Source organism: Artemia franciscana, chromosome 21, assembly GCF_032884065.1.
Source record: "Artemia franciscana chromosome 21, ASM3288406v1, whole genome shotgun sequence".
Classification (NCBI taxonomy): domain Eukaryota; kingdom Metazoa; phylum Arthropoda; class Branchiopoda; order Anostraca; family Artemiidae; genus Artemia; species Artemia franciscana.
The window spans coordinates 17,773,076-17,834,340 of NC_088883.1; the positions used below are offsets into that span (position 1 = coordinate 17,773,076).

The 61,265-nt window shown below is 34.9% G+C and overlaps 2 protein-coding genes across 2 annotated transcripts in view; both read right to left on the reverse strand.

Annotated features, from left to right (window-relative positions):
* The window catches only part of LOC136040645 (protein sickie-like), a 295,044-nt gene extending 283,555 nt beyond the window's left edge, over positions 1 to 11,489 (reverse strand). The window contains exon 1 of the mRNA XM_065724928.1: positions 11,418 to 11,489. The gene's annotated coding sequence lies outside the window, so the exon portion shown is untranslated. The remainder of the gene's footprint in view (positions 1 to 11,417) is intronic.
* Positions 11,490 to 24,927: 13,438 nt separating this feature from the next.
* LOC136041036 (ubiquitin-conjugating enzyme E2-22 kDa-like) lies at positions 24,928 to 51,722 on the reverse strand. The gene is made up of 5 exons (XM_065725566.1): positions 51,568 to 51,722; positions 39,337 to 39,489; positions 36,764 to 36,846; positions 31,007 to 31,170; positions 24,928 to 25,131 (listed from the first exon to the last, which is right to left on the reverse strand). The coding sequence occupies exons 1-5, from the start codon at positions 51,631 to 51,633 to the stop codon at positions 24,995 to 24,997; spliced, it is 603 nt and encodes a 200-aa protein (XP_065581638.1). The 5' UTR covers positions 51,634 to 51,722; the 3' UTR covers positions 24,928 to 24,994.
* Positions 51,723 to 61,265: the final 9,543 nt, after the last annotated feature.

Below are 61,265 nucleotides of genomic sequence, written 5' to 3' on the forward strand. Positions count from 1 at the left end.
TCAACAACCCCCTCCCTTTATTTCGTGTCAAAACCCGCTAATAGAGTTGTCGGCTTTTCGATGGTTTGACCTCAGAAAGTCTTAAGTTTTCTTTTGGAATACTTTCAAATGTAACTTTAAAGTCCAAGTAGGACATTTAAAGATCATATGGACAAGAAAGATATTTTAAACAAAAGTACAAGAAATTGGGGAGAACAATAAATAGACCAAACTGTAAATGACAATTAGATACTACTCACCCTAGTTCTTGGGCCCAATATCCTGGCTTACTAACTTAAGAAAAGTGTAATACTAAATTTCGTTACTGTATTTGTGGCCACTTATCCAATTTAAACATTTGAATACCATTTTCCAAGCCTAAAATTGAAATCTGAGGGAAAAACACGGGAAGCGTCGAATTATTTGCCCCAAAACGAATTGCGCTCCCAGCCTAAGAAAGAAAATCAGGAGATCAGTACCTGCGCTACGAAGACCATCGGTTAGTATATAAAAAATTTGTTAAGTTCTTTCCAAGATAACTAAGAAAAAATCTTAGTTTTCTGGGTCTGAGGCCCTTCTTCCCTGCTTCTCCGTTAAAATTTGCAACAAAAATTTTCATGGCATCTTTCGATTGTGATGCAACAGCATTCTTATTAGACCTTTTCTAAATTAATACAACCTCCCCTCCCTCTCCACCGCTGTGATAGAATCTATAATTTACTAGAAAGCACCTCATGATTCATAAAACAATAAAAGATTGGATAGAGTCCTTTCTTCAGTAAAATTTCCAAACTACTCTGATTACAATTCTCTGGATTCCCTGATACAAGAAATCTCCCGGATTAAGAAATCTCTCTGAAGACTTCATGACTTCCAAAGCAAGCTCAAGCGATTGACCAAAGTAGATCAACTATCTTCGACGTTACAAGCGTTAAGAAAAATTCTAGCTCACATCATTACTTAGAGGACCACCATATCCGTTGTTCATCCTCCATGTTGACAGTAAAATAAATCAATAGTAACCTATGTAACATATTGATAGTTCCTCTAAATTTTAGCCATCTTCTGGTCCAACATGTTTTTTTTTTGCTTGCCTATTACTTCAATGCAGAAAATACTGAAATTGTTTAATCATTGAAAAGTTTGTATTGAATCATATAGATACTTTTCATTCTGTCATAACAAACATATTATGACAACTGAGTGGCTCTATATTTCGAAACTGCACTAAAAAAAAAAAAGAAGAAATTTATGCAACAAATCTGACAGAAATAAAACATAATTCCAATTTGATCATCTATTGTTATGTATTCTATGCCTCATTTTTCGCTTGGCTAATTGTAGAAAAAAACCAAGACAGATAGTCCAATTGAGTGAGAAGTAAATCTGGCATTAAATAGACGTCATTAAATAGCTCTTTCTTCAGCAGCCAATTCTAGCTTTTGAGATCGTTTTATTCCCCAGAAGCCAATGTCGTCATCTGCTTATTTTTGGTTTACAAATAACTAAAACTAGTAGTTCACGTGTATATAACCAAGAAATAAAATTTTTTTTGGTTTGCACGAGGTATTCCTGGATTAAAATTTCTTCTAAATTTCGCTCTCATTTCCACTTCATTTTGTTGCCTCCATTTTCAGAAAATGAAAGTCCAAACGGCAATAGGAATCAAAACTGCAGGCTGTAACTTTCTTGGAGATGGTCGACAGTTTCTAATTTTCTCCCATCTGGTCTTTTTTCTTTTTAGGGATTACATATTTCATAGACCTAAGGGAAAGTTTTACGTTGATTCGTGCGAGTGCTTTTAAATTGGAAATTTCAAGGAAGACGCAAAAGAAGATAGAACAGTCAAAGATATGGTGTCATAAAAGAAAACAAGAGACAAATTTTTATTTTTAGGTGTGTTGTATTCTTATGATATAGTATCTTTAGATGAAAACAGAGCTACTAGATGCTTCTCTTTTGTGTCTTATAAGATTTCGCCATAGTATTGTTTCAGGGATCTAATCTATTTCAGTGGGAGTAAAATTAAAAAAAAAATAATCATATTTTTACAGGATATGATCTTTTTTGCTACTTTACACCTTAGTGAAAGAGTTCCCCTTGTCTTCCACCTTACACTTACTCCACTTAACACTGATTTTTAACATAAAGAGAGATGATTCCTCGGATTGGCTTAAAAGTGCAGGGCTCGTAGACAAAAACAAGGGGACCTGAATGAAGAAAAAAGCTATTGGAAAATTGCTGTATTGATTCGTGACCAAAATTACATAAATTTGTTTTGTCCCCAACTGTCTTCAAACTTACTCGGCCAAATATATTACTATATTTGGCTACTAGGCCAAACGAACTTATATGCGAAAACTAAAATGTACAGGGTAATTTAACAAAAAGAAACATGTTAGTAAAAAGATGGATTAAGACATGTGTATTTTCAAGGGTGTCTACAGGATTGGGGCGAGGATGGCTTCCACCCTATAGAAGACTATGGAATTACTCAGATGTTCCAATCATTACTAATAATCCCCCATCCTATCCACCCAAAAATCTACAGTAAAAATATATTCATACTGAAATTTTTTTTTAATCAAATTTGTCCAAAATTTAAATCAAAAAATATATTTTAAATCTTAATCCGAAAAACCAAGAATATTGACAAATATTTCTAATTTAACAAGTGATAAAACCATAGTACTTAAAAACTAACGGAAATTAATTAAGAAATCTTTCCCAAAAAAGTCTTTTAAAAGAGAATTATAGAGCCACATTAAAATCTAAGACGAGCAAACTCATATAATGATTTACAATTAAAATAAAATGAATTACTATGCATAAATAAATATAGATTTATTTTACCAAAACGATCTTCTGCAGCAGCCCAGAGGTCTCTTTTATATCAATCAATTCTATTATGGAACACCGTCCCTCCAGATGTCCTTCTGTTTCTTCCCGAAAAGGCATTATTTCGTCGGGTCTTTCCTGTTTAGTAATTTTTCTCTGTCTCTCTCTCTCTCCTTTGTTTTCATTTTTCCTGTTTCCTCTTTTCCTATTGTTTCTCCTTTTTTGGAATTCTTTCCTAACTGATATCTCTCTCTCTTATTCTTTTTAAAATTGTTTTCAGGAATCTTCTTAACTTATACAGTCCTTGTTTACTTTTTATTTTTATTTTTTTTCTGATGTTCTAATGTCAACTTTTGTCTTTCGTGTTTCTCTACTTTCTTGGTTTCTACTTATTTCTATTATTATAATTACTACCAAGTAGTTTTTTTCTACTGTATGCTAGTGTTTATTCTTCCTCATCCTCATTTCATATGCATTGTTTGATTTAGGGTATTATTTATGGTTCTTTTAGTGCTTTATTATTATGTTTTTTGGCCCATAACAAGCAAAGCTTCTTGGGCCGAATACCTTTTTTACGTTTGTAATAGTGTTTTAGTATTAATAAAATGATTGATTGAACAGAAAAACTGAAAAAAAAAACTTGACAAATATTCGTAAGAACCAGCAATACAACTTTGTAAGTTAAATAATTAAAAATTAATTTAAAAACGTTTTCCAAAAAGAAATATTCAGAGAGATGTAAAGTGATACATAAAAAACTAAGACGAACAGAAATAAAGTGACAGTAAAACAAAACAAAAAATACTGTCAATGCAAAAGCTAAACCTAAAAATAAACAGAAATTAAAATGAATAATAAAGTCAGACCGCGATACGAAGGGAAATTAACACTAATTCACTCTCTTGGTCGAGTTTCCCGGCAGCTTCACTTCATTACTTTTTTTCATATTTTTGGTGATTTGTTATGGTAAATTCTCTATTTGGCTGCCAGGTTGGGGTGATGCTTGGTAAGTCATACATTTTTTTTTTATTTATTTAGAAAAGAGTGTGATTGTGCGTAATTACAGTAATATATTATGTAGTATATCATTTTATTTTTGTTTGTTATTGATTCCCCGATAATACGAGCTAGACTCTCAGCCGGGCATACCGTTTGTGTAGTTGTATTAAGTTCGTGAATAAAAATAACCATAATCAGAACTAAAAGAGCAAAGCTAAAGCCCCCTTAACTTCCTAAAGATCAGAGCATGATTTGCGCTTTACCAAAATTTATTTGTGTTTTAAGCAGTGTTTTTTTTTCTATTTTGTATATGAAAAATATTTTAAATTTATTTTAGGTTCTTTTTTTTGTAATTTTAATATTGAAAAATCAAAAATTGCTGGGACTTCCAAGAATTCATATCATTATATTTTAAACAATCAGTCAATTTTCATTAGTTCTTTCCTGTAACCTTTACTATTATTGTACTTTTTATGTCTTGATGAATTTAAACTATATTTCAAAATACATTTATTTTCCACTCAAACGCAAACGACCCTAACATTTTTAGAGGATCGGAGAGAGGGGTGGGTTGCGGTAATAAATATATTATTTGTGACCCCCTGAATATCCTTATGACTTGTTTGGTGTTGTCTTCGATGTTAAGACAAAAAAAACTACTGAAAATACAAATCGATTTCACTAAAACACAAGTCACGTTCTAGTCAATAGAAAGTTGATGGAAGTGATACCACTAGTTAGTCGCAATTTCTCTTCAAATTAATTTTGTCTCGATTGTTGATTTCTGTTCGTCTTAGCATTTATCTATTCATATTTATTGAGTGCCTGCTATCTTTATGCAAGATGTGATTGTTAATTTTAATTTCTATTTGTTCTGTATTTCATTTATTCACTCATGTTAATTTTTATTTCTGTTTTAAGTTTATATTATTATAAGACTTTATTTCTCTCACCCTATGCTTGTCTAATTGTCTTAAATGGCCCTACACCTTTATTGAAAAACTTCTTCTCTGGAAAACTTTTTTTTTTCAATTATTGGCATGGTAAACATATTTTTTTGATTCTGTATGGCTAATTAAAATTCTGTTTCTGTGAAAATATACTGAAGATGTTTAGTGACTTTCTTATCATTAGTTTTTATTTTCATAACATAATCTTAGTTTTCATTTTTAACCTACTAGTGTATTTTTAAGGTGATTTCATCGAAAACTAACAAAAGAGTAAATCACTCATGTTTTTTTTGTACTCTCAAAGAATTGTATATCGGTTGCTGCACTAAAAATCTTTGTTCCTTGGCATTTGTTTGCAGCTATAGCTCTACTCCTTTTAGCTCAGGGTCATCATCTATATGTAAATCACAAATCCTGCCTTTCATACCCCAGGTGTACTTCAAATAACCTGGTATGTAACTCATTGGTTGCATGGACATAGCTCCATCAAAATGACAATAATTACTGCTTTTTAAACACTTGACGTTATGTCAAAGGATAGGTCGAAAAGAGCTCAAAGTGTATCATGCTGTTTAAGCCTATTCAGCTTCGGATGAACATACTTTTTATCGTGATATATCGTGTAGTTGAATGGCATGTCTAGTGTATTTTATATGTGATATTGTCATATCTGCGAAATAAATGTTTCTTTCTCTTTGAGAAACCAATACCTTACAGGGAGACAGATACTTACTGCAAAAAACAAAAAAAAAAACAAAAAAAGACACGGCCATGGTAACAAATAAAAAATAGAGTGATCAAAATTCTTAGCATATAAATGAAAATTTTTACAAAATATACAAAATAAAAAAGGTTGATCTGTACTACCCAAAAATTTTCAATATGATCCACACTTATTCTGAGAAATCTTCACAGTCGCCTAATACCACCTTGACAATTATTCCTAAACATACTTAACAGTTGATTTTCATGACACTTCCCATATCGCACATAAACATATTGTTTCTGAATTTCCCCATGCTTCAGAGTCGCACATTAAACGGGACACACTTGAGTTTGTACAAGGATTGAACATGCATTCATTCATGCATGTTGAATATGAATCATGCATTGAGCATGAGCATGGACCCTTAATTTTCTCGACATACTCCCTTCTTTCATTGAGAAGCAAACAATCAGCAATTAATTCAACGGCCCATCTTGAGACTTCTCTTTTCAAAACCAATCTTAAACATATTGGACGCTCCGCAAGTCTTTGGTAGGAACCGGGTGCCAACCGGGTTGGGGATAGGGGAGGCATTCGTTCTGGTCTTAGATTCTCCATCCCTTAGATTTAAAAAGATACATTTTTTTCGTATTTCAGTAGAAAATACCCCTTTTTCGTATTTCCGCTGAAAAAAGTTAAAAAAACAGACGAAATTGCTGCCCAACATTTGAAAAAATACATTCTGTCCCCCTTCCCAACATTTTCGAAGATTCCCAACATTTTCAACATCACCGTATGGAAAAATCTTGTGAGCTCTTTTTTTTCTAATAGCTTGTCACAAAAACGCTTTGGTACTTGTATGATAAACGCCCCTACCGTTCAAGTTTTTCTTTCATTGACACATTATGGAACCTTTTTTTTTTTTTTTTGTTGGTTTCTTTCACCTTAGCGGAAGACAAAACAAATAGAATTGACAGAATAGATGAAAAACTGTAATTTGGGCTAAATATCTGAACATTAGGGGTGGGGGTAAAGTATTTGGACAGTGGGAAGTTAGAAAGCAATTCTTAATACGTAATATACAGAATAACTGTACCTAACACATTAGGTATGCAGGCCCGCTAAGCTTTACCCCCTCCCCTTAATGTGCAAATATGTAGCCCAAATTTGTTTCTGAAATATTATATTTTTTATCTTACTTTGATATAATTCATTGGGATTGAGCGTCAGAGAAAAATATTAGAAGAACATTAGGTAGGGCGAATGTCATACAAGTACCAACACATTTTTCCTATAAGTTTCAAATGATTTGTGTGTGGAAATTACAAATTAAAATTTCACTTTTCTTCTTCCTCAAAATTTGAATCAAATTTAGCTCAAGAAGTTCCTACATTATTTAAAAAAAAAAAAAAAAAACAAGCTGACAAAAGCAGATAAAGGTTAATTAAAAGCTAAAAACATGGAAAATTAAAGCAAACTCAATATACCTGGAAATTCCCTCCCCAAGGTTTAACGAATGGTCAGCTGTGGCCACCTATGCATGAAAGTTAAATAATTTAACAGTTTACCACAATGCAGCCTATAACTATTTTTATAGTTTGTCAGCAAATCTTTGTTCGCCTCTCATAAATTTTGATTTTTATTTTGAAATTCAACGTTGATTAAACCCTTTATTTAATTGCTTTAAGTAAATTGGTCCCTGAGGAATTCGTCTTGAATAAAGTGGAAAGTCTAATAAAGTCTATGGATTTTTCCTCTGTTCCTTATTCCCTTAGAAAGGTCTGTGAATGTTGCTAATATAGGTTTGCTGGAAAAAAAAACTTTTTGGACTAAATTACTTCAAGTCTTGTTGGAAAGTTTAATAAGAAAAAAATCCCATTGTGGAATAGATTTTTTCCCAACACGCAATCGTTTATTATCTATTCTCGTAGTTTATTTAGAACTTAAAGTCTAAAATAGATCCCTAGGACATGTGTGTCAGTTAAGACATCATTTTAGGGTCAATTTTCTGTTGTTTTTTTTTCTATTTTATTTCAAGTACACAATTTTGCTTAGATATTTCGTTGTTTCTACGCCTTGAGACGCATAATAAAGTCAGGATTAGCCTCCACGTCCAACAATTAAGAGAGACAATAGTAAATTTCTGGCATTGTGCTTCATGAAAACCTTGATTTAGCGGTAAGGCTAAATATTAGACGTTGTTCCTACCTTTCCATGTTTAGGATATATGCCTTACAATGACTAACTGAAGTCTGAAGATGCTTTGGATATCTTAGTAATTGTTACCGGCTATACATTGGTTTAGCTTAACTTGATATGAATGTGGAAAGCATTAGATAATTGCTTGATATTTTTTTTTTAGCTTGGCTCAAATTGAAAAGAGATATGTCTTTTTTTGATTAACGTATGATCAAAAATATTCAAAGTAAAAAGCTTCTATTAAAAGGAAAATTATGTTGATTGGTGTCATCTTAAGAGTAAAATATTTATTTAATTTGTTTGTAATTCAATATTTTTCTATGCTCAGAAATGTGAAAACACAGAGCAACTATGCAACTAATCCTATTAAAGATTCATTGCAACACCAAGTCAGTTGAAGCAGAAGTGGTTTTAAGGGGGGATGGAGGGGCATTTGCTCGGGTGCACCAACTTTAGGGGCACAAAGTTTCGAATACATAATATAATATTTACAATAATTTTATAGTTTTTAAGTTTAATTTACATAAAAGAAAGTACAAGGTGCAGTTTGAATCCAAAAAATTTAATGTAAATTAAATCTGAAATTTTCACTTTCCGCATATCTTTCCCATATAAAACAAGAAAAGTCAGATTTAAATAAATCTAAACCGTTGTTAATAACGGAAAACTTTGTTAAAATTAGGCCTGGAAATTTTTAGGACACGGGGGGGGGCGCCAATCAAGATTTTTTTTTTCCGGGTGCAAGAGAGGCTAGAGGCACCACTGGCTTGAGGTCACATCAGCCATGAACGTTCCTCCTCAATCACAATCTTTTCTTAACAGTCATTGTTTACTCTTTGCCAAGAAATCCCACTTTCTTAAAATCTTTCCTTATAAAATCTTCTTGCTCCTCCTGTATTTCGTTTAGCTCCACAGCATTCTCAAAGAGACAATTTTCATCAACCTATCATCTATATGCATCATCTGTACCTTAATCATTTTATCATTTAGGCCTAGGTTGGGTTAAACAGTGCATTGATTTCAAGTTAGTTCATACAAATTAATTGCTTGACAGCGCTAGACCTACTTAATGTCCGATTGAACAGCTCAGTCACTATGTTTTATGCATCTTCAGAAATAATTTGAGATTTCCAGATAGAACTGTTAGCACTAAATTGAATTTTTAGACTGAGTAGAAGACGAATCTTCTAGCTAATATTAGGTTATTAGAGGCAAAAGGAATGATAATGTTCAAGTATGACTTTGAAACGGTGTAGTAGTTGATACATCACACAATATTATAATAAACAAATGACTCTAAAAATGATGTAAGAGGGTTTGATTTATTGGTTTACCATAGCAAGTTGGGCCGCTGAAATCATGGAATCTTCTCTTGCGTTGCGTAGAAGTTCGCTGCAAATATTCTTCCCAGTAAACTGCCCCAAAAGACCCCAAAATATAGAATTTGCACATGTTACTCGTGCAAAATTGCGTAATGATTCATAAATAGCATATTTTTGGTTTGTCAGTAAAAAATGCCTTTTATTTTATATAAACGTTAAAAGAACATCTTCAAAACTTGATCTATTTATGAAAACGTACCGCATATTAGGCTTATAAGACTACAATGAGTGTTTAGAATATAATTACATATACAAAACATCTAAAACTTAAGATACTCTTATTTTTCAATGATAAAGCGAAAAAAGGCATATTTAATTTATCCAGCAAGAAAAAATTGCATCAAATTTGCATTTCAAAGCAATAAAGTTGCACATCTTCAAATCCGAACTGAATTCTAGACGCATCGAAAAATCTGTCATGTTAAAAAAATACACTTCCCAAAATCCCAGACTTGTTGATACTTGCGAACGGATGTCCCTCCCTCCCTTGATAAACCTCTGAGTATGAGCCTCTCCATGCTTCTTTAAGGTGCAGTATCAGGATAATTTTAATGCATTTCAAAATTTATTATTTTAAATCATTACCTCATAAAAAAGTTGCTCCCAAATAACTCCCCAACAAAGGAAAAAAAATCTTTGAAGATTAGGTATTTTGCAATCGCTTTTTATAAGTTTTTTAAGATAGACCTCCCCTCTGGTCAATTCGATTATTAGTCAGCAAAGATGAGGCTCGTGAAGTTTTCATGCCATTGAATGTTTTATTTTATATAACAGTTCAAAATAGGGATGAAACCTTTCAATTGACAGTGAAACAAATATAAAGTTTTAACTGGATATTTCGGACACATATACAGTGTCCATCATCAGCAGTGAAACTAAAAGACATTAATGAAAACAAACAAAATTTATACCAATAAACTAATTACATATAGTTTGTTGCTCTTATTTTTTTTTCAATGCAACAGCGAAAGCAAATCTCCTTGACATTTTCGATTCCGGTTCATTAGATTTATCTGACATATCAGGTGGACAGAGGTCAAAACTCTTAGGTGAAATGAGATTTACTTTATTTGACCTCAGTAGATTATCATACATTGAATTCAATCCAAATTCACCTGTATCTCTGTTTATGGAATTATTCTTGAATAATTTTTTTTTTTTAATTTCGTTTGTTCCCTGAGAAGCTGAGCTACCACAGTTAAGTCTGCTTTACCTGAAGTTAGAGGAAAAATCACCTAGGGATCTAATGTATATCATTATAAGATCAATTTTAAGTTTGTTCTATTATTTTCTCTTATACCCTGAATCTTTAGTGACAACTAATTCTAAGTTAATGGGAAACTTTACAGTAGTTGGATTGTTGGTTGATTTAATATGAGAAGATGAGGAGAAAATAATAGAACCAATGATAATTTAGATTGTGACGACTTCATTAAAAAAGTAAAAGATCTTAAAGAAAAGCGGACAACAGATACAATTAATCTATAACGTTGCAGGATTATTACGGTTTTTTGTAGTGGAAATTGGCCAAACTTTTTTTTTGTTATTATGGTATTATCAAGAGTCAAAATCTAGTTTCCTCGAAGCAGGCCAAAATTATGTTAAGAATATCTTGGCAGACCGAATAAGCAAGTAGACTTTAAGCTGGTAGCCAGTAGCGTCGTTTCGAGGGGGGCAAGGATAGCAGTTGCCCCCTAATAATTTTGACAAAAATTGTTGTATAACCCATGCCCCTTGACTCTCCGGACGGACACCCCTGGTGACCACCCCCAACAAAAATCCTAGAGCTACACTCCTGCTGGTGCTGGTGCTGGGCTTACTGTGGACAAAATTCTGCTTATTTACCATCCCCTTTACAATGAAGCACTTGAAAAGACAGGTATGTAGCAGTTTTGTGTTAAACAAAGTTGCAAAGTCTAGACGTTTGCTATTTTACTTTATAACCTACGCCCGTTTCCGTTTTAATAGGTTTTCGATGATCTTTAAACTGAGCTACTAAAATGACCCAATCCGTATCCAGGCATCGATAATATTTATTGGTATGTTTTTTCTGACAAGAAAAACTACAACAATATTTCATGCACATTTGATGAAATGCCACTTTTCATGCTCGGTAGTTCTGTTCGTGAGAACTCCAGTAAGAGGTTGACAACCATCTTCTGTAAATAAGTCTATTTAAGGCTATTAAATGATAAATTATAATTTGGGAAATCCCGTTAAGACACTCAAATTGAGAATAACGAGTTTTTGTTTACCCCCATGCCTTGAAAAACTTTTTATTCCTTTTCCAATAAAAAAAAACAAACTTAAAATGAGTTTCATATTTAAGCTTAATGTCAGTTAAAATTGATAAGAGCAACTTACAATTTCTTATATGTTTGTCAAAAAGCCCTTCAAATCCTACGGTTATTTCCACGGGAAATAGAAAAAAAGACTGACAAACTAGAAACACCTTACTATTTTGTTGCGGCGTCTCCGAGTGTACCTTTGTCGAGAAACTCTTATCTCAGCCAGGCTGAAAAACTTTATCTAAGGTCAATCTGTTTTAAATTGTCCTAGCTTTTGAAATGACGAAGTGGATAGGCCTACTACCTTCTGAATCCACCACAGAGGACCGTGAGACATAGCCTATTCACAGAAACAATTCTAGTCGTTCTTTGTACTAACATTATTACAAAGAAGTAAGAAGTTACCACATCCCTCAGACGATTCTAAGCGTTTACACCACTGGAAAATATCTCCGAACAATGCCGCCGCGGAAAATACCCCCACGGAAAATGTCCCCCAAAAGATACTTTCGGAAAATACCCCCTAAGGAAAGTACCACCCCCCAAAGAAGATACACCCCAGACAACAGCCCCCTTCCCCCCGCGGAAAAACATCCCCGGGAATATACATCCTTTCTGAAAGGAAATTATTCTTTAAAATATACTCCCCACTGACAATTTCCCCTGAAAATCGCCCACCCCCCGCAGAAAACTCACCCGAGAAAAATGTCCGAATATTTTTCAATAAGAAATAATATCTGTAAGCAACGAAAAAATTGCAAAATTTTAAATCCACATAAACTTCTACGGTGGGGATTCTCCGACTATTTGTATTTTGGGAGGGAGGGAGATACCTCAAAGATTATATTTTAATGCCAAAACATCCCAGTTCTCATTGAGCCATCTGATAAATACACGATTAGCTCTAAAGGAGGGACGCGTGAAGAATGGAGGTAGAAATTGATGTGCAGTCTCCATGGTCATAACCAGCATTTTTGTTGGGGAGGGAGGTTTTTTTCGGAACTTTATAAATGGTTCTAGAATGTAAATTGACATCTAATCCTTTATAATTTCTGGGAACATATCTGGTCTACGCTGTTATTATGCAAGTAAAGAGTAACATTAAACCCCAACATGACCAGAACTTGCTCCATATAAGAGGGGGACTGTCCCTTCCTCATCCACACCTCCACCTCATGGTTGTAGAAACTTCGAAGGGTGCCCATTAGATCAGAAATTGATAATTCATGTCCTCTTTTTATAAGTCAAGAGTGATTGGAGACCAACCAGCCACATGTGAGGGGAGATTTTCCAGGTTGTTTTTTTTTACCTGGGAATATTTTTCGCCGAAGGTTTTTTCTGTTGTTTCTACTGGAAGGGTGGTGTTTTTTCCACGGGGGTATTTTCTGGGGAGAATTTTCCACGGGAGGCGTTTTCCGCGAGGTAAACGCCTAGCATCACTTGAGGGAGGTGGCAAAACCTTACTTCTCTCTGAAGGTTTATTTCCGAGGAGGGGGATTTTTTTGCGGGGGATATTTTCCAGGAGAGGTAAACGCCGGCCACCCCTCAAACATACCAAAAGGCTAGTTTCATTTCCAAGTTGCTGAAAACTAACGTGGTTTAGTTTTCTTTAAAATATACTCCCCACTGACAATCCCCCACCCCCCGCAGAAAACTCACCCGCGAAAAATGTCCGAATGTTTTCCAATAAGAAATAATATCTGTAAGCAACGAAAAAATTAAAAAATTTTAAATCCTCATGAAGTCACTCATCGCATTCTGTTATATTTGAATTATTTTACTATAAATGAAATTTTGTACAGCGGCCTCTTTTTATTGAATAGGGCTATTATTGGTCATTAGTGTTGGTTTAGCTCATGCTGAACTTTAAAATCTCAGTTTAACTCGAGGCGAAGCTATTGTTCACTCAACCTTTTGTGTTTTAGAGGCAGTAAATGATGTTCTTGAGCTCGAAAATGAGCATATCAAAGAAAAGGTTGTTAAAAACCTAACAGATGCAGTTCACATGCTTGGCCTCACCAATTATGATTTAAGTCTAAAAAGACGCCATGCGATGAAATTCGAGTTGAGCCCAGATCCCATGGTGGCATCCGCTTTATGCGCTCCCGAAGTCAAAGTCACGGAGTTTCTTTGCTACGCTGGCGCTCCTTCTTTGGAGTAGAATTACAATCAAACTTCAAACTTGGTAAGTTTTCGTTTAATTTATAAATTATAATACACCTTTACAGTTACTACGGTTCATACTGCTACCACTACTATTTTTTTACAAAATTTTCTGTAAATTATGAGATGTAAATTCAAAGATCAATGATCAAATTATAATTGATCAATGATCAAGTTATGAGATTCAAAGCTCGTAACTGAAATCTTTTTTTTACAGAACAACAGAAAAAACCATTTTGTGACGCAAAAAGAGAGTTTTGGTCCAAAAGTGCCAAAAGCCAAAAGACAGTTTTGGTCCAAAAGCCATTGGGTAAAAATTTTAAGACAGACAATCGATTTTAAATTATCAAAAACTGTTTTTTGAACTTTCCAGCTTCAGAGAAAGTCATGTGGTGAGGTGGCACATTGGCTTCTGAGGATGATAGATAAAAACTAAGTTTTTATCTATAATAGATAAAAACTATTATCTTAAATTAAATTTTTTTTCGTCAATTGTTTTTCTATCCGTCTGAAGCAATGTATTTAAAAGAAAGATGAGTTACATATTACATTAGTATACTAATTATCTATTGGATCAAATATACTAACCTAAAACCAAATCCAAGATTAGTAAGCCAGATTTTAATGTTTTTCTTGTTGCAATAAAAAAAAAAAACTAAAAAAAAATGCTTCCAGCTAGGCACATTACATTGGTTTATAAGCCTTTAGGTGGTTTGAATCAAGTGTCAATGCGATATCAATTATAGTAATTAACAGTAATCATGGATTACTTATAGGAGCTAAGGTTCTTTAAAACCGTACTGTGTTGGCCCACCTTCACACCTTGTTCGTCTCAATATTCTGTCAAATTTTCAGCTTCATACGCGTAGTCCTAATTGTACTAGTATCATAGTAGTAGTGGTAGCAGTATGAACCGTAGTAACTGTAAAGGTGTATTATTATTAGTAGTAATAACAGTAGTAGCAGCAGTAATAATAGCAGTAGTATCAGGTACATTTTACCTTCGGTCAGCTGAGCATCCAACTCATGATGCCCCAGAAGCTTATTCTTGGTAAGGTAAGCCGTTCTGAAAATATTTCTGATACACTCGCACTATTCTCCGATAACTATTAGGTTTGGTGATAGCAGTAGTAGTACTAGTAGTAGTTGTTATAGCAGTAGGAGTAGTGGTAGTTGTAGTAGTAGTAACGTGCAAATGTTGGCTTTTTGATCGTTTGATCATCTCCCTTATCTTTTCCTGAAAGTTCCAAATTAATATACTCAGTCATCCCTGAGTTACGGCCTTCGAGAACCCATATACACATAATGTGTTTTGATTTAGTTCAACACTCAGCTCAACATATCATTATCTCAATAACTTATACTATATGTAAACAATGAACAACGAATTGCCTAACTTACAGTCCTTGCCCTGTGGTCTATGGGAGAGGAGGCATTGACATCCCCAAACGCATAATTACCGAACATTCCAAAAATGCAGAAAAAATAGAAGTTTAAAAATTATGCGCAGGATCTGCGGCTAGAAGACATGCGACAACAACCATCACAACGATTCACAAATGGCAATAATGAAAAAAGGGATTTGCAGTTAGGAGATAAGCGACAGGGATGATACCCTCGAATCGTAAATGAAATCTGCGGTTAGAAGAGAAGCAACGTTGAGAACCACGACGAGTCCCACGAGAAAACAAATTCTTTAAAATTAATTATTTCTTGATGCATGAACAGAAATGAGAAATTTAACTAACGCAAGGATTTCTTAATTCAGTTGAAATTCCTAAGTGGACATGTCATGACTACAAACTAAAGATTAGTGGGATGATTATACCAATGCGATATCAAACAATCAAATATATACAAGCTTGTCCCGTGCAGAGTGCCAAGGCCCAGGCAATGGTGATTTATGGGGGTTTTGGACATGGCGGTTCTAATGGTATACTTTGTAGCTCAATCTGACACCATTTTTAAGACTTATGGGTTATTTTGTTTCTTAGTATTGAATATGATTGTCTCTTACTAACTTGTCGCTACCGCGGCAAACCTGATCGCCTTTTACTTGCTTGCAGCTACAGCTCCAATCATGATACCCAAGAAAAGTAGTTTTTCAAAGGTATTAACTTTTATAGAAGTATTATATTAACTTTTAGTTAATGTAATCTGAGGTTTGTATCTTACTATTCCTAATAAAATAAGGCATTGGTATTTTCCTGTTTGTAGTCACTTATAGTAAAAAACTAACTTGCAAATTTATGCTAGATTATAGATGAGCCGAACAGCTGTTAAAGCAAAAGACAAGGGAAAAAAGTGCAAATTTTGTAAACTATCAGGGTTGCAGCGGTAGCTAGCAACGTAATAAGAGGCAATCACGTCCCATACTAAGAAATGCAACAGCCCGTAACTCCTAAAAATAGAGTCATAATAAATTAAGAAGTACACTATTAGAACCACGTTGTCCGAGACCCCTATATAGGAGACTTACTGTCCCTTGGCTTGAACAACAAGGAAAATCTATCGGCTTGAAAAACAAGAAAAGTGGCTGTAATCTCGATATTCTGCATTGAATGCATCCTTTTTTCCGTTTTTTCTCCACAGCTAGAGGGTCACTGGAACATCACAGAGAGCTGTTCAAGCAAAAGCCAAGGGAAAAACTGTAAAATCTTGTAAACTATACATTAAGAATGTTGATAGATTGTTATCAGGGTTGCAGCGGTAGCTAACAACCTAGTAAGAGATGATCACGCCCCACACTAAAAAATACAGTAGCCCAAAGCTTCTAAAAATCAAAAAATCAAAAAAAGAAGTAAACTATTAGAACCATTTTGTCCGAAGCCCCTATATATGAAACTTCGTATCTTGGCTTGACCAACAAGGAAATCCATCGACTAGAAAAACAATGAAAGTAGATGAAACCACGATATTCTCATCGAAGGCATCTTTTTTCTGGGTTTCTTCCCCCGCAGCGACTGGGGCACTGAAACATCATAGAGAGCTGTTTAATGGTTATATCTAGTGCCCTTTGCAATTAGCAAACTAAGATGGATCGGTCAAGTTAAATATAAGTTAACTTTAGAGATGGCTGAAACCTATCAAAGAACAAAGCAGGGCACACATTGGGCTTATTAGCTGCCTGATTCTCTGAACTTCATCTCTTACTATTCCAATCAAGAAAAGTCATAGGCTTTTTACTGTTTGTAAAATAGTTAACCTTAAATAGCAACAAAGACCACACTGCCTTTCCATCACAAAGTGGATATCTAATTTGAATGAATATTTCGGCCCTATTTCCATGGGCCGTCCTCAGCAAAACATAAATATATAAAAGAAGAAAAACTTACAACATTAGACCAAAAAAACAGAAATATGTTTTTTTTAACAGTCCCAGCATCCTTACTTCAGCGAAATTCAACCAGGACTGATAAATAAAGTTAGACGAAGCAAGGCAATTCATTGAAATGAAAGAAGAATAATTAAAAACAAGTTTTTAGGTCTAATCTTGCTTTTTTGGCAGCTAACCTCAAAGGTCTATTTGTGACAGGTCCTGTGTTAATATCTACAGGTTTTTTTTTTTAAATATTTTATAAGATTGTTTTAATAGGGACTTGAGGGAATATTCACTAAATGCTCTGTACGCAAATTTAATTAAAAACGATCTTACAAAATATTAAAAAAACAGTAGATATTAACACAGAACCAGTCACAAATAGACCTTTGTGGTTAGCTGCCAAAAAAGCAAGATTAGCACTAAAAACTTGTTTTTAAGTATTCTTCTTTCATTTCAAGGAATTTCCTTGCTTTATCTCATTTTGTTTATCAGTCGCTGTTGAACCGAAAATCGCAATTCGTATTCATCTTCAAAGGCGAGGGGTTAAATGTTTCATATGTATCGAGAAGTGACTCATAAACAAGAATCGACAATCACTTTCATCTCCAGATAAGAATGTTTAGATATTTGCGCCTTGTGTCCCATTGCTGGTTCATCGTGTGCATTTGAGGATAGGAAAAATTGGTCTCCATCCCTGTCACCTAGAATGACTCAGAACCGAAAATCGCAATACATATTCATCTTCAAGGACGAGGGGAAACATCCTTTTATTATCCCTATTTCAACTTCTATTTGTTCGTCATAGAAAGGCAGTGTGTGGTCGTAGAAAAAATATCTAAGGGGATACACACTTAAGCTAATTATTCCACCTTTTATTTGTTTTTGATACATTTCAGGGTAGAAAATTTTTTTTCACAAATGAGACTGCGCAACGACTAGAAATAAAAATACAACGCAATAAGCTGAATACTCTGCTTCAGGAGCAGTTTCAGACTTGTTTCACCGTAAAGGTCATTACTGTGAATGACACTGATAAATCGCGGATAACCGATGATTTAAAGAATTTAATAAAACCCGTGGTCGCCTTCATATCGCTGGTGATACCGTCGCTTCAGCCAAGTTGCGTAATCATATTGTTAAACTGAACAAGCGCGCCAAGAGGCAGTATATGAGGGATAAAATTACTCCCTTACTCACAATAGACCCCCACAAATGGCATTCCTCAGTAAAAAGACTTACCGATAAGACAACACTCAGAGATCTAAGGCTGCTCAAAAAACCTTGACCTGAGCTAATGAAGTCAATTCTTTTTTTTGCTGACATTTGTACCACATTTCCATCAATCACCAAATCAAAAATTGATACTATCATTGCTGGTGCAGGGATTGATAACGTATGTGAAGTCTCTGAATTCACTGTTTATAAGGCACTCCTAAGACAGAAAGCGAACTGTGCTTCCTACCCAGGTGAGCTTCCATTAAAGCTGTTACGTGAATTCGCCGTTTTTCTTGCTAACCCACTCTCTTCTATAATCAACCAATATTTTCGTCAGCAAGTATTCCCAAGTGCTTGGAAAAGAGCATATGTCCGCGTTATTCCAAAAGTAAGGTATCCAAAATCTTGTGATCAACTCCGGCCTATATCAATAACTCCGAACCTTTCTAAAGTGGCAGAGACGTTTATTTACCGCAAACTTATGTCACAGGTCTCTGCACATCTAGACCCGTATCAGTATGGATTCTTAAGAGGCAACAGCACAACTGTTTATTTAGTACGCATGTACCATCTCATTGTCAAGTGGCTCGACCGAGGAAGTGCTATAGTTGACCTTCTCCTCGTAGACTACCGAAAGGCTTTTGATGTTATTCGCCATTCCGTTGCAGTGTTGTCACTTACTTGAAGTACTTTTACTTGAAGTACTACTTAAGTAAAATTTTCCATTACTTGTCCTTGTACTTAAGTAAAAACTCTAGGGTGTACTTATTACTTGATACTTAAGTAAGATTACGAAATACTTATTACTTAAGATAATGTTAATGTACTTCTTTTTCAAATACTTTACCTTTGACACGAAAATTTTGTGTTTGTGTGTGCTTTGGCAATGTACAAGAAAACATCAACTTTAGATTTAGTGGAAACTCAGATATAGCTTCATACCCTATTTTTGGATGTGAAATAAGGTATTTGTTTTTGACGAAAAAAAATTATATGATTAACACCTGATTTGATTTTTTTTTAAAGTTATATAATAAAAAAATGAAATTATTTCACCGTTTACTGGTCGACAGTGAGCTAAAATCCCTTGTTTTGTGCTAATACTGTAGTCCATTTTGGGCTTATATTTCTGATGTTAGTGTTTAAGTTTTGTCATCTTCTCGACTGAACTAGATTTCTACGATTTCATCATCTTCAGGACCATATTATTTGTAACACTATTGAAGCTATGAATCTTTGCCCATCTAAATGTTGTATGCAATAAACAAGTCTAGGGAATTCTAGCTGGATCCAATGCAGTGGTATTTTGTCAAATTCGTTCCAGTAAATTCAGGTATTCAGACGAATCTGACTTCAGATTTGTCACTCCATTCATAAGTTATAGGCCCTACAAGATTAAAGGAAAACTCAATTTTCTTAATACTTGAAACCCTTTCCCCCTCGCCCTATTTAAGATAGGGTTTGTGATACCAGAACTCGATATGAGCCCTGATCTTAGGCATCTCATGTTTAGTTTTCATTCGGATCCGTTACTCCATTTGCAAGTTATACTAAATTAAACAGAAAAGTTAAATTTTTTCAGGAATTCAAACCCACTCCCCCTTGTTATATTTGAGCTAGGGTCTTTATCTCAAAACTTGATATGTGTCATGGTCTTAGGCCTCTTTGGTTCGATTTTCATTCAGATCCATCACTCCATTCGCAAGTTACTCTGAATTAAACGAAAAACTGTTTTTAGCAGGTAAAGCCCTCTCCCCCCTGTTCTATTTGAGCTAGGGTCTTCATCTTTCAACTTAATGTGTCTCATGATCCTTGGCACCAAATCTGGCCATCCTAATTTTCATCCAAATCTGACTAGCGGTTCTCCCCCTATACTTGATTACTCAGACAGACGGACGGACAGACAGACAGATTTTGCAACGTCTTAGGTAGCCATGTTAGCTCATTGGATCTAAAATAGGAAAAGAATAGCATATCATCATCCAGGCATCATCACCTATTTGGATAGTGGAAAATATCGATCAAGATAGGTTTTTGAGATCTGTCTGTCTGTCCGCCCGTCTGTGCAATCGAGTATAGCGGGAGAACCAGTCAGATTTGTATTAAAATTGAACTTTTTGATTAAAATTGAGCTTAATTAGGGCGAGGGGGCTTTAAGTGTAAAAACAATTGAGTTTTTCATTATATTCAATGTAACTTGCAAATGGAAAGATGAATTTCGATGAAAATTGAATAAAGATGCCTGAGAGTATGATATGCATTGAGTTCTGGGATGGAGACCCAAGCTTAATTACGGCGAGGGGAAGGGGGCTTTAAGTGCTAAAAAAGTTGAATTTTTTGTTTGACTCAGTTTAACTTGCGAATGAAGTAATGGATCTCAATGAAAGTAAAGCCAAAGATGCCAAAACCATAAGACGCATAATGTTTGGAGATGAAGACTCTAGCTTAATTAGGGGGAGGGGGCATTTAATTCAGTGTAACTTGCAAGTGGAGTGACGGATCTCAATGAAGATTGAACCAATGATGCCTAAGACCATGACAGGCATCAAGTTTTTATATGTAAACCCTAGCTCAAATAGAACAAGGAGGAGTGGGTTTTAAGTGCTGAAAAAAGCTAAGTTTTTGTTTAATTTAGTATAACTTGCGAATGAAGCAACGGATCCAAGGGAAAGCTAGACCAAAGATGACTAGGATCAGGGCTCATATCGAGCTCTAGAGTCACCTAGAATGACTCAGAACCGAAAATCGCAATGCATATTCATCTTCAAGGGCGAGGGGACACATCCTTTTATTATTCCTATTTGAACTTCTATTTGTTCGTCATAGAAAGGCAGTGTGGTTGTAAAAAAAATACCTAAGGGGATACATACTTAAGCTAATTATTCCACCTTTTATTTGTTTTTGATACGTTTCAGGGTAGAAACATTTTTTTTCACAAATGAGACTGCGCAAAAACTAGAAATCAAAATGCAACGCAATAAGCTGAATACTCTGCTTCAGGAGCAGTTTCAGACTTGTTTCCCAATAAAAGTCATTACTGTGAATGACACTGATAAATCGCGGATAACCAATGATCTAAAGAATTTAATAAAACCCGTGGTCGCCTTCATATCGCTGGTGACACCATCGCTTCAGCCAAGTTGCGTAATCATATTGTTAAACTGAACAAGCGCGCCAAGAGGCGGTATATGAGGGATAATATTACTCCCTTACTTACAATAGACGCCCACAAATGGCATTCCTCAGTAAAAAGACTTACCGATAAGACAACACTCAGAGATCTAAGGCTGCTCAAAAAACCTTGACCTCAGCTAATGAAGTCAATTCTTTTTTTGCTGACATTTGTACCACATTTCCATCAATCACCAAATCAAAAATTGATACTATCATTGCTGGTGCAGAGATTGATGACGTATGTGAAGTCTCTGAATTCACTGTTTATAAGGAACTCCTAAGACTGAAAGCGAACTGTGCTTCCTACCCAGGTGAGCTTCCATTAAAGCTGTTACGTGAATTCGCCGTTTTTCTTGCTAACCCACTCTCTTCTATAATCAACCAATATTTTCGTCAGCAAGTATTCCCAAGTGCTTGGAAAAGAGCATATGTCCGCGTTATTCCAAAAGTAAGGTATCCAAAATCTTGTGATCAACTCCGGCCTATATCAATAACTCCGAACCTTTCTAAAGTGGCAGAAACATTTATTTACCGCAAACTTATGTCACAGGTCTCTGCACATCTAGACCCGTATTAGTATGGATTCTTAAGAGGCAATAGCACAACTGTTTATTTAGTACGCATGTACCATCTCATTGTCAAGTGGCTCGACCGAGGAAGTGCTATAGTCGACCTTCTCCTCGTAGACTACCGAAAGGCTTTTGATCTTATTCGCCATTCCGTTGCAGTGTTGTCACTTACTTGAAGTACTACTTAAGTAAAATTTTCCATTACTTGTCCTTGTACTTAAGTAAAAACTCTAGGGTGTACTTATTACTTGATACTTAAGTAAGATTACGAAATACTTATTACTTAAGATACTGTTAATGTACTTCTTTTTCAAATACTTTACCTTTGACACGAAAATTTTGTGTTTGTGTGTGCTTTGGCAATGTACGAGAAAACATCAACTTTAGATTTAGTGTAAACTCAGATATAGCTTCATGCCCATTTTTGGATGTGAAATAAGGTATTTGTTTTTGACGAAAAAAAATTATATTATTAACACCTGATTTTTCTTTTTTAAGTTATATAATAAAAAAATGAAATTATTTCACCGTTTACTGGTCGACAGGGAGCTCTCTAGCTGGGTATTCTAGCTGGATCCAATGCAGTGGTATTTTGTCAAATTACCAAATGACCCCCGTCCCAAACTAAATAGGTCACAACCGGGATTGAACCCATGCCCCTTGGACACAGAATTCCAACACCTGCGCGCCAACGCATATATATATATATATATATATATATATATATATATATATATATATATATATATATATATATATATATATATAGAATACACATACATATAATAAATACTTCAAGTAGTGCTTGAAGTACTACTTAAGTACAATTTTGGCAAGTACTTGGTACTTGATACTTAAGTAAGAATTTGTAAAGTACTTATTACTTGATATTTCAGTAAAAAACAATGAGTACTTAATACTTGATACTTAAGTAAAAATTTGAAGTACTTGTTGCAGCACTGTTCCGTTGTTATCACAGTTCACTGCACCATGGGTGCTCAAAAACATATTCTCCTTTTAGAGATCAATTTTTTACAAGCCCACTATCAGTGCGTTTACAGTCTTTGCCCAGGAGATACCGACTCCGAATGGGTCGAGCTTACATGCGGAGCCCCACAAGGTACTAAGCTTGCTAGTCTACTGTTTTTGGCAGGGATAAATTTCATCCTTTCCGGCTATGAAGAAAGATTTAAGTATGTAGACAACTTGTCAGTCCTACTGAAGTACATTGTTGAGAAGTCTGAGGCTGTTCCCCAATTATGTAACGAATTATCAGTATTGTAATAATCAACAACTTTAAAGACGAATGTACTGCGAACAGCTGCGTAGACACTGTGAATCAGTTTTTCCCTTATAAAAGAAAAGTAACACGAATATTATTGGAATTAAAGAAGGCTTGAACATTTCACTATATATATTTTTGGTTAGAGGAGAAAAATGAAAGGGGGAGTGTGGGGACTGTATCTAGGACTGTTGAAAATCACTGATAGTTACCCAGACACCAGAGCTCCAAGAAATATTATAAAGAAGAGTTTCATAAAAACTCTCGACTTGATAATTATGAATTATGCCATTCTAACAAAAATGTGTTAATATAAGACCCACCGATCATTTTTCAAAGCTTGTTCGGTCCTTTCCGAAAGTGATAAGTTTTCTTATTGTTTAAGGTTAAAAAAAAATTACCGCTGTTTTCAAGAAGTTTATTCCAAACTACCCGAAAAGCATCTCTAGGACGGATAAATTATCGAACAAAAGTTTGTTGAATGGAAAAGCAACCTTATCGCAAAATCAAGACAACTTTGTCATTGCAAAAGTGTCTTTTCAAATACAAGTCAAAATTCTTCAAATCCCCTCGTATTTAATCCAACAATCTTAACACTAAACATAATTCGCAACACGGGTTTTCAAAACTCATCTCCATTTCAAACACTTCCAAGAGGTAATGTGAATTCTCAAAAAACGCTAGTTGATCTGGCAAGCTAGCCGATGCACAATTTAAATTAGCCGTTTCTCCTAAATTTTGACTTTAAGAAACTCGGGCTTAAAGGAGCAGCAAAAACATTTGTTTAGAAAAAGTGGGGGTCAGCAAAATGTTTTTAGCCCTATGGTCTACAAGCTAAAGTCAAATTAACGCGTCAAACTAAATTTTTGATCAATAAAGACCATCGATCATTTTATGACAGCTTAAAATTTTTCAGCTCCACATTTTAAAGACGTTTAAACAAAATAAAACCTACTTCCTAACCAAATATTTCTTCCTACTTAATGTGGTTAGTTCACTTATACTTTAGTTACAATTAAAAGAAAGTTTATTCAAAAATCTTGGCGTAATAGTTTTAATATCAATCTAAAAAAAAGGTAACAACACACACTAAGCTAGATAGTTCGCAGACCATGAAAGCCCATTTAAAATTACTTTACTGTGGTCACCACAACTGCCGAAAATCAAAACACGTTTGATGATGCGGGGGGGGGAATAAAAATCAAGGGATAAATAATGACTGACTTAGCTGTATTCCTAGCTAACCTTTGATAAACTGCTAGATGTCTCTTTTCAAATTTGATCCAAATCGAAAGATGCTATAGAACATCATTTTCAACAAACTGCCCGAGCTATCAAATTTAGTTTGACTTTAAAGCAAAGAGATATTTGCTAAGAAACAAGAAAGATAATTTGAGTAAAAAATCAGGAGACCAGAAAGCAATCCTTCCTATTTTTTTTTGCAAATATCAATAAATAAGTATTCTACATTGACTTTGCGTGAAAGTTCAAACGACGTTATTTCCAGTTATAATTTTAATGAGAAGTAGGAGATTAGAAAAAAAAAATGTTTATGATGGAATTAGATATACCTAAGTTATGCATACCTAGATTAGCCTAGCAAATCCATTCTTTAAGTAAGCTTTAAACGTTTTAAACTTGCATAATTATAATTATCGTCATATTTTAAATAAGCTTCTAAGGTTTTCCATGCCCTACGCCTCTAACACTGGATAGATCTCGTGACAGAAGAGTTGGTAGCTGTTACTGCTCATCCTTTCATTTCATTTTTCTCCAATTGTATACTTCATTTCATGTTTCACTTTAATGTGCTCTGAATTCACGTGTTTTCATTTTAGACGACCGACCATTTGAAGGAGCCTTTTCGCAGAATGTGACGTTGGTTATTTTACAAAAAAAAAGATAATAATAACAAAAACAAATAGAGCCTACGAAAAGATTGTTTCAGTGGCTTTTTCTAGATTCCATGAGCATGATGAGAGGGCAACTCTGGCAACATTTTCTTCTACACCCATATCTATTAGACGTCTAACCTTTTCATCACATTCGGGCACTTTATACGGACCTGGAACAGAAAAAGATTGTTCTTCAAATTATAATTTACCAAGAATTATTAGTAAACTGATTAAGCAAAGCAAAACACTCATGACGTCTAGCCTTGCTTCTCAGATTCTCTGTTGTTGTACAACTTTCACTAGATAATTTTCTAAACAAATAGCAGAGCGCCATAGACTATCTAACAATTTTTATTTCCGTATTTACTTAAGACTAAAGCTTTTCCTTTCGTTGATATAAGGGTTACGTTTTTGATTGTAGTACTGTCTTTAATTTTTTCAATGAAAATACGCACTTTTCAATGAAGATCCAAAAATTTTTTTTTTCAAAATCTAAGGGCAAATACCCCTGCCCAATCGACACCCTCACCTGATTAGTGCTAGGGCTATTTTTTGGTCAAACTACTAAGCCACTCGGGTCACAATTCTCAGTTGACAAAATGGGATATACTCCCAATAGCCTTTTTTGCTCATAAAAAAACTGAAGCCTGATTTTGCATGCATGTTGTTGCCGTTTATGAGCTTATACAACTGAATTGCCTTAATGCTGGTCTCTTTTCTTTTTTTTTGCATTCATGACTAAGAACTGAGGATTGAGATGAAAAAAATAAAATCGATCAGAGAATTAGTCTTTAGCAATACAAGATCAAATAGATAGCGTGGAATTTGTAAGAAGTGATGCGTCTACAATCTGTTTTTCTTTTTTAGTCTCATCATTCAGAACGTTCAATCGTAGAAATTTTTGCAATGGCTTGTTGGATCACAATTTATAAATTCTAAGTAGTCTTTTTACGGGGCACGTCAAATCGATGGGTCGCTAGCCACCGTTTCAACATCCCATGCACAATCGTAGCCCCACAAGAAACCAATTCAAAATTCCAGCGTCAGAAAAGTCTGAAGGTCCATAAATGTGTCTCCTGGAGCACCATGATAAATGCAACTGCAGGAACATAAGCCCCAAATTATACAAATAGCCCATATAAGATAGATTCTTCATAAATACACATTCTTTGAAAGGAGGACAGGTAACACATTGTTGAAATGACAGTCACCCATGGTTTTCACTATGCATAACTGAAGGTTCCATAGCGAGGCTCAAAGAGAATTTGCTCCCTCCAATTAATCCAGCGACCATTTGTTTCCATAAATAGTAGGCAAGGGTTTCCTATTGCAAATCTGAGGCTAACTATGAAATATAGTAATCCACATCAATACTCATTAAGTACAGAATTCACAAATAATGGAATAATCCACAGATATGTAGCGGTGAAAGGTATATTATTCTCGATTTCATTTAACGGAGATACAAAGAAGGCATTATCCAAAACCTGGGGGCGGCAATTTTTTTTTAATAAAAAGGCATTTTTTCAAAATCTGGGAGTAGGGGGGATTGACACAAAATCCTTTAAATTACACATATAAGCTTGATGTGTCTCTTCTGGTTTGTTCATTACAAATCTGAGTTTTCAAATTACTGATTTAGGTTAATATTCAAATAAAGAAATATAGAATCATGCACGTCAAGTACACAGTTTAGAAGGCATATGACCTTCCAAACTTCACACATGCAGATATATGTCATATGTTTCGACAAGTAACCATTTACAGATCGTTACGGAGTGGTCGTCATTGATCAAATGCTAATCTTCGAAGATCCTTATGATCCCAATATGATTTTCTTAAATTAGACACCCTTAGTATATTCCCCCCAAGCCACGAGTTTTTAGCAAAATGTTGCACCCTGTTGTGGGCAATTAGCCCCTCCAATAGCCTCCTTACCCCGCCCATGGCGAATTTTTAGCAGAAACTTAGGCCTCCCACACCTCGTTTGTAGCAGAATCATGCAAAGATTTTCAATATGTATGATAGCGTAAGGAATGTGGACCTTTGGCCCCCACCATTGTCAACTTTTTACCAGAAAGGTTGGCATCTTGGACTTTGTCTGAATTGGAGTCACGCAAGGGTTTTCAATCTAAATGACTGCAGGATTGGTGTGTCCCCATGGACACTTCAACATTTACCTTGTCTTTTAGTAATAAGTTGTGTATGATTCATCTTGTTTAAAACAAAAACATGCAAGAATATCCTATCCATATGACTGAAGGTAAAATGTGGACCCGTGGCCCCTTCAATACCACCTCGACTCCCAACTTTTCAGAAGAAAGTTGGGCGGATTTTGTTTTTCCACCAAGGGTTGAAACTTATGGGGCAAATATGTCTATTTTTGGCCAGAAAGAACTGAGTATGATATTTTTCAGAGGTATGTAGCCTACCCCTTTTCCGACCCTTGCACGAAAACGCTCAACCCCACTTAAGGCGTACGCCATTTCTGAGTACCACCAATCTTGTGTATTAAAGCAGCTAGGTATTACTCAAAGTTTTAACAATATTTCACAACACCGCACAATGATTTGCAGCGCTGATACTTTTTTATATTGAAATCTGTAATTTTAATTTTGATCATCGTTCTCATGTTTTACAGTATCAGTGTAGCTTCTGGTATAGGCTACATGATTAGGTCGACAATCGGCTGTTAAATCATGGCCATCTTTGATAATACACAATTTGTCACTTTAGCTTGTTAGTATACCTTTCAATAGCTTTTGAATATGTATTTGAGGCTAAAAAACTAGATTGTTTTCGTATGCACTACGAATGGAACTATAAGCAAAAATTGTTCAGTACGTTTAAGACAGGAGATGATAGTTGGTTATTTCCTCAAAATACATTTTACTGATCTGTGACGTGCATTGGAGGCTAATATACATTTAGTTATGGAATCATGCTGTTCCTATTATAAAAAGAATAAAAAAATCAGAGCCAAGTGACAGGGTTCACGTTATAGCCATAATTTTTAAAGCACAAGCTTGTATAAATGGTGTCTTTTTTGGAATAATAAACTTGGTAGTGCTCAAAAAACTAAAAAACAATTAAAAAAAGAGAATAAAACAGGTATTCAGCAGGAACAGCATACTTTACAATCATTAAGGAACATGCCCCAATTTTACTTAAACACAAAATTGATCTTGGGACAAACCACCGTGAAGTTTCGAGAGGTTGACAATTACATGGTTTAATCAATGGCAAAGAAACAATCAGACCTTTGCCGACAGACCTTTGTCAATAAAATCAACCAAAAGCTGCTGCAATATATAACGTTACCCAGGCAACGTAGATGTAATTTCCACGTTTAAGTTTGATATCTTACGTAGGCTAATTTCAACTCATTTCAAGTTCTAAATTCGCTCTTTACTTTTCACTCATCTATTTAAGCGATATCCGTCTAATGAGGACACCAAAACATACAAGAAATGAAAGGTTACAAAATAAGCCAAAAAAAAAAAAAAAAAAAAAAAAAAAAAAACTACTGTATGAACCACAAGCCTATGGCCACCTGTGTTTCATTTTTGGCGATGCCACAGGTTCTAGTGATACCGATCCTGCCAGTAGTTTGGTCTGTTGCGGTGCCACAACTTCTATCAGTACTGCTATTGAGAGTGTACCATCTACAGGGAATGACTGTCAGGACATTTTGCCCAGAGGGTCCAAGGCCCGCTGTTGCTTTCACTAGATCGTTGAAGGAGGATACTGAGACTCCTCTGTTACCATCTAGGTAAAGCAACCTAAATAAATTGAGCCTTTAGCGGTTATTGCTGTGACTGATCAACTCTCATCACACCACTACAAATCCCCAATGCTCAATGCCAGAGTGAAGAAGAGAATTCTCCGACTCTAGAAGCTGGCGCTCTTATTCTAAAAATTAACCCAGTTCCTGGGTTAAGCTCTCCTAAACTGTATCTTCTCTCACAGAAGATCTCAGTGATATCTATCCATGAAACTCTCCCTGTACTAATCGTCCTTATCAACAATCTGAGACTATAGCTTGGTGAAAATAATAAAATATAGCGTATATCACGATTCACAAGTCGACGGCTATAAAAGAACTTAGCTATTTTCCATCAAAGATACAAAAGCTCGAGAAACCACCTGCAGGATTCTGAGCCAATCAGTGACATCGAGGGGTGACGTTGTGTAACCTTCTACGCGCCGAATCAACGGCTTACCCTCTTCGCTGGGACACTACAGACTTTAACCGCTGCAATTTCTCCGTATATATGGCCGGTGAGTCATAGCCGGTCTGTCTATTCTAAGCACTCAGCATTTTAGCGAGCCGTAGTAACAATAGACGCGCGAAAAAGTATTAAAAGAATAGACCCAGCTAAAAAGCAGTCAAATAAACAAAAAAAAATAATAATAATAAAAAAAAAAATCAGACAAAATAAGAAACAAAACTCTCATAGAATACATTAAGGACAAACCGTGATGCAAGAAGGATTGTGCTCTAATTAACCCTCTGGGACTATAATAGTTCTATAGAAATTAATTATAATAATATTGAAGTAAAATTGTGTTAGCGGTACGTTAATACAGTTAAAATATTTGTTTGTCTTTAATTTTTTTTTATTTTACAATTCCTGAACCTTGTTAAACCAGCCCAACTCCCGTTATTTTCATCTGCCGTACTTCTATTCGAACAAGAGAGACAGCAAAGGAGAAAAGAAAAGAAAAAACACAATACGACTAAAAAAAAGAAACTAAAAATTCGACGGTGGTCCAGAAATCCTTTATAACTTTTGTTTGCCTAGAAATAACAGACACTTTGAAAAAAAAATAGGTAAACCCTGTTTTCTCTCTTTTTACTCCACTATCCTCACATTGTTTTGTGCAGTGGGTTATAAATAAATTATTATTATTATAAGGAACAGGTTTAACCCCTCTCCTACCTACTATAGTTTAGTTTTGCTTGTCTGCAAAATACTTTTTTATATCTTTTGTACTTATACAGAAAACATATTTTTTTTCTTCTTATCTAGGCCAGAGGTGGCTAGGTCATTGGTTTTCAAGGCCGAAACAGGAGCCATAAACTTTTTAGGGTTTCAAGTCACATAGATGCATTACACACAGGAGTGTATGTATGAACGATGGATCATAAGTTCCATGACTTCCAGGGCATTTTCGTGAATCAGTATCTTGTCAGAAGTACTTTAGAACAATGCTTTATTAATTTCTTTTTAAAGCTGTTATAATAGGAAAAAATGAGTTAATAAAAGAAAAAAAATATTATATTCATAGACAATCACGTAAGTAGCGCAAAAACGAATAACTTCCGCAATATTTCTACCCATCATTAAGTGACTTCTCTTTCCTGAATTTAAATTTAAAATTCAAATGAAGACCATTAGAACTCAAAATGGAGTCGATTAGTAATCGGCTCCTTTTTGACTGCATGTCACAACTCCCAAAATACAAGTTTTATTGTCTAGACCAAATGCGAATAGTAAACTCTTCCATTCATGAAACAGTGTGATTAAGGGAACATATTATCACACCACTCTCATAACAGAGCATTCGTTCCTGAAGTATTATGAAATAAAGTGAAACAAGAGTGGAGGGTTGAAGGGACGGCAGCCCTCCTAATAAGCAGGTCATTTTACGTTTGTTTTGAGTTTTAGTATCGCTCTTGACTATTATTTAAAAAAAACGTTCTTTTAATATAGTATTGAGAATATTTCAGGGAGTTTACCACCAGAATCATAGTTTAGCTTAGATCAGGCAGATCAGCCCTGTTTAACTTATTTGGCGATTCTAGTGTATTAGGTCCTTTATTGGAACGTTCTGAATTTTCTCTAATAATTTGAGTTAGATAATGGTTCATGAGCGTCAGTTTCGCACTGAAAAACAAATCACTTAATAATGGCGGGTACAAGTACTGTCAAAATCCTGTTAAAACCTGAGGACCCGAGGCCTCTTGCAAAAAAAAACACACTTTGAACTTTCTTTTTTACATAAAAACCTCCTTTAGAACAAAGAGATCTGTCTACTTACTACCAGCATATACATTATTCCAGTGTTTTGCCGTGAGAGTGAAGGTCTTAAAAGATTCTTTATATTGCTTAGCGACAACGGCATCTTGCGGATCATCTGGTTCTGCTGCTGCCAGTAGCGCTTGGAGGCTCAAAAGCACTGTCCGGAGCGTCATCGCTGCTGCCCTGAAAAAAAAAGCATAAAGGTATTAAATATGATCAAGGGAGAAAAGACGACAGAAAAAAAGGAGGAACCCATTGACCAAGGATATATTTTTCTCACAATTAGATCATTACGTCGCAATTGTCCATCTATCCAATTTGGTTTAAAGGAATAGATAAATTCCGCAAAGAAAAGGCGATATAGTAAAGCTAAAATGATAAGGTATAACAATATAATAAATATCTAATTTATTAACCGAACAATAATTGTATTATATGTTTAAATTTTCTCGAAGACGTTACGTTACAATATTTTTTTTTTCTTTCTGAAAATTAGCATACTACCATTTTCAAGGAGGCACACTCGTGCCTCTATAAAGAGGCGACCCACGACAATGTTAAGCGATCTTCGGTTCCAGTGGTTCCACTGGAACCATTCAGCGGTTCCAGTGGTCGCAGAGGGATGGGGAGGGATGCATTTCGTAGCCCGAGCTCCAACTAAGAAACCTGCAAAATTTCATCCCCCTCCAACGTTTCCTTCATGGGGAAAATCTGGCCGAAAGTTTCGACCCGTCAACCCCAGCCCCCCTTTAACGTTGTCCGATCGGGCTGAAATTCACAAGTTAAGGTCCCCTAGGGCCCAGGAGCTTATCCGCGAAATTTCAGCTCGATCCGATAACTCCTTCCCTGTTTTCCAGAAACCACGCATAGCCACTTAAAATTCATTTTCTTTTTTTTTCTAGACGCCTACAGGTCACATCCGACATCGGATCTGGGTGTACGAAGACTCATTCGATGCGGAATTCTCCGAGTAATTTTCCTGGAAAGTTTCGTAGGAAAATCTTAACCCCCCGAAAGTTTCGACCCCCAACCCCACCCCCCCTTTTAACGTTGTCCGATCGGGCTGAAATTCACAAGTTAAGGTCCCCTACGGCCCAGGAGCTTATCCGCGAAATTTCAGCTCGATCCGATAACTCCTTCCCTGTTTTCCAGAAACCACGCATTAGCTACTTAATTAACGCATTTCTCTCCATAAGAGCCCATGTTAATTTGAAAATTTTAAAAGTTATTGAGAAGTTATATTTACACACATGCAAGTGATTAGCTCAGTCGGTAGAGCGTGGGACTTTTAATCCTTGTGTCAAGGGTTCAAGTCCCTTACGGGCGGTTTTTTTTCACAACATCAAAAAAATTTTGATAACACCTGGACAGCTTATCATTTGAGAGATAACAGAATATTAGCTTCTTATGAGCAAAAGAAACATTTCTGTCATTCTATCTATTTTTTTTCTATTTTATACAATGATTTAAAAGCGGGGGGGGGGTCCTCTCCTAATTCCTGTACGAGGAGTACAGGAATTATTAAATTACATCCACCATGGATTGTAGAAAAACGTACAGAATTAATATGAAAAAAAATTAAACCTGTACAAAAGAGTCTTTAAAAGCGGGGGGTTTGCCTCTCCTAATAGTCTTCTTATAGTCCTAATAGTCTAATAGTCCCATGTTAATTTTTGAAATTCTTAAAAGTTACGAATATCAACATTCAAGTACATCAAAATAATCAGCTCGGCACGGCGAGAATGACTGCAAGCATCATAAAAATCCAGCTCCATTCCAGAAATGCACGAGTTGACTGGAGCTGTAAGATACATGTCCAAAAGAACTGACTTTTGACCCTGTTGGGGACTTTGCAACTGGGGCAATCCTCAGCGATGTCCGAAATAAGTGTGATATAAATGTGCTTTAAGTATATATTTTATAGCCTTTAAGTGCTCATTGCCAATTTTTAGGTGAATTTTCAAATGTTTTGAAGAAGTTTAGGTTTTTCTCGATTTAATGAAACGTGGATATTTACTTATTTTATATAAATAGTTGCTAAATAAGATAAATAATATATAATTTACTATAATTACCTAAAGATGTTTCCTATATGAGAAGGCATTTTTAGAATAAATTCTTTATTATAGGCTTTTGGACGTAGCGATCAAAATAAAAGTGTATAATTTTGTTAACACCTGGACTGCTTATCATTTGAGAGATAACAGAATATTAGCTTCTTATGAGCAAAAGAAACATTTCGGTCATTCTATCTATTTTTTTTTCTATTTTATACATTGATTTAAAAGCGGGGGGGTTGGGGGGCGGCAGCCACCCAACTTCCTCTCCTAATTCCTCTACGAGGAGTACAGGAATTATTAAATTACATCCACCATGGATTGTAGAAAAACGTACAGAAATAATATGAAAAAAACTTCGTTTTCTTAAAGAGAAAAAGAGGCTGCGTCCCAAAGTCGAACCTTAAAACGTACAGGAATTAGAAGAGGCAGTTGGGGGGCTGCCGCCCCCCAAACCCCCCGCTTTTAAAGACTCTTTTGTACAGGTTTTTTTTGGGGGGGACTTCATTGTTACTAATTACTAGTTTCGGCGCAATGGTTCTCCTGTCCTTTTGTGTTTAACATTTTTCGAAGTTATTCCATTATTCATTCATTTCAATTTTTTGTTAATTAAAAGAGGGCCTTTCCGAAGCCAAGAGCGGGGGGTTAGCAAAAAAACAAAAAACCTGTACAAAAGAGTCTTTAAAAGCGGGGGGTTTGGGGGGCGACAGCCCCCCAACTGCCTCTTCTAATTCCTGTACGTTTTAAGGTTCGACTTTGGGACGCAGCCTCTTTAACTCTTTAAGAAAACGAAGTTTTTTTCATATTATCTGGTATTAAAAGCGATCTAGGCAGGTCACGACTTTGGGAAAATTCCTAATTCTTTTTAGTCAGCTAATTGATCTAATTTTTGAGCGATTTATTTATCGCTGACTTTTTAGTAAATTAGTTTTCTTTGCTTCGTATTATATTACACAGACGACGTCTGTTTGTTAAACAGCCAAAATCATTCGCTTAAGTTGTATTCCCAACCTTCACAAAATTCCTTGTTATCTTTTCTTTGTATGTGCTACATATTAAAAAATAAACAAATTACGAGTTGATTTGATTATCAGAACTTTTCACGGGGAGGAGGGAGAGGGGGAATTGGTCAAAAACTGCGAAGAAACACTCGGACAAGATAAAGATTAATTTCATTTTGCTAAAGTCGAATTATCAGTGGATATAATTTCCAGCAGTAGTTTAATCGAAGAAGTATTTTTTTTTTGTTCTCGCGCTGCTGAACAAAGAAGTTCGTAATATTAATGGTAAGATCGTCAACTGTCTCTCAGGAGAATACAAATTGTATAAAAGGCATGATTCTGTAAAGGATAAACAGGAAGAAGGTGTTGAATTCACGTTAAATTGACAAAACGGATTTGCCACCCAAAGAATTAAAGAAAGTAGATAATTTTTTTTACGAGTAATTTAGATATTTCGGGAGATATGTGCAGTGGAACATGCCTGATTGCTACCGTATTATGTAAAAACGTAGTTAAAGCAAAAACTATTATTGGGTAAAAAATTAACTGAGCGAAACTCAGTTCCATAGTACTATGTATAATATAAAGCAATATTAATTCCTGAAAACGTTGGCAATTTTTGATTTTTCAATAATATAAACATATAAAAGGTAAATTTTTTTAAAATATGTTCTGTTTTAGGATAAGCCCATGCGATGCTCTTACCTTTAGAAGACCTAGGGGGTTGCAGCCCCATTCTTGTTTGTGGTAATTTCTGTTTGTTTTGGGCAGTGTTTATTCATTGACACTAATTTCTGTTCTTTTTAGGTTCGAATTATTTATTACTGCTCGTCTTGGGTTTTAATACGCCTCTGTACTTAACTTGAAAAGATGCATTTTTGGACAACGTCTCTAAAAAAAAAATCATTTCAGTTTTCAGTATTTTAATTCTAAAACTGGTTAATATTAAGAGTATCTGTAACCCCTTCAAAGTTTTTCTGTTTAAAGATTAAAATACTGGATTGCAACTTAAATTTATACAATGTTTGAGTGTTCAGTCAAAATTTTAATGACTAATAGTTTTCTGCTTTTATCTTTTGACATTGGTTTTACAACAGAATTTTTGATGGATTTGGAGGGGAGAAACTTTTGATCATAAGAACTGAAAATCCACACAGAATTTTGTCTTCTATGGGGCTGAAACCATCCTTACCCCCCATCTTGTAAGCATCCTTGAATATAAATGCATCTTAATCCATTATTTGATTTAAAGGATTTTGTTGCCTTAAAAAAAAAAGAAAAAAGAAAGAATAAGACGTCATGAGTTAATACAATCAGATTTGTTTCCTTAATTTTTTGCCTTACTTTTGATCCTGAAATTTTAATTGAAGCGTCTATATGACTAGAACTTTTAAAGCAGATCAGCGTAAAAATAAGCTCGAGCTTTTAAGATAAAAACGATGAACTATATTTTTCTTCTGAAGTTTATGGTTCTCGGTGAGGTCTGCTTTGTCCGGTCTATTTACCGCAAAAGCTTCAAGCCGATTGAAGAAAACAATAGTGTTGTCCAATTTGGGGTATGATGAGTCGATCTGTTCCACCTTTTAAAACTACTTTTTCCTCTTTTTTTTTTGTCCCAGAACACATGCCCAGTAAGTTACTGGCCTATCGAAGACAAAATATTGGTTGCGACGAATCAAAACAGCAATCTTTTCCCATAGCTTTTGTTCTCATTGGTATCCCTTTGTATCTGTCTATATGTCTCAAAGCCTAAACCATTCTTAGAAAATAAGAATTATTGGCCTGATTTCGGGTGTCTCATTAAAACGCTATCAGTCTTCAACATACTTTTGTTTTAATCTAATTCTACTTGACAGTGTATACATCCACTGAAATTTTCAAAGCTCTCGGGAACGAAAAAAAATTGGGCCCATTCCGAATTGACAAATCCAAAATTAGTTTCAAATGCGTTTTCAAAGTTATGAATGTAATTTTCAAGCTGATTGGAGAGAAAATTAAAGGTTCCGTTTTTTGTGCCCAGAATAATTTGTATGTAGGTCTGGAATGGTCAAAAACATCCAAAGTCAAGTAACAGGGCTGAACCCTATTCCTAACTGATAAGAAAAACGCTCTGAATTCATTTTCGGGCAAAAGAGTTTTTATTTCGTGTTTTTCTGAGGTTTTCTGAGTGTACACAATTAGTTGACTGACATAAGTTTCAAGGTTTCAAGAAAAATAGTCTGTTTTTTCGGACGGACCACTGAAATCCATACCCCACAATCCATACCAAAACTTAAAAGACAACACAATGCAATTCGAATGTTGCAGAGGTCTTTATTACAGAACCCCTTTCAAAAACTTAGAGCTTCTTGCAATACATTTTATTACTCTTAGTGATAGTATACATTTTTTATCTTCTAATTAAAAGCATGGTGAAGTATGCTCCATTGGCAGAGCCAGTTTGGCTGTAGCCCTTTGTTCATAACCTTAAGAGATTGCGCAGATTCGCGCAATGCTAAAATACTAAACTATATCTAGGGGTACAGAAATAACACCCCCCTCTCCCACCTCCTGCAGTTATGGCAGTTTCAGACATGAGTTTGGGTATGAGTATAGTAGCTCCCTAGACCCAAATCCCATCATATTCAGAAAGTAATTAGGCTAAACCTTTGTATAAGATGCTTTACTCTCTTACAGTGATATACCCTACAATTTGTGTAAATATAGTTAAAGACTTACCATTGGGTTTTTAAAATATCTAAACAAATGGCCCCAGTTACGGAAGATATATTTGGATGCCAGATTTTTGTCAAAAACTTAACCTGAAAGGAGATAAGGAATTTTAAAGTGAAAAACATGCTGTCAGACTTAATAACAAAGCAAAATGAGACTGGACTATAAACTGTACTATTGGAAAAAGTTCACTTTAATCAATATAACCTCCCCTTTATAGTCGACCTTCTTTATTTTTTCTATTTCAAGACGTTCGTTTTTTATGAGCAAAAGCGAAAAAGAAGCAAAAAATGCTCTAAATATAGATATTTTTCACACTTATAACACGTCTGTTTTCGCCTGGCCTTGTTGCTGCATAACCTGGCTCCGTTTCTTTGTTTTTTAAATGTTGAAATATTTCATTACTACAGCGCACATTCTCTCTTTATTTAGCTTCTCTCTTTTTTTCCAAAGAAAACTTCAACCAAACTTTTAATGAAGCTAAGTACAAGAAAAAGCATATTCAGCACTTCCTTTAATATTTTGATTCTCCAACAGTTGTTTACGACCTATAGCCTGCATAACAGTAATACATTACGAGACCCTTGCAGGCGGTACGTGAAATCTGTTGGGGCATTGTTTCTATACTCTTGGAAGGAACTACTATAAGGGTAGATTTAGATTATGGATTTCTGTCTTACTTTAGTTGAAGGTGACAAGATAACTATGAATTTTAAGGGCGCATTGTAAGGCTTTCTCCCAAAAAACAAAACAGAAAAAGTATTCAAAATATAATGTATTCGTTTTTTTTTTTCAATGAAAAACCAAAATATTGGCAACCACCATTACTGCAGAATTGACTAGGTTTGGGTTAGCCGTTAATCCAACTAATCGACAGACGACTCCGACTGCTCTAAACCACTTGTCTTCAAGCAGAATGGTGCACTTCAAGCAGAATCGTACAGCGAAGCCTTAGATATTTCTGGTCTAGGACATGTTTAGCAGAACATAGATATGGGTTTTTCGTAACACTTTTTATAATTCATCTAAACAAAATGACGTACAATGTGGGTTGGTTGGAAGCAAAGGAGTAGTTGGAGCTTCTGGTAGACTAAAAAATTCGCAATAGCAACTATAACTGATGTTAATTGCTACACTCACTGATTTGTCTCGCATTCAGGGACTCTCTTCAGTGACATACTGTTGCTAGAAGTAAGGAACTATAGTCCTTTACTGTAAAAACCTATGTTATTTACCTTTTCTTCATCTAAAGCCATCTGCTTCATTGGTGCTGGCTCTAGGCTTCTGGGGACTAGGTACAATCTAGGGACGCTAAGCAAACGCCTGAAAGTTTTTTTTGCGTAGCGTGATTAATATTGGTTAACACCAATCAAAAGGACATAAAGAGAGTAAATTAACTTTATAGGTAGTAGTTACATTTTCCTGCAGAACTGGATTATGCTTCTTGAAGTACAATATTCTTAATTTGCTATACTGGGGCAGCCTCCTGTGTCCCCCTCCTGTTCTAAGTTGTCATTTTTTAACTTTGTCTTTTATTTGTGTCTTTAGATGGATCAAAGAATTAGTTTTGATAAAAGACAGCTTTTGATTCAAGTATAGCCCCCTGTTGGGTCCATTTGAAGATAATTCATTTCATATTGGACAGAGCTACATAATCTCTACAGAAAAAAAACAGCTATGTGTAGCTTTGAACCACACAATACTCTAATGACAGACTTTATTCCAAACAAGGTTAAGCCTGGGGAACTTAGTCCGCAAACAAAATTTAACAGGGTAAACCCCATTTTAAAGGGTTAAATGGTATACTGGCTGAATTTCATAATGTTCAACTATGCCAGGCTGAAAATTACATTGAAAACCCTATTGGATAGCTCTTTTTTCTGCTGAAGTACCTTGATTTTAGAAAGCCACTAGAAAACGATACAATTCATTGAGTCATATCCTAGACTCAAAGAATTATCTAGGCCAGACAAGATATCTAGAAATGTATTTTTGAAGATCCTCAAATATAAAACAGCAGATCCCCCACATTGGTTTCAATTATCAATCCCTTCATTACTTATTTGGAGGTTTTGAATTCCTTACCTTCTTCAGTACAGAGATACCACTGGTTTGGAAATTTGAAAAGGATTCTTAAAGACCATTTAGTAAAGAATCAAACAGAACAGTTCTTTTTTCTGTGAAGTTGATGTCCTATGAGTGTTAATTTCACGATATATGTCAGTTTTTTATTGATATACACGTTTACACGATATATTGCATGTTTTTTTTTTTTTTTTAATCTGTTATGTTTAGAGAAAGATCCATTTTTGGTTGTTCCTCATATTGTATATACTTTTTTTTATTCCTCTTGTATCCCTGACCAAGGAGCCTTTCGAGGAGGAGTATTGTGATTCCAATTTGTATTTATTAGTGAAAAAACTCTCTGAACTCAAACAAACCACAGGCAAATTTTATGAATTTATTTTTTAGGAAATATGGAAATTGTTTTTTTTTCATATTTTTATAGGATATTCCTAGAGCTCCTCAATGCCTCCGCAAACGTACCTGGTCTTAATAAAAAGCAATTAAATTCTTACTTTTGGGGGGTTGAATGGATAAGTATCTGGAATGACAATTTCTAAGTTGTATTTGCCTCCTTCATATGGTGTATCAGGGGGTCCAGATATCATCCCACTTAATTGTGTACAAGTATCATTTATTGGTTCCAGATGGATTGACCATTTACATCCCTGGAAATATTAAGAAATTGGGTTTAAAGTACAACTGAATATTCAAATTAAACTCCAACCATAGAATGTTGCTTCATTACAATAGTTTTTATATAACCTAACCTTTTCTTTCAAGACCATAAGTAGAATCAGCATTACCCATACACACACAAGTATAAAATGAGCCATTAATGGCAAAACACATACAAAGAAAAACTTATCCCTCATTCTATAAAAATCTTACCCCCCTTTTGGATAATGCTAGAATATTTCTGCTTAAAACATTATTTGACTACCTATGTGCCAAATTGGGTAAGCCTAACTGTACAGAAATATAGAGGGACACAACTACAACGGGGACACCGGAGGAAACAGGGGGATGTAAATGACGACCAATGGCGCGTAACTATTATGGCGCGTAACGACTTACGCGCGCGGGGGGGCTTGGGGGGGGCGCGAAGCGCCCCCACCAACTAGGTGTTGGGGTGGCGCGAAGCGCCACCCCAACAGCTAGTATATATATATATATATATATATATATATATGTATATATCATCATCACCATCATCATTTTATTTATAACCTGTGAAAAAAGAACTGTCCAGAGTCTAGAAAAGACGGAATTAAAATCAAGAAAGAAATGACAGAAAAAAAAAAACACTTCAACAACTACAAACATGGGACTAACAGATATGACCAAAAATGGGAAGAATCCTAGCATTCAGTAGAAAAATCACGAATAAGTTTCTCAATAACCCCAGCTGTGTTTATAAGCCAATACTTTCTTTGCAGAAAAGAGTTACTTCTCCATGTTGGCAGTTCCATCAAATGCTTTGCAAATCTAAAATAAACTGCGATGAACTCGCTTTTCCTTGCCACAGTTAAAAAAAAATTAGTAAGAGCAACTAGGTGAGAAACTGTTAGGCTGTTATGTAACTGAGAACAGTGTACTCTACTTAGATACAAACTTTTGAGGATGGGGATTTACAGGCACCCCGAATCTTACAAGCATAATTTTTCAGTGCCAGGTTTGCAACTCCTTTAAGGTTTGTTCCAATAGGCATACCCAGGTAACTAAGGCTACTTGTAAAAGGAACTTTAGAGACCAATAGACTTATTGAACTTCTATTTTCTTTGTACTTAAATGGTAGAACAACTGCTTAATCAGTTTTAAAACCTCAACAAATGTGTTCATACTCTTCTTGGATAAGCTCCAAAGTTGAAAAGCATCCTTAAAAATTACAGGAAAGATTCAGTAAGTCATCCAACACTTTCACCTATGCACTTGCCATATACTTACTATGCTGTAAAAATTTGCTTATCTCGTATGTGCAGACATAGAGATTAAATTTTTATTAGATGAAGCTTCTGGACATCCAAATGTATTCATTCCGTGGTATATTCAGAAACAGAAAGGAGAACTGATTGCAAATCACATGTGAAGCAGTAAAAACTAAATTCAGGTTACCTGAAAATCTGGAGGTATCTTTCAGAAAAACTTCTTTGCATCATTTTTTTTTACATACTATTTTCTATTTTGCAATCTATTTTCGGCAATTTAAGGGAGACACCACTCCCGGCACTTATGACAGGAAGCATCCCCTCTTCTGCTTGTTTTTTAGTGAAAATGGCAAAAATAATTCAGTAATTATTCTCATAGGATTTTCTCTCAGTATTATAATCCTGAGTAATATTTTTTATTATAGGTCAATGCCAAACATTGTGAAATCTAACTAGCTTCACCGGGACTAAATTCACTGAAAAAGCTTCGTCGTTTGATAATCTTTATAAAACATCCAATTTAAGACCAATACATTCACTTAACTGCACAAAAGTTATTTTTATAAAAAATACTTATCACTTTTTGTACTTAGCTGGTATACCATACAAGGAAAGAACCTTCTCTAGCTTTTCTATCATCTAAATGAAATGCCTGTTCTTCATAACAACATAACTCTTACTTCCTTACCTTAAATTACAACTGGGAACAATCTGAAGGATTTAATACCTGTAGGTCCCACAGTAATGTATTACTAATATTAAGCTGATGATTTGAGAAATAGACATAAATCTGAATGGTAATTTTTGCTTAATGGCACTGTTCCTGTAAGTCAGCTTATCCTGTGAGTTAAGTTTCTCAATCATGCTTCTGCTTAGTATTACTCTACTCTGTGCAATTTTATCCTTGAAGGTATCTAGAACACCAAAAAATATTAATTTTTCTTTGAGGGAATTCTAGAGCTTGGTAACTCCATTGGAGAAGCAGTGGCTTGATGTCACAATCAGCAAAGCATCTTGATGAAATTTTCAGAATGTTCCCTTGCAGAGTTTGTGCTTGGTAACAGGGAAAAGACTAAATGCTTGCATAAGATGATTTAGGTGCAGTGATTTTTATCCCTTCATATTTGTCTTGAAGACAGGCTTGTATAAATTTTTATACAAGAGATAAGTCACTCAATAAAGGTCAAGTCAAAGCCATGTAGAAAGGATTGATGACTTTGGCATCACGAAACTGATAGATATATTAATGGTCCCTAATGTTTCATTGAATGAGGAGCCAACAAAATTGGCATGCGCGTTCAGTTCAAGTTCATCCTCAACAATGAAGCCTTGGCATTTTTCCTTATTAATTTCTTCAAGAGGTAAGTTATTTACAGCATACCCAAAAGTTTTTAAACCGAAAGTGGAGGATGTGGCATTTGGACCCATTGAAGTATAAAATTTACTGACTCCACTGGTAACCAAGTTGATTTATGTCATGCTGGAAAGCATCAGCACCAAGAAACATCTCAATTAGTTTGGAGTCATCAAAATACAAATTTAAAGAGAACTTGTACTGTAGATTGGGCATCACTGATAGAAATATTGCAGGGATAGGACACAAGATACTTTTGTAGAACATGACTTTTGACTAATAAGGATCTTGAGAAGAGAGGGGTAGGTAGCCCTAGGGTTACAGACTCTGATCTGTTGAGTTATTACCTGTTAGAAAAAATCTACTTTGAAACTTGGTTAGTTATCCCTACAGCATACTTTGTTGACAAGTCTCTTTTGACGAACTCTATCAAAAGCCTTAGCAACATCAAAAGGGACTAATCAACTAGAGGCTCATTATCAACCAGATCTATAATGGTCAAGTCAGGAAAAAGCCCACCATGACATGCCAATATTTTAAAGTGGGATTATGGAAATATGATGATGCATGTCTGTTTTTTAATGTGTGGTCTAAGATCCTTGACAAAAAATATCAAGTCTGATAGATGTATTTTGGATAATGTTATCCAGTATTGTAGTTTGCATTGTGGTTTTTAGCCAGTCCCCATGTGTTCCGAAACTGTATCCCATGTTGAATAAGCTGCACCAGCCCACATCCTTTATGGAGGTTACCTTACTCTTTTTATCTAAAAGCATTTGAACTTGACCCCCTCCATTCTGTATACAAGAGCTTCTTCCTGCCTCCTTTTGTTACTCTTAGATCGTAAATCCCTAGAGAAGTGCCTATCAAAGTTCGAAAACTGACGCTATTTTACTCTAAAGCCTTGTGTCAAGTTTTGTCCAAACTCTTGAAAATTGTAACTTATGTGTTTTAACAAACGCGCTTCTAATTTGTTGGCTTGTTGACAAGTTTTTTTTGTGGTGATTGAACTGTAATTATCAAAGCATTATTTATAGAGTTATTTCTGGTTCAAACGTAGCCCAGCCCCTTTATCTCAAATGGCTGAATTTATCCTTATACTGTAACCAAAAATTCACAGATTTTTTTTAAATAGGACTATATTGCAGAACAAGCAAGGAAACATTGATATTTTCTGTTACTTAGCTAGGAAGAAGGCAAACACATTCAATCAACGCACATTTTAGTGTTCTTTCCAAATATACTAATTGCTCTAATCACAAATTCCATTTTGACCCCCTAAAAGGGCCTCACAAGATGACATATTTCTGTCACTACACAAAAAATGACCATTGCTAGAGATAGGTACAACATTGGTTAAAATATCATCTTAGCATCAAATGGGTCTTTAATTATTTAGTAATTATTATATTATTATTTAGTAAATACAGTAAGTACTTAAATAATTTAGGCTACAAGCTAAGTAAAAAGAAGGAAATAAGGTTGAACCTAAAAGGTTCATTTAAAGACTCAAAAAGGAACAGCCAGACTTTACAGATCACCCATAAACCAATGGACCTGTAATAAATCTATTCTAGTCATTAAAACAAAAATCTTAAAACAATGAAACTTCTCTGCCAGTGACAGGTAGTTTCCTGCAAGACACTTGCATGACAGCATATAGGTAAATTCTGCTGATTTTGATTTTTTAATTGACTTATGAGAGCATGATACTGCCACACAAGGGTTAGAGATTAGCATTAAAACAAGCGTAAACTGGAAATCCTTCTACAGTGAGGTGCTGAAGTGTTGGGTTGGACACCAAAAGCCCATAAGAGGCGAGTGCATAGTAATCACTACAGACTGGTGCCTTGATTTGATGAAAATACAACAGGGAGAGGCCTCTCAGGTTCATGAATTTGGAGGAATCAAGAAACAGCAAAAAAAAAAAAAAAAAAAATCATAATCCATCTCCAGACAGGTGGTTAGACTCTGAGAAGCAACAAAGAAAGTCAGATCCCTCTCACACCAAGATATACGAAACCCAGTTTAACAATTAGGAATGGCTGTTGTAGAGCCTGTTCTACTCTGTCAGAACTTGACTTAATTGTCCTGCTTTTGGTACCAGCATTGAGAAAGCAGACATAATCCTCTTCCAGGGTACCTGGTCTTGAGCACCTATGGGTGCATCTTCAGGTCTTATTCTTGCCTTGCTTAGGAGCTGATGTAGACTACTGGACCATCTTGTTCATAGACAACCACATGGTTGTTTCCACCCAGCAGTCATATGGTTGAAACTGTAGATGATGCAAGATAGAATTCATCTGACATTCCAAAGAGATGGCTGTACCATTTCAGGTTAAGTTGCATAGCTTGCAGAGTAAATGGAATTATGCTTGGGTGAGACACGAGGTTGGTGTTGCTGATAAATTCATACCAATAGAGTCTCTCTATAATTCATCATCTGGATTGAGTTGCATCCACCCTCCTCAAACATGTGGTAGTTATTGGTCAAGTTTCTGTGCCATATAGCAAGACTGGGCATGTTTTAAATATCAATATCTTGGTGAGTCAGATGATAACAGGGTTGTGCCAAATTTTGCTGAGTCTTCCTAGGATGAAATTTGCCTTGGCAATTTATGTGTTGACATTACTCTTGACTAACCTATTACTTGACAGAATGCAACCCAGGAACCCAAGTCGTTCACAACTGCTACTTGGTTTTACATACCTTGACTGCTCCAGCTGGTGTTGACACAATTTTGCTAACTTCTTCTCTAATGACTGTTGGTGCTGCATCATGTTCTTTGACTGTGTCAGGTTGTCAAGAAAGTCAGTGTTGCTCAAAAATCTGTTGCCAAACTTCAGACCGAAGTTCAGTTGTGTAGTTGTCCTCATCATTGCATAGTCAATGATGCAATCAATTAGTTTGGGATCTGGAGCCCATCCCTGCCAAATTTCTGTTCAAATGCTGAACAGCTGGCTTCATTTCCTGTTGACTTGGACACAGCTTGAAATTTGTTCATACAGTCTAAAGAGAGAGCAATAATTCTGAAATGAGTACAAGCCACAGCAACTTCCTATCTACAGAGTTAAAACACCTTTTTTTTTTATCACTTGCTGTATATTTAATATACATTTCCTCATGGAATAGCCATACATGACTTCTGTTTAATTCTTCTGTTTCTTAGAACTATATAAGAGCACTTGTCAAGGAGGGTCATTGCAAACAGTTTAGGAGGTACAAAGAGCAATCTTATGATTTTGTAGTTAGAGCATTGATCCTTTTAATTTCTATACTGGCAGTGTTATTCCAACCCACAAATCCTTTAGAATCCTCTCAATATGCCAAACTATGCAGAACAGTGTTAAAGCCACAGCAGCAAAGAAGGAGCCTTTATTACAGGAACTTCTTCTGAAGGGTTTTTTGGCAAAGAGAATGTGAACATCAATATCAAGTGTGTTGAGAGACTATGGTACTCTTTGAGAAAAAACCTGCTAGAAATTAGGGATGAGTGATGTGCACCACAAAAAGTACAGCACTAGATTCCTATTCCTTGAAACCTACACACCAGAAGACTACCTTTGCAATTTTCTCATCCAGGCTTCACAATTACACCTATCCCCTGGGTCAAATCCCTTACTTCACACAGCCAGGAGGCTGAAAGCAGGAGCAAACCCAGGGGGAAAAAAGTAGATACATCACCCCTCCCCAAAAAATGGGAAATTTGTCTGGTAAGGTCAAAATTCTTATAGATCTAAAATAATACAAAAGGATAATGTATGCTGTAAATCTTATTGTGATGAGGGTAAAAACTGAATGATTTATTACTTTTATAAAGTAAAACTTAAAACAATACTGTCTTTAAGGCTAACCATAGTCATTTTGGGTCTTAATCCCTTCGATGTAGAGCAGTGTATGCACAAAAGTAGGTAGTGTGGGATGATCTCCACATGAGAGTTTTGTTTTATGAAAATAAAGTTGGGAACAATGGCAGGCTGCTGTCAAGTAAGCCATGTGCTGTTATAACCTCACGCTCCTAATATTGTTGAACTTCATGCAGATTATTCATGTGCTTTTCAGAGTTTACATACAAGTCTACATCCCTTTTTGTTAATTAGTCATCCATCATTTCAAAACAGATAAAAAAAAAAAAAAAAAAAAAACTCAAAAATAAACAGTTGGTTAAGCAGACCTTGGTTGGTTGATACAAACCTTAGTTAAAATGGGAAGCAATTAATATACTTAAGGGGGGGGGCAAGATTACAATGGAGTTTCATTTATGAGTGGCCTCTTTCAAGGTTGGGCTGCCATACTTTGTGAAATTTTACCCCATGTAGTCTATGTTCACTGTGCAAATCACTCCTTAAACTTAGCTGTGTGTCATTTGTGGAACATACCTGTTATAAGGTATTGTCTATGAACTTTGAAAGAAGTAATGAATTTCTTTAGAATTTCAACTTTATGCTCAGCAATTTTCAAACAAATTGTTTGAGCAAGTAATCTAATCAAAGGGAAAAAAGAGTAAGTTTGAACAAATTTTGTAAGACTAGATGGGTGGAGCACTTACAAGCAATCATTTCATTTAAAGAGAAGCTCATTATTATTTGTAAAACTGTGAGGGAAATTCAAGAACATCCTGATTCAGATTCAAAATGTTCAGGCAAAGCTTGTTGTTTGCTATCTGCTATTGAGAGATGCAGTTTTGTTGCAGCTATGGCTACTGTCAGCCAAGTTTTTAGTCTGTCACAAAATTTGTTGACATCTTTGCAATCAGAAACTATATATCTTGTATACTTCATCAAACATGCTGAAAATCTTAAGACTTGAGTTAAGAGACATGAGAGAGAGGAGTGAAGCTATGTTTCATCCACTTTTTGCAGAAGGGACTGAATTCTGTCAAGATTGTGAAATCAGCATTGGAGTACCCAGGTGAGCTCCAAAACAAACCTATAGGAATAATTAAATAACAGCATCAAAGGATCCTGAAACATAATACTGGCTTTCTGTGTTTATCCCATTTATGAACTACTCTCTGTAGCAGCTGCATCAGCAATTCCTTAGTCACAGAAAGTTGCTACAGTCACTGCAATACCTACTTCCTCAGCACTGTATTTCCCTCGACAATGGAAAACAAGGGATAAATTGGATAATCTGACTAATTTTTGGTATCTTGATGCAGACAGCTATACGGGAAGCTTGCAAGCTGATTCAGCACCAAACTATTTCATAGCATGCTTAAAGGAATGCAATAAAAACATTTTCGCCACTCTACATTAATTTTTGAAGATTGGTGCAACAATTCCAGTCACTATAGCTATGTGCAAGCATTCTTTTTCTACCCTGAGAACAGTGAAATCTTATACCAGGAATGCCTTAGGTCAGGAATGGCTTAATAGATTGACATTATTATCCATTTAAAGAGATGTTCCAGTATATGCAGAAAATGTTTTGGAGAAACTAGCCTACAACAAAAAAAGTAGCTTGATTTTATTTTATAATTACAGATTTACAGTCTTATCTCAATAAAGAATGTAGTTTATATTCTATAAAACTTTATTTTCCTTTTTTGCTCTCAAGATTGTCAGTATGTTTAAGAAAGTATAAAAGATCTATAGTTTCTGATTGCAAAAGATGTAACCAAATTGTGTGACAGACTAAAAACTTTGTTGACAATAACCATAGCTCCAACAAAACTGCATATTTAAATAGCAGATAGCAAAGAATAAGCTTTGCTTAAAGATTCAGAGTCTGAATCAGGATGTCCTTGAATTTTTCTCATAGCCTTACAGATAATAATGAACATCTCTTAATCTTAAAGATTCAGAGTCTGAATCAGGATGTGCTTGAGTTTTTCTCATAGCCTTACAGATAATAATGAACATCTCTTTTAAGCAAAATGATTGCTTTTAAGTGCTCCACCCATCTAGTCTCACAAAATTTTTTCAACCTTATTTTTTTTTTGTCCCTGTGATAAGATTACCTGCTTGAACAATTTGTTTGAAAATTGAAGAGCATTTAGGTGAAATTCTAGAGGAATTAATAATTTCTTTAAAAGCTCCTAGACAATTTCTTATAACAGATATTTTGTACAAATAATGCAGGGCTAAGTTTAAGGAGTGACTTGAACAGTGAACATAGACTGCCTGAGGAAAAAATTCATAAAGTATAGCAGCCAAACCTTGAAACTGGCAACTCATAGACAAAGCTCCATTGTAACCTTGACCCCTTAAGTATTTTAATTGCTTCCCATTCCAACTAAGTTTTATATCAACCAACCAAGGTCTGCTATCAATCAACTGTTTGGTTTTCAAAAAGTTTATATTCTTTTATTGCTGCTTTGAAATGTTGGACAACTAATTAACAAACAGGTGTGCAGACTTCCATATAGCCACTGAAAAAGCATAAACTATGTGTGATTTAAATGAAGTTCAACAATCTTAGGAGTCAAAGGTCATAACAACACGTGGCTTACCTAGCAGCAGCCTGGTTTTGTTCCTAACTGCACTTTAACAAAAAAATTCTTATATGGAGATCATCACACATTCACACAATACCTACTTGTTGTGTGTACATTATTCTACATTGATGGGATTAAAACCCATAATTTGTATTTAAATTTTATAAAATGAACAAATCATTCAGTTTTTATCCTCATCACAAAAGATTAACAGTATACATTATCTTTTTGTATTACTCAAGATCTATAAGAACTTCAACTCTACAGGACAAATTTCAGGGGGATGTATCCCTATTATCCATCCCCCCTGGGTTTGCATTTGGAGCAATAGGCAAAGTGTAAATTTTCTACATGTTGGGAAATACAAATTTGGGTACCAGTATAAAGCTGGGGAAGTTGAGAAGGAAACACTAGAAAATTCTCAAAACAAGCTATAAAAAAAATCATAAAATACTTAGGGTGCTAAAATGATAGAAATAATTCCTAAAACTACTTCATTTTATTTAACTTAACCCCCTCTCTTAATGTGCAAATATATAGCCCAAATTATAGTCCTAAATTTCTTACACATGTTCTGTTTCTTGATTTTGTCACTGCTGATTCAGTTTATGGGTATTAAGTTGAAATAGAAGTTACAGAGGGAAGAATACATTGGAAACATACAATTTGTGATATACGTGCATACATTATGGGGGTTAAGGGTACAGTATAGTGCTATTAAGAATGACAGAGGGCCTACATAAGAATGCTAGGTTTTTTTTTAAGTTGCTTTAAAAATTTGATGAGGTTTCTTCTTTGGCTCCTTGCTGTGCAATGATACCCAATGAATTGGTATTATGTTGTGTATTTCAGAAGAGGGGATAAACTAGACTCTATCTGTCTTACCTAAGGCAAACAAAAAATTATTGGCCAATTAGCCTGACTTCAGTTGTGGTGAGAATACTAAAGCACATAGTCAATGATTCAATCCTTAAGCATTTGACTATCAACAAGATCTTGTTACCGAGGCAGCATGGCTTCCAGTCAGGGAAATCAATTAAAGCAAACTTTTTGGAATCATACAAGGAAATCACAGATTGAATTGACCACAGACATCTAGTTGACCTGCTGTTGCTGGATTTTACCAAGCCATTTGACAAGGTTACTCATAGTTAACTATATTCCGAAATATCCACTGTTGGCATCAATCAGGCTGTTGTAGACTGGCTAATGAAATTTCTTACAAATCACAAGCAGAAAATTTGCTTATTTGCTACAGATGGCCAACCAATTTACTGTGACAAGGCCAAAGTAATGAGTAGAGTACCAAAGGGTATTGTACTGGGTCCAACTCTCTTTCTGACTTACATCAATGACATGTTCAACCATATAAATAATGGCAAGCACCTGTTTGCTGATGATGCCAAACTCCTTGGTATTGTATATCCTTAAAGCATCCAGCTAGACATGGATGAGCTATAAGATTGGACCCAAGACTGACTTCTCTAATTCAACATAGGCAAATGCTCTGTATTGCACTTGGGACCTAATAACCCAATGGCTAACTACATAATCTATAACCCCATCAAAAAAGTAAGAGAGCAATTAGAGAGCAGAGCAGAAGAAAGAGATCTTTGTGTCATAATTAATGATAAGTTTCAATTTCATAGTCATGTTCAGTATGCTGTTTCCTGTGTAAGTTCTAGTCTTGGATTACTAAAACGGCCTATTTGGCTAATAGCAGACAGGGATCTATATTTAAAAAACTATATAAAGCTCCTGTCAGACCCCATCTCAATTTTGGCATGTGTTTTGCTGGTCATTCTTATTGACAAGATGTGAAACTCATCAAAAATGCACAGAGATGAGCAAAAAATGTATAAATTCTCACATCAACCTGATATGAGGACCATCTCAGATGCCTCAAACTACCCCACTTTAGTTTATAGACACTTGCATAGTGCTATGATGCTTAGGCTACTTATGAGCTGCAGAATGAAAAGTCAGCAATTTTTAGCAGTAATCTTAGTTCTAGCCAGCATAACATGAGAGGACACTCCAAGAAGCTACCAAAGTCAAGCTCCCAATCAAGAGCTTGCAAAACATTTTGGTAAAATTCTAGTTAATTGACTTCTTACTATCTCAGAAGGTTAGGAAAATGAAACTTTCAGGGATGAATCTACAGACTAAAATATGTCCTGGGAAGGTATTTTGAAGCAACTACCTCAACTCCTTCTCCCTCTAGAAGGCCCTGACCTTTGATGACCTTACAAATATGTGTGTTATAAAAATGAAACCTTGCAAAATAGATCTTCTGCTTAATTGAAGTACAACAAAATTGTCTTTAGCTTCATAACTTTGTTCAATTGCATTTTATAAGGTTTTAAAGACATACAAATACATTTCCTAAATTTTGAAAAAGAAACATTGATATGGTTCAAAAATTCTACTCAAATAACAGGAATTGCATTTTCAGAATTAAGGCAGAGAAAAAGCAACTAGTAACTGAAAATTAAGGTAAAATGTCATTTTGTCAAATATTCAAAAGGTATAGACCTGTCATGTAGGCAAATTTCAGGGCCCTCTAGAGGGAGAAGGAGTGGAGGTGGGTACTTTAAAATACCTTCCTGTGACATACTTTAGCCTGTAGACCCATCCCTGACAGTTTCATTTTCCTAACCTAAACCCTTTCCAAGATAGCAAGAAGTCAATTAACTAGAATTCTACCAACATTTTGTTTTTAGAAGAATCATAAACCACTGGAATCAACTAAAAGATTCAACTCTCAGTACTCCCTCCATCCAGTCCTTCAAAAACCAACTTGACAAGGAGTAGGAGAAGAAGCAGTGGATATTCGACTGGCAGTCATCAGCCCAAGAGCAATACGGGGCTGGAAGACCTTAAAGCTCTCAGATGGATTAAGGTAAGGTGAATTGTTTTAGTAATCCTCAGGGAAATAATGGTCCAGCACAATAAGCCATTCTATACTATAGCCTAGCAAGTCACTACTACAAACAAAAATATAATAAGTCTATCATTAGTCACCTCATCACTTTTACAAACTTCTTTCAGCTCTCTTTTTATCCTTTGGTAAGCAATATTTGTTGTCATTTTTTGGAATTTAAAATCTTGTAATCAAACTCATTTATCGTATGGCCATGCCATCTATAACAGTTTGTGTCTTGTTATGTAAACCGTTCGACCACACCATAAGTGTTCTGGCCACTATTGGGTTCAAAAAAGCAACTTTTTGAAAAAAGGACACTTTTTGGCATTTTTTCAAAGTCAATAATATATGAATTTATTTTCAGTATTTTCTAAACTGCAACTGCTTTTAATTTGTGCTTTGTGCTTTTCAGGTTCGTTTTCATCTTAGGGATTTTTTTTATCGTATCCGCACTACTTTCCTTTTCAAAAGCGTGAAATTCAAACGTGGAGAAACATGTGACGTGCTCAAAAGAGTTTAGAAAAGTTTTTTTGATAAAAAACTGAAGCAAGCATATAACTGCTGGTAAGTAAAAGCTTAAAGTGTTTTATAACTTGTAATCTACAGGAGTATGCAGAGTTGCTGCCTGGATAGTAGTTAGTAGCAAATTATCCGATTTGCTGCTGTGTAATCATTTTTTGGACAAAGATGAACCCCAGTTAATTTCCTGAATTAAGATATTGGCTTTTGGTAAATATGCAGTTTAGGTTCACATTCATTTGAGAGGGTAGACCCTGTCCCATATGGGTGCAGTCTAACCAACTATAAAATTCTCTGGTAACTGTCAAGAACATGTAGGCTAATACTGTCATATAGGCCTACTGAATATCACATCCAGTTTACCAAGCACTAACTATTGAAATGTGTTTTTTGCCTTAAGTGATGAAAGGATGCAAGAATGGCAGTGAAAAATGTTTTGCTTTGCATGCTGTAACCCATACAACTAATCTTAGCTGTACTCCAACTTTTCTTTACATTCCTCTAACACCATAAACACAGCACAAATGATTCAGAATCTTCTGCAGTTGTATTGTATTGGATTAACAATGCTTCTTGACTACTAAGGTCCCTACATTGGCCCTGCAGTGCATCCCTGCAGCATGGTTTGATCTCTGGTTCCAGTATTACCAAGCTAAGGTCAAACCCACTGTGCCACCACAGGACAACTTCTGCAGTTCCTGAAATAAGACTGCATGTCAAATTTTTTTTGCCATAAATGACAAAAATGAAAACTGTCATCCAAAAAGCAGCAAAGCCAGCTCTGGTGATGGAAAACACCATAATAAAGACAGGGCTTTACTTAGTTTTCAAAAGAAGAATATATAGTACAACCAAAGGTTTGGGAGAACCCAAGAAATTGTACTGAATTCTTTTTCTTCTTTGTGTATTAGGCAATTTGAGGTTTTACATGGGATTTTACTTATTTGAAGAACTGCTTTGCTTTTACTTTGAAAAGAAGAATGTAATTCTGGCCTTAGAGTTGCCAGAAAACCATTTAAAGCCTTTTTTTGTTGACCTTTAAAGCATATTGGCTAATTTTCTAGGAGGACACTAAAAGTGTCCCTTTTTGCTGAATTTGACACTTTAGTCCTAAAAAGTTTTGGCAACCCTGGTTGGTTCTGCAATATAAGCTTATTGATGCAAGCATTCAGGATGATCCAGATCATCTTAAAAATAGAGGTCAGCTAAAAATAATTCAGCAATCATAAGCAATTTATAATCCATATGAACCTTATGTACTTTCCATTGTTCTTCTTGAGAGTTTCAAAATCTAGCTACATCACAGAGACATTTTTTTGTTGATCAACAGTTTTGGGGGAGCTGAAAACCACAGAAACATCATTAATGATAAATTCCAAAAAGTAGTTTCATATCAAAAGTTCCTGTGTCAAAGTATAAGTATTGCTTGACTATTCATAGCATTTTTGGAACTGAAAAGTGCTTTTGACTTGATGTATAGAAAGTTGTTAATTGAAAGTATGTTAGAAATAGTCATGGCTTCTTGTTTTGTATTGATATTACCATATATGTGCTAGAGGGTGAAGTTTATTTGAAGGTTTTGGGAAAATTTTGTAGGCTGGTTACTTTTCATGTCAGAGTAAAACAAGGATACATTTTATCTCCTAAGCTTTTCTCCTTGTTTGTTAATGATTTAGATAGTTTTGGAAAACCAAAGGAGCCCCTTATGTATGTTTAGATTAGCTTATGCTATCATTAATCATGTATGTTAATTATGGAAGGCATAGCTCTATGGGTGAATAGTAGTGATAATTTTCATAAGCAATTAAACATAATACAAAATATTTAGAAAACAAGGATCTATTGTTAAAAGCTAAGAAGTCAGTAGTGTTAGTATTTAGGATAAGAGAGAGGGGGGATTCTGAGGTTGAGTTTATTTTTTGAGGAATAATGTTAGAAGTGTAATTTTTATTTGGGTGACAGGTTTACCATGCTAAAGGGGATGTCTAGGTATGTAGAAGATTGTAATTTAAGGGTTGGTAGGTTAATAAATATGCTATTGAAAGCAAGTTAGGAAGGTGAGCTAATATCAAGATTCAGAAAAGAATGTTACAGACAAAAGTAGCTTCTAGATAAAATTATAGGTCTGTGATTTGGGTTTTAATAAAACAGCTAAGCTAGAAGTTGTTCAGCTAAGATATTTTAAGAGAATTTTAGCCTTTAAGGATTCATTTAGTTCAGTAGTACTAAAAGGTGGTTTGGGGCTTTAATTTTAATGACTGTTAGATTGATTAGAACAAGGAAACTTAGGTAGAAAATAAGTATTTTATCTAGAGCTTGGCTTCTAAAATCAGCTTACTTGAAGAGTTTGAAAGACATTAGACCTGATTTGCAGCCAAATAGAATCATGAAAATATTTGACCTTTGGGGCCAATTGGAGATGTAGAATGAAGGGAAAGGCTCAGTAGATGAGAGTGTGTTAGTATGGAAAAAAGTACAGCAAACCCTAAAAGAACAAGAAATCTGAGAGTGGCAAGCTCCAAAAGACCAATTTATGTCTTTGAGGTTTTACCCCCAAGCAAAAGAGTGTTAGGGAGAAAAGTTTTATTTTTATTTTAAAGTTGAGTTAAATAAAGAGGATTAAAAGTTTATTAGTTTACTGATTACAAATTGGTACATGGTATAAAAAATCTTTATATCCAAATCAAAATTTCTCAAGCATTTGTTTTATGAATAGGGATTTTTTCACACCTTTCTAAAAATAATTAGTGAAATATGAATCATCTGTTTAATTTATGACACCTACCCCTGGGACTGGACTGCTTGGCTAGTGTCCAGACATTTAATATCATACAGACTGAAGATACTTTTCTATTTTGGAACAAGTAGCAGAGTGGCTATAGTGCTCTCTTTGAGAGATGAGAGATCAAAGTTAGGAACACTCAGTAGCAATAATCTAAAATTCATTTGTAAATTTGACCAAATTACACTGTTTTGAGCTTGTCTTTTTCATATCCCAAAATCATTTATGTAAAAGTGCTTTTAAATAAAATTCTATTCGTTTTTTATTGGAATAATTTATGAAAGAATTTTTTTTTTAATTTTTTTCTGTTCTTAATATAAGAGTCCATAGTTTGGTTTACTATTTTTAAGTTAAAGAAAAATTTTCAACAATTCTTAGTAATACACGTCCTTGGTTTTCCTCCCCAGAGTTTGGGCTTGATCTTGAATCTTACACTTTTTAAGTCATTTGTCCATGTGAACAAAGATTATAACATCATTTACACATGAAAATGCAGCATTTTTCCAAAAAATTGAATTTTGTTCTTTAATACTGTGTTGGACTGGTGGCCCTCTGATCACTTTCTTTTTACCAAAATGGAAGGCACATCAAACTTAACAAAGTAAAGGGCACTCTGATTATCGTGATCGTGCTGATGCTTTTCATGATTTTTGGTTTATCTTGTATCTTTAACCGTTTTATTCATCCACTTCTTAGTCCTCAAGAACTCTCACTAACTGATTACAAATTTGCCCCTAGTATTAAAAATATTCATAGCCAAATCAAAGTTTGTCAATGCCATGAATTATTTATGTCACTATGACTTAATTTATGACACTGATGCTGAGACTGCTTGGGTAATGTCCAGATGTACAATATCATAAAGCTTAAAAATACATTTCTTTTGTCGAACAAGCAGCACAGTGGCTACAGAGCTCTCTTCCAGAGACAGAAGATCAAAATTCGAGTCACTCAGTAGTAACGATATGAAATTTATATATAAATTTGAGCAAGTTACACTGTTTTGATATTGTTTTCTTCATATCCGGAAATTACTTCGTAAAAGTGTTTTTAAATCAATTTCCTTTATTGTTTTTATTGTTCATAACTGTTAAAATCAATTTTTGTTAGTTTTTGTGGTTTTTAAATCAATTTCTGGTCCTTTTTAATCATACATGTCCTTGGTCTTCTTCCCCAGAGTTTGTGGACTTGATCTCGTATCTTATACTTTTAAGTCATTTGTGGTTTTGAACTACGATTATACCACTGATCATTTTACATACAGTAATGCAGTTTTTGTTGAAAAATTAATTTATTTTTCAATATTGTGTTTTATTAATTGAAAAAGTGAGTGAGCATATAAATTTTCTTTTTCATAAGGCTTTAAACAGCTCTCTATGATGTTCTGATACACCACTAACTGCAAACAAGGAGAAAACAGAAACTAGGACATTGATGCATATTCTCATTGAAAAGAAGTGATTGTCCTTGTTGTTCAGACAAAGGAATTTTCCTTGTTGTTCAAGCCAAAACGATGAAAGTTTCTTTTATGGGGTTCTTGCTTGAGGCATTTCCAAGTATATTTGGCTTCTATGAATTTTTTATATGTATTTATTATATTTAGCCCTCTGAGGGCTATGTATTTATTATATTTCTTTATCTGGCTTCTATTGCCCATTGTTGTACTATGGTGTGTCTACCGCATTAACCACGATTGTTGTGTTTCAATATCTCCATCAGATGTTTTTTCATTATAAAAGTTTATCTCGGCGATTCATCCCTGGAGGCTTATGAAAATTTTAGAGTATACCAAACAAAATAAGTATCTCAATTTTTTGTTTGATATAGTTGAAAATTTTCAAGTAAACTACTGTCAACCAGCGTGTGTTCCCTGGGGAAACCCTCGAACAAAGGTTGACTCTATTTCAGCATTGTGTAGTGACATGCATGAGAGGTGTAGCATAAGTGGGAGACAGTAACAACGGCAATCAAAGGGGTAAAATTAACCTTGACTGGATGCCCATTTAATTGAACAATCTGTCTGGGCTTTTTCTACAATTGGCCATGACTTGACTTTTCTCACAACTATTCCCTTTTCAATTCAAAAATCAACGGAACTGTAATAATTTATGCATAACCCAATGCACAAAACAATGTGAGGATAATGGAGTAAAAAGATAGAAAACAAAATTGACATCAAAAGAGAAAACAACACAAGAAAAGAAAACAACACATAAGTACAACAAAATTAACAGAACAAACGGATGAGAACAAAGGTATAACACAATAAGTACAACTAAATCAACAAGGAAAAAGGTCAATAGAGCGAATGGATGAGCCCGTGATATGGGATAGGCCGTCGATATGCTTGTGCTGATAACCAATCATGAAACTCCTGTAGTTTTGCAGTTATATCGCGAGCTTTGTATTTTCGGATATGCTTGATGGTAGTGCTAAAAGGGCACGGGAGGCAGACTGATAGCCCTCCCATCACTTTGTTCATAATAATAGAAGGTACATCGAACTTTACAAAGTAAATGACAAAGGGGCACTCTATTTATTATGATCAAACCAATGGTTTTTACAGGACATATGGTTTATCTGTATCTTTTACCTTTTTACTCATCCACTTCTAACTCCTCAACAACTCTCACTATGATCCGATAGCATCCTCTGGTAACTGTTAATCTGATGAAATTAAGAGACCAACCATTGTTATAGAGGCTAAAAGAGTGTAACCCCCCTCTCCTCACCAAAAATAAATAAATTTCGTCACCCAGGTAGCTTCGAACCAAGTTCGTCTGAGATCCGATGACCACTTCTGGTAATTGTCCTGTTGACAAATTTTTAGGGGCGCTTCTCTAATTTCTTCAAATGAAAAGGTCGGTTTAAGAAAGATCAATTCAATTCGCTAAAATGTTTACTCCTTTTATAAAATGTGTCAACCGAACTAGTTTATGGAAGTTTATTATATCCTGATAAGATCGAAGTTCGAGTCACTCAGTGGTAACAATATAAAATGCATTTATAGATATGAGCAAGTTACACTGTTTTGAGCTTCTCTGTTTCATTTCCCAAAATTACTTTGGTAAAATTGTTTTTAAATCAATTTTTGATTATTTAGTATTGACACAGTTTTTTTATAGGAAAAGAAAAGAATATTTTAAATCTTTTCTGTTCTTATTATAAGAACAGAAAGAATCCATAGTTTGGCTTACTATTTATGTGTTAAGAAAATGTATCAACAATTTTTAATAACATATGTCTTCAGTCTTCCTCCCTAGAAATTAGACTTGATCATGTATCTTATACTTTTTAAGTTGTTCATGCATTTGACCTACGCTTATAACGTCATTGAACATTTTATATATGAAAATGCAGGTTTTTCCAAAATAATTGATTTTTTTAATATTGTATTTTGCTAATTGTAAAAGTGAGTAAAATATGGCAATTTCTTTTTGATGAGGCCTTTCACAGCCCTCTACATGATGTTCCGATGCCCTACTAACTTTGGAGATAGAGAGAGCGGAAAAAAGGACATATACGTTTATTCCCATTAAAAAAAAAAAATTTCCTTGTTTTTCAGACCATAGAATTTTCCTTGTTGTTCTAGCGAAAACAATGTAAGTCTCTTTTATTGGGTTCTCACATGATGCAATTCCAATTGTTTTCCTTATTAGATGTTTAATGGTTTTTTTTGCTTCTATGGCCCGTGGTTCGTCCTGTACTATGGTTTGTCTAATTCATTAACAAAGGTCAATATCTCTGGATGTCTTTATCACATGCTTTTGCACTATAGAACTATATGTTTTAAAATCATTTGAGCGATTCTTCCCTGGAGGCTTACCTATGTAGACTTTAAATTATATCAATCAAAAGGGGTATCTCAAACATTTTGTTTGATATGTTTGATGGTAGGGCAATTAAAACCCCATGAGAGTTGGATGACAACCCTCTTATCAATCTATTCTTATAAATATGGAATGCACATCTAACTTTACGAAGTAAGTGACAAAGGGGCACTCTGACTACCATGATTGCACCGATGCTTATTACGACTTTTGGTTTATCCTGCATCTTTAACTGTTTTGCTCATCCACATCCCACTCCTCAGCAACTCTCACTGTGATCCTATAGCGCCCTCTGGTTACTGTTAACGTGACAAAATTCAGAGATGAACTATGGTCGTAGAGGCCAAAATGATTTTCACCCCCTCCCGCTTCCACCAAAAAAGAGGAATCTGGTCACGTAGTCTAATTTCAAACTAAGTTTATCTGAGATCCGAGGACCACTTTTGGTAACTGTCCTGACGACCAATTTTGAAGGAGGATTCGCTTATTTGCCTCACCTGAAAAGTTCTGGTTGCGAAGAACTAATTCAGTTCGCTAAATCTTATACACCTTTTATGAAATTTACCATCAAAATTATTTTGTGGAAGTTTATTACTGATTACAAAATGGTACATGCTATAAGATATGTATAAAAGTCAAAATTTCTCAAGCATTTGTTTCATGAATAGCGACTTTTTCACACCTTCCTAAGAATAATTAGTGAAATATTAGTAACCTTCTTAACTTATGACACCCACCGCTACGGCTGCTTGGGCATTGTCCAGACACGTAATATAATAAAGCCTAAAAATACTTTTCTATTGTGGAACGAGCAGCACAGTGGCTATAAAGCCCCCCTCCAGAGATGGAAGGTCGACGTTCGAGTTACTCAGTAGTAACGACATAAAATTCATTTATAAATTTGAGCAAGTTACACTGTTTTGAGATTGTCTTTTTCATATCTTGAAATCATATTTGCAAAAGTGTTTTTAAATCAATTTCTGTTTGCTTTTTATTGACATAGTCTTTTTATCGAAAAAGAAAAGAATATTTAAAGTTTATTTAGTCCTCAATATAAGAATCCATAGTTTTGCTTACCATTTATACGTTAAAGAAAGCTTATCAGCCATGTTTAATAACATACGTCCTTGGTCTTCCTCCCCAGAGTTTGTACTTGTACTTTATCTTGTACCTTATACTTTTTAAGTCATTTGTACATTTGAACTACGATTATAACGTCATGATTCATTTTACATATGAAAATGTAGTTTTTTCCAAAAATAGATTTTCCTTTTAAAGTCGTAACGGCTCGATACTTGTATTAGCCAAAATTACTTAAAATTGAAGTTTAGAAAGGGTAACTACTTACAAGGTATTTTTGAATTTGATAGACTTCAAAATAATTCCAATTATGATTTGCAAATCATTTATTTCAGTGAATTGTTAAAATTTGCGTTGAAGGAATGTCTTATGGAATGTGAAGGGTAAACTTGAAATATAAATACAATTGAAATTGTTTCAATTGAATTATTTCAAGTAATTGTACGGCCCAGCTAATCTGGGCCGCACAATTACTTTAAAAGAAATATCATACTTTATGTTTCGTCAATGCTATGACTAAAATCAGTAAATTTCACAAAATAACTTTATTTTCGTTCCATAAATATAATAATAAATAACGTCAATACGATATCACTTAAATATTTTCTAGGAGAAAGAAGCAAGGAAACCATGATTGCACATGCCCCAAAGATTCATGCTTTCACCAAGTTAAATAATATACGTTGGTTTAAATTTACATGCCAAATATGTCTCTTTTCGGTACAGTTCTGAGTAAACAGTTACATGCTTCATCAAAACGTTCGAAAACTAGCGTAAAGATAAATGTTCTCAGCTAACACTTAATGTCACGGATCTTATTTTAGAGGGTTCTAAGAATTTTGGCATTACAAGATGCTCCTTAGCTGGCAAACACACCTCTTTCCAAAATCTATTATTGTTGTCACTATTAAAAACAAAAGGGAAAACAGTACGATAAAAATATCTTACAAACTACCAAAGAAATTCCAAAGTTTAGCATTTTTAAAATAGCGAAAACGTACCAAATGTTTAAAAAAAAACTGTTTGAAAACAACTTTTCACATAAGATCCTAATGTTTCGTAAACTCTGTAATCATCTTTACATTTTGTTTAAAAATCATGCCTTTTTCTCCTTTTTGAGGGACGCACAATTAATTTGGTTAAATTGCGCAATTAATACCGTTTATTCTTCTCATTTATTAGCTTAACCTCAAATTTGCTAGTAATTCCGACTTTATAACCGATTTCAGTCAGCAAATAAAAAGAACTAAACTCATAATCCATGGACCTAGTTTTGTTTATAGAATTGTCTTCTGAAACATGTAAAAATTAAGTTAACTGAAGAAAGGAATCCAAGCCATCACCTATAGCAAGCTGAGAAAAAAGCGGCGTGGTTTTAAACAACAAAGATTCTTGTCCGTTTAGTATAATTTACAAGATATTTGACAACTGTTGTAAGGCCCTTCTCACTCTTTCTTTCTTCGACTGAGGTTTAGTTGGAACGGCTGATGTTGGGACAACTGAGTCATCTTCTTCTTCGCTAGATTCACTAACAGATGCAAGCCACCACTTGACATATTCAATATTATCGACGAATATCTTGATC

What these genes read in the sequence shown, in the direction of transcription:
- LOC136041036 (XM_065725566.1), bottom strand. Translation starts at nt 51,633, where the DNA reads ATGACAACAAATATTGCTTACCAAAGGATAAAAAGAGAGCTGAAAGAA. An exon ending in ATCCATTCAACCCCCCAAAA is followed by an intron (nt 36,847 to 39,336) that starts GTAAGAATTTAA and finishes ATCTCCTTTCAG; the next exon opens with GTTAAGTTTTTGACAAAAAT. An exon ending in GAATAATGTATATGCTGGTA is followed by an intron (nt 25,132 to 31,006) that starts GTAAGTAGACAG and finishes TTTCTGTTCCAG; the next exon opens with GTCCGTATAAAGTGCCCGAA.